The sequence below is a fragment of the Phyllobates terribilis genome, unplaced genomic scaffold (assembly GCF_046119375.1).
Source record: "Phyllobates terribilis strain yellow unplaced genomic scaffold, ASM4611937v1 Scaffold_1__5_contigs__length_1240528914, whole genome shotgun sequence".
In the NCBI taxonomy this organism is placed as follows: domain Eukaryota; kingdom Metazoa; phylum Chordata; class Amphibia; order Anura; family Dendrobatidae; genus Phyllobates; species Phyllobates terribilis.
Window position 1 is genome coordinate 34,177,946 of NW_027362761.1, and position 72,089 is coordinate 34,250,034.

Here is a 72,089-nt window from a genome sequence, read left to right on the forward strand (position 1 = left end):
CAGTCGATCGTCGGGGTTGAGGACCTGGCGTCGCGCTCCGATGACGTCAGCGTCGCTCTTCCTTCCTTCCAGGACCTTGCGCAGCGTCAGAGCGTGGGGCGGAGCGTGGGGCGGAGCTTCGGATTTCGCGCGCTTTCGGCGTCCACGCTCCTCTTCTTCCCGTGCGGCGTCCCGAAGATGGCGTCCGAAGGCGGGAAGCAGCTGCGGATGGCGGGAAGAAGGCAGAAGACGGCGGGAAACGGTCCAAGATGGCGTCTGATGGCGGGAATCGGCTCCGGATGGCGGGAAACGACTCCGGACGGCGGGAAACTTCACCACAGGTAAGCATAAAAGTCTCTTTTTCAGGCACGCAGTACCCGGTGGTTGCGGGCACGAAATCCTGCCGACTACGCCAAAGTTGACGCGCCCCCTGGGCCTGTGCTGTGCTGGGGAACCCGGAACTGGGCCTGTTGTAGGATGCTGGGGGTTGTAGTCTCCGTGTGGCGGTGACCTGGTCCGTGCCCAGGGTGGTCAAACCAGTGGCAGTCTTAATGTATAGCAAATGTCCGACTACGCCACCCGTGGATTGCGGTCAGTGGGGACCGCCGCTGCGCTGCCGACCGCTGAGGCTGATGTTGTTTGCGCAGCCGAGTATGGGATAACTCCCCACGGGAGAAGTATTGCCTCAGGGCAGCTAATGTGAGAGATGATGGGAGTGATGGTGTGAGGGTCCCAGTGCTAATGGTGCTGGTGCGGCAAGGAATCACAGAGACGTGATGTGCAGTTCAGGGTCTTTACTGATGGTACAAGGCAGACCCTCCCGGGAGTACTGGCTAGTATAAGGGGCCTGGTCAGTCTGCGAGCAAGCAGGAGTTCCCCTGGCCAGGTGGAGTTGTAGGCCTCCCCGTTTATCTGCACTCTTCCTGGCTACCTTGCTGTCAGCGGTTACAAGTAGCCCACGTCCCTGAGTATACCGTGTGGTGCTCACCCGTATGGCTGGTGACTTGGGGCCTTCTGTTAGCCTCCGCTCCTGGATGGCGGCGCTGGTCCCTTCTTTGTGACTGAGCCTCCGGGCTTCTATGGCCAGAGGACCTGGAATCCCCTGCCGGCTGGTTTCTGCTGCTGGGTATATATCAGTCCCCACAGCCTGGGACTCCTGTGTCAGGTTTTAGTAACTTCAGCCAGGGCGAGCTATATCTCTGCTCACAGCCCCTGGCCTTCTGCCTCTGCTCCTACAGAGCTCCTGTTCTCACTTTCCCTCTCCAGGCTCTGACTGCTCTGCTTGTTCTGCAGGCTCTGTCTCTGTCTGCAGCTTCACTCACTAATCCCGCCCCAGACCCAGTTTATAAGGGCAGATTCCTCCCCTCCCAGGTCTGGGTGGGCCGTGTTGCATGTTTAGGGCTCCTGACCAGAGAAACCTCCCACTTGCTCTCAGACATAATATCTCTATTACTGTGGCAACCAGACCCCTGGGGTGTCACAACTGCTTTGCACACTCTTGGCATTCTCTTGATGAGCTTCAAGAGGTAGTCACCGGAAATGGTTTTCACTTCACAAGTGTGCCCTGTCAGGTTTAATAAGTGGGACTTCTTGCCTTATAAATGGGGTTGGGACCATCAGTTGTATTGTGCAGAAGTCTGGTGGATACACAGCTGATAGTCCTACTGAACAGACTGTTAGAATTTGTATTATGGCAAGAAAAAAGCAACTAAGTAAAGAAAAACGAGTGGCCATCATTACTTTAAGAAATGAAGGTCAGTCAGTGCGAAAAATTGGGAAAACTTTGAAAGTGTCCCCAAGTGCAGTTGCAAAAACCATCAAGCGCTACAAAAAAACTGGCTCACATGAGGACCGCCCCAGGAAAGGAAGACAAAAAGTCACCTCTGCTTCTGAGGATAAGTTTATCTGAGTCACCAGCCTTAGAAATCGCAGGTTAACAGCAGCTCAGATTAGAGACCAGGTCAATGCCACACAGAGTTCTAGCAGCAGACACATCTCTTCAACAACTGTTAAGAGGAGACTTTGTGCAGCAGGCGTTCATGGTAAAATAGCTGCTAGGAAACCACTGCTAAGGACAGGCAACAAGCAGAACAGACTTGTTTGGGCTAAAGAACACAAGGAATGGACATTAGACCAGTGGAAATCTGTGCTTTGGTCTGATGAGTCCAAATTTGAGATGTTTGGTTCTAACCACCTTGTCTTGTGCGACACAGAAAAGATGAACGGATTGACTCTTTATGCCTGGTTCCCACCGTGAAGCATGGAGGAGGAGGTGTGATGGTGTGGGGGTGCTTTGCTGGTGACACTGTTGGGGATTTATTCAAAATTGAAGGCATACTGAACCAGCATGGCTACCACAGCATCTTGCAGCGGCATGATATTCCATCCGGTTTGCGTTTAGTTGGACCATCATTTATTTTTCAGCAGGACAATGACCCCAAACACACCTCCAGGCTGTGTAAGGGCTATTTGACCAAGAGGGTGAGTGATGGGGTGCTACGCCAGATGACCTGGCCTCCACAGTCACCAGACCTGAACCCAATCGAGATGGTTTGGGGTGAGCTGGACCGCAGAGTGAAGGCAAAAGGGCCAACAAGTGCTAAGCATCTCTGGGAACTCCTTCAAGATTGTTGGAAGACCATTTCCGGTGACTACCTCTTGAAGCTCATCAAGAGAATGCCAAGAGTGTGCAAAGCAGTCATCAAAGCAAAAGGAGGCTACTTTGAAGAACCTAGAATATAAGACATATTTCAGTTGTTTCACACTTTTTTGTTAAGTATATAATTCCACATGTGTTAATTCATAGTTTTGATGCCTTCAGTATGAATGTACAATTTTCATGAAAATACAGAAAAATCTTTAAATGAGAAGGTGTGTCCAAACTTTTGGTGTGTACTGTATATACATTCATTCATTGATATAGGTGGAGTGTCACGGTGAATATGTGCAGTCACAGAAGGGTATACCGCCTAACTTTTAAGGAGAGGGACATGTATTGCTACATTTACTCAATAATTTTGTTCCTTTTGAAGCCCCTATTGTAGTCATCCACTACAATAACCCTTTCATAGAGCAGTGTTCCCCAACTTCAGTCCTCAAGGCCCACCAACATATCATGTTTTCAGGATTTCCTTAGTATTGCACAGGTAATGGAATTATTGCCTGTGCAGGTGATGTAATTATTAGTTGGGGAACCCTGCCATAGAGTATGATGCCAATAAAAATTCTCCCCACTTACTGTATGATACCCTTACACAGTATGACGGCCCTCGCATATAGTAAAAGGACCCTCACAGCTGACGGCTTCCACCATTGCATTCATCTGTATCTGCATCCTCTAGGTGGGGGCCATGTCATTAGCCATGATTTTTTCTGACACTAATTTGCTCTTATTAGCATTGCTGATGTCTATCACTTAAAAGACACTTGAAGTCAGGTTAACATCTCAATACAAAAGTGATAGAATAAGCCAAGAAGACTTTTTTGTGAACATTAAAGGGAACCTGTCACCCCCAGATACTTACCTGACCTCTAATATGGGCTTACAGGTGATAGAAATGTAAATCTATACCCACCTGTATGCCTCATATTAGAGGTCTAGCTGGTGTGAAATGTCTTTTTATTCATTTAAGTTTCTGATGTGTTCCCACCTACTATTTTAATTATAATGTTTCCCCCCCTCCCCTGCACGTCACAGTGCCCTCTGACGTGCAATCATTGCGGCCAGATCCCACGCCTGTGTACTTCACCTTTTTATGCAAGGCGCACTTCTTCCTGCCATCCATGTATCATTGTGGAGCACAAGATCCCTGCTCTACGATCTCTCCCAACTTTCACATATACTGCTGAGCACTCGTGTCCTCTATAGGAGAGCCGCTGCCAGACTCCTCTGGTGGCTTATCGCTCCTCTGGCGGCATACGCAAATCAGATCACACGCTCCCATATAAGCCTATGGGTGCGTGTGAAACATTGCACTGCACTCCGATGTCACCTGAGTGCAGTGTGATTCCCACCAACAGAGGAGATGGAGAAATTAATTTCTCCATCTCCTCTGCAGATGTGCTGCGATCCTTTTTGTGCGAGAGGATCGGAGCACAGAGCACTGACACTCAGCTTCCGCTCACAGCTTTTTTTTTTTCCAAAAGACCAATTCGGTCTCTAGAAAAAATTGCATATTTGCACTGCCCCGTAGTATAACATTGGGCATAACATTGAGCCGAGTACTATCCGATAAAACATCACATAGTACACAGTTGTGTTATACGCCAGAGTGAGCGAGGCCTAAGAGCCCTTATTTCACCCTGGAGATCTTCTCCAATTAGCCTCTCTAACGCTGGAGTCCTGTCTCAATTAATTTTTTTTAAATACTGTGGAATTTTTGCATATTTCCACATATACTGTGCTTGTGATATGTATACACACACACATGCAGTGGGGAAAAAAAGTGTGCTTGGGATCATTGTCATGCTGAAAGGCCCAGCCACGTTTCATCTTCAATGCCCTTGCTGATGGAAGGAGGTTTGCACTCAAAATCTCACGATACATGGCCCCATTCATTCTTTCATGTACACGGATCAGTCTTCCTGGTCCCTTGGCAGAGAAACAGCCCCAAAGCATTATGTTGCCACCCCCATGCTTCACAGTGGGTATGGAGTTCTTTGGATGCAACTCAGCATTCTTTCTCCTACAAACACAACGAGTTGTGTTTCTACCAAACAGTTCTACTTTGGTTTCATCTGACCATATGACATTCTCCCAATACTCTTCAGGATTATCCAAATGCTCTATAGCAAACTTCAGACGGGCCCAGACATGTAATAGCTTAAGCAGGGGGACACGTCTGGCACTGCAGGATCTGAGTCCCTGGCGGCGTACTGTGTTAATGATGGCAGCCTGTGTAACATTGGTCCCAGCTCTCTGCAGGTCATTCACTAGGTCCCCCCGTGTGGTTCTGGGATTTTTGCTCACCATTCTTAAAATCATTTTGACCCCACGGGGTGAGATCTTATGCGGAGCCCCAGATTGAGGGAGATTATCAGTGGTCTTGTATGTCTTCCATTTTCTAATTATTGCTCCCACAGTTGATTTCTTTGTGCCAAGCTGCTTGCCTATTGCAGATTCAGTCTTCCCAGCCTGGTGCAGGGCTACAATTTTGTTTCTGGTGTCCTTCGACAGCTCTTTGGTCTTCACCATAGTGGAGTTTGGAGTGTGACTGTTTGAGGTTGCAGACAGGTGTCTTTTATACTGATAACAAGTTCAAACAGGTGCCAGTACTACAGGTAATGAGTGTAGGACTGAGGAGCCTCTTAAAGAAGAAGTTACAGGTCTGTGAGAGCCAGAAATCTTGCTTGTTTGTAGGTGACCAAATACTTATTTTCCACCAAAATCTGAAAAAAATTTCTTTCCAAATCAGACAATGTGATTTTCAGGATTTGTTTTCTCATATTGTCTCTCATAGTTGAGGTCTACCTATGATGTCAATTACAGGCCTCTCTCGTCTTTTTAAGTGGGAGAACTTGCACAATTGGTGGCTGACTAAATACCTTTTTTCCCCACTATATATACTGCATCCCCAGTGTCTCCTACGTTACATACACTGCTCAAAAAAATAAAGGGAACACTCAAATAACACATCCTAGATCTGAATAAATTAAATATTCTCATTGAATACTTTGTTCTGTACAAAGTTGAATGTGCTGACAACAAAATCACACAAAAATCATCAATGGAAATCAAATTTATTAACTAATGGAGGCCTGGATTTGGAGTCACCCCCAAAATTAAAGTGGAAAAACACACTACAGGCTGATCTAACTTTGATGTAATGTCCTTAAAACAAGTCAAAATGAGGCTCAGTATTGTGTGTGGCCTCCACAAGCCTGTATGTCCTTAAAACTCATGAAGCTCAGTATTGTGTGTGGCCTCCACGTGCCTGTATGACCTCCCTACAATGCCTGGGCATGCTCCTGATGAGATTGTGGATGGTCTCTGTGGGATCTCCTACCAGACCTGGACTAAAGCATCCGCCAACTCCTGGACAGTCTGTGGTGCAACGTGACGTTGGTGGATGGAGCGAGACATGATGTCCCAGATGTGCTCAATCGGATTCAGATCTGGGGAAAGGGCGGGCAGGTCCATAGCTTCAATGCCTTCATCTTGCAGGAACTGCTGACACACTCCAGCCACATGAGGTCTGGCATTGTCCTGCTTTAGGAGGAACCCAGGGCCAACCACACCAGCAATGGTCTCACAAGGGGTCTGATGATCTCATCTCGGTACCTAATGGCAGTCAGGCTACCCCTGGTGAGCACATGAAGGGCTGTGCGGCCCTCCAAAGAAATGCCACCCCACACCATTACTGACCCACTGCCAAACCGGTCATGGTGAAGGATGTTGCAGGCAGCAGATCGCTCTCCACGGCGTCTCCAGACTCTGTCACGTCTGTCACATGTGCTCAGTGTGAACCTGCTTTCATCTGTGAAGAGCACAGGGCACCAGTGGCGACTTTGCCAATCCTGGTGTTCTGTGGCAAATGCCAAGCGTCCTGCATGGTGTTGGGCTGTGAGCACAACCCCCATCTGTGGAAATTGATTGTCAATCAGTGTTGCTTGTGGACGTCGGGCCCTCATACCTCCCTCATGGAGTCGGTTTCTAACTGTGCAGACACATGCAGATTTGTGGCCTGCTGGAGGTCATTTTGCAGGGATCTGGCAGTGTTCCTCCTGTTCCTCCTTGCACAAAGGCGGAGGTAGCGGTCCTGCTGCTGGGTTGTTGCCCTCCTACAGCCCCCTCCACGTCTCCTGGTGTACTGTCCTGTCTCCTGGTAGCGCCTCCAGCCTCTGGACACTACGCTGACAGACACAGAAAACCTTCTTGCCACAGCTCGCATTGATGTGCCATCCTGGATGAGCTGCACTACCTGAGAAACTTCTGTGGGTTGTAGAGTCCGTCTCATGCTACCACGAGTGTGAAAGCACAACCAACTTTCAAAAGTGACCAAAACATCAGCCAGAAAGCATTGGTACTGAGATGTGGTCTGTGGTCCTTACCTGCAGAACCACTCCTTTATTGAGTGTGTCTTGATAATTGCCAATAATTTCCATCTATTGTCTATTCCATTTGCACAACAGCATGTGAAATTGATTGTCAATCAGTGTTACTTCCTAAGTGGACAGTTTAATTTAACAGAAGTTTGATTTACTTGGAGTTATATTTTGTTGTTTAAGTGTTCCCTTTATTTTTTTCAGCAGTGTACATATGCATGTATGTATGTACGTATATATGTGTGTATACATATTGTGACAAAGTCATTGGCAGAATACTGGAGGGGAGATACGTGTCTCTGAGCCTTTATGTTTCAGTGATGTAAAACATGGCGGTTTCTCCTGCACATTAGGTGCAGAGAGGGTTAATAGCCAGAGTTACAAGGGCATGCTTTACAGGTGGATAGCTAAGTGCTGGGAGGGAAGCTATCCACCCTATCTGCACTCCAGGGCACGGTTTAGGGGCGTTAAAAACCCAGCCTTTTGACTCAGGAGGTAGTCAGGATCTGGAGGCCATCTCCAGACACTTGGAGTTATATTCTGTTGTTTAAGTGTTCCCTTTATTTTTTTGAGCAGTGTATATACTTCTGCCCCAGTGTCTTCTGTGTAATATATATGATTCAGCCCCAGCATCTCCTATGTGATGTATATACAGCAGTTTCAATGTCTCCTACATGATGTATATACAGAAATCTCAGTGTATTCATACCTCCCAAGTTTTGCAGAACAGAAAGAGGGACAGATCATGAGGCACGCTAAGCATGTCATGGCAAATTTTGGCCACGCCCCTGTACACACCCCAATTCACGCATATTTACCATTTCTTTCTACCCTGGAAGGAGGAGATGTCAGAGGGGTGCTGGTAGTGTGAGGAATTCAGATGCCTGAGACTGCTGTGGGCACACCCAAATCTGGGACTGTCTGCTGTATCTTGAACAGTTGGGACTAGAGATGAGCGAATCGATTCACGGGTCTCTGGACAAGCATGCGGGTCAGAGATACCTGGCGGCTAGATGGGAGGCCGCGAATCTCTTACCTTCCGGCGTTCCTGGTGTAGCTTTTGATTACCAAGAACTGGAGCAACGTCATCTGTGCATCCTGCTCATCGCTAGTTGGGACCTGTGGATTTATTATTTCTTCATTCATTCACAGTCGGAGTAGCCAGAACTTTCTCATATAGATGGCAGGCTGAATGGTTGCATGATGCGACCACTCAGCCTTACATCCAGCAGAGACACTGAGATGCGTGTACTAACTAGCGCCGTGAGATAGTTTTCACGCTTGCGTGTAAAAAAAAAGGAGCCAAAAATACGCAGCATTTACACTACATGTGAACATGGCCTAAATTTCCAAACAAAGTAGATGTGATTTCATGAAATCTCCGTCCTCGGTGCGTCTAAAGTCGCTGTTGTACTTTGCTTGATAGGCTTCTATGTAGAGCCTGAAAAAACACAAGGAAAAAAAATACCATTGCATTTTTAAGTGCAGAATTAAAGCTTTTCTGTATTATTAAAAAAGCTTAAAAAATGCGGCTTCACATCTGCACCAAAAAACGCATCAAATATGGGGGAACACACTTAAAAAAAACACAGCAAACACGCAATAATCAGAGACGATTGTTATTGTGTCGTGTGGTGCGGACACCTGCAAATGAACGTGCAGAAAAAAAAGCAGTAGAAAAAACGGCCTTGGCGTTACATTTTTATTACATCTTTTTATGGGTTTAATAGAGAAAAATATTAATCACGCCAATTTTTTACACCATTTACCGATTCACGTAAATAATCTGATCGCTGTGTTCTGTGGGCTTGGGTCCATGTTATTTTCGGACTTGTGATGTTTATTATTTTTTTTAAAAAGCAAATGAAGTCTGACATTACTGTAATTGTTTTTCATCATTTTTTAATAATTTTATCGGAAGAAAAAAAATCTCTTTTATTCCACCCTCTAGAATACCGAGACATAAAAAAATACACTGCTATGTACAGATGTATTTCTATGTAATCTGCCTGTGGAGTCAAAGTCTGCAATACAGATCAAGTACATGAAATTCTCCTAGTGACATCACCAGAGCCTGTGACTCAGGATCCTTAGCTCTTGCCTGTGATCTTGAAGGTTGTGGGTTTGAGATATGGGGAGACTCACAAAAAAAAGAGAACAAAACATTTTTGTAATTGCTTTTTATTATTTTTAGTAGTTTTGTAGGAACAAAAAAAATCTGACTTTTTCTTCACCTCAGTATAAAAGTAGAAAGAAATACACTACTGTATAAAATGTATATGTAATTCTGCTTCTGGAGTTACTGCCTGCAATACATCTCAAGATTAACAGATTCTCCTATATTTATCATTATGGGCTATGGCTCATAGCTAAAGCTGCTACCTGAGAACATAGAGATGCGAGTACAAGTCTTGGGGAGACCTGATCACAGAAGAAGAAATGTGAGTAATATAATTAAATTTATGCAGAGAGATGCGGCCCTGCCCCCTCCCCCTGAGGATGAGAAGCTACGGAGAGATGAAGATGACAGAGAGAGCGGCGTATGGGAAGCTGGGACAAATCCCTGATGCGGCGGGACAGTCCCGCTGAATCCGGGATGGTTGGGAGCTATGGTGTATCCTATTTGATGTATGTACAGCAGTCTCAGGGTCTCCTATGTGATGTATACTACAGACCTCCCACTGCTTGAGTTCTATAAATTTATCATGAGCAATGAATTTCCCACCCTGAGGAGACATACATCTGTGTTTGGTACAACTTACTGCTGCGAGTGGTTTTCAAAACATATCATCACAAAGAGTTGACTGAGCTCCAGCCCAAAGCAAATCTGGAAAAGCAGTTGCGAGTAGCAACATCATCAATACCACCTAACAACACACACCTCACCAAAGAGAAGCAGCTCAAGCCATCATATTAGGGATGAGTTAATTAATTCTCCACATATAGCAGGGTAATTTTCAAGTTGATAATTTTGTACAGCCCACGCATGAGGCTATAAATATCCAAATCGCCGTTGGCGGAAAAAGGGTCTCTGTTCTAAAGTGACAAATCAGCTTATGGTGAGTGACCCTAGGTTAGTGGGTGTATGGAGAACAGTGTCAATGTGGTTATGTTTTGCGTCATCCCGATGAACTTTTGAAAACTTTTCTTTTGCAACAAGAAAACCTCTTACATTTTCATTTGTTTGGAAAGAGGTGTTAAAAAAAGAATATAGATAACAGAATGTTTGGTACTTAATTCCACTATGTCTGAACTTGTGCTTACGGGGGTATTCTGATCTCATACATATATACACTGTGTGCAGAATTATTAGGCAAGTTGTATTTTAGAGGATTATTTTTATTATTGATCAACAACTATGCTCTCAATCAACCCAAACGTTGTATTTTGGAGGAATATTTTTATTATTGATCAACAACTATGTTCTCAATCAACCCAAAAGACTCATAAATATCCAAGCTTAATATTTTTGGAAGTTGGAGTGGGTTTTTTTTAGATTTGGCTATCTTAGGAGGATATCTGCTTGTGCAGGTAACTATTACTGTGCAGAATTATTAGGCAACTTAATAAAAACCAAATATAATCCCATCTCACTTGTATATTTTCACCAGATAAACCAATATCAGTGCACAAAATTTAGAAATAAACATTTCTGACATGCAAAAAAAAAAAAAAATTAGTGATCAATATAGCCACCTTTCTTTATGATGACACTCCACAGCCTTCCATCCATAGATTCTGTCAGTTGCTTGATCTGTTTTCGATCAACATTGCGTGCAGCAGCCACCACAGCCTCCCAGACACTGTTCCAAGAGGTGTACTGTTTTCCCTCCCTGTAGATCTCACATTTTATGATGGACCACAGGTTCTCTATGGGGTTCAGGTCAGGTGAACAAGTGGGCCATGTCATTATTTTTTCTTCTTTTAGACCTTTTCTGGCCAGCAACGCTGTGGAGTAGTTGGATGCATGTGATGGAGCATTGTCCTGCATGAAAATCATGTTTTTCTTGAACGATACCGACTTCTTCCTGTACCACTGCTTAAAGAAGTTGTCTTCCAGAAACTGGCAGTAGGTCTGGGAGTTGAGCTTCACTCCATCCTCAACCTGAAAAGGTCCCACAAGTTCATCTTTGATGATACCAGCCCACACCAGTACCCCACCTCCACCTTGCTGGCGTCTGAATCGGAGTGGAGCCCATTCTTGGCCCATTCTTGACGTTTCATCTTATGTTTCTTGTTCAAAAGTAGTCGTTTTTTCAGTCTTCCTTATCTTGGCCATGTCCCTGAGTATTGCACACCTTGTGCTTCTTGATACTCCAGTAACGTTGCAGCTCTGAAATATGGCAAAACTGGTGGCGAATGACATCTTGGCAGCTTCACGCTTGATTTTCCTCAATTCATGGGCAGTTATTTTGCGCCTTTTTTGGCCAACACGCTTCTTGCGACCCTGTTGGCTATTTGCCATGAAACGCTTGATTGTTCGGTGATCACGCTTTAAAAGTTTGGAAATTTCAAGACTGCTGTATCCCTCTGCAAGACATCTCACAATTTAGGACTTTTCAGAGCCCGTCAAATCTCTCTTCTGACCCATTTTGCCAAAGGAAAGGAAGTTGCCTAATAATTAAGCACACCTTATATAGGGTGTTAATGTCATTAGTCAACACCCCTCCTCATTAAAGAGATACACATCACCAGATTTACTTAATTGGTAGTTGGCTCTCAAGCCCATGCAGCTTGGAGTAGGACAACATGTTTAAAAAGTATCGAAGTGATCAAAATACGCATTTGCCTAATAATTCTGTACGCGGTGTATTTTGTGAAGTGCACTAGTCCGTCCTGCAGCAAAAAAAAAAACACAACATGATCTGCTACCCCCGTGTTTCAGAGTTGGGATGGTGTTCTTAGGCTTCCAAGCTTCTACCATTTTCCTCCAAACATAACGGTGGTCATTATGCCCAAAAAGTTCAATTTTAATTTTATCAGACCACAGGACATGTCTCCAAAAATTAAGGTCTTTGTTCCTGTGTGCATTTGGAAACATTAATCTGGCTTTTTTATGTTTCTTTTGGAGTAATGGCTTCTTCCTGGCAGAGTGGCCTTTCAGCCCATGTTGATACAGTACTCGTTTCACTGTGGTTATTGACACAATCTTACCAGCTTCCGCCATCATCTTCACAAGGTCTTTTGCTTTTGTCCTTGGGTTGATATGCTCATGTTGGACCAAAGCACGTTCATCTCTGGGACACAGAACCTGTCTCCTTCCTGAGCGGTATGATGGCTGGACATCTTGTTTGTACTTGGGTATAATTGTTTGTACAGATGAACGAGGCACCTTTAGGTATCTTGAAATTGTACCCAAGGATGAGCCAGACTTGTGCAAGTTGTAACATCCCTGCCGGCGTACTGGCATGGCTTCCCATTTCCCACCATGCAAGACCGCCGATTTACCCACCAATCCAGGCTGCACGCTGTGTTCCCCTCCTTGCTGTGTGCATGTGTCTTGGCTGCTTGTTTAGGGCGGTGGTGGCAGCACTTCCTGAGTCTTAAAGGAACAGTGCGCACGTTCCTAATCTGTCCCCAGCCTATTGCTGTGAGTCACTGGATACTTAAAACCACCTCCACCCATTGGGAGGTGCCTCAGCAATACTATCTTTCAGTGTGTTCTGTGAAACTGCTGAATTGCCAGGTCCTATCCTGTATCTAGCCTGTTTCTGCTACCCTGGGGGCTGAGTACCCAGGCCTGTACCTGTGTCCTGTAAATGTGGCACCCTGCTACACACAGGTACCACAGGACCCAAAAGGGTGCATGGACGGACTTCTCCACAAGAGGCCCTCACTACACACAGACACCTCCACCCTTCCACCTCATACCACCAGAGGGAGCTCTGTTAGGGATATATATACTGGAGGGTGGAGTTAGGTAGGGAGAGTGTGCTGGCACTTGAGATCAGTGAAGAGGCAGCACCTGTTGAGCTGCTGTGCTGAGGGCCAGCCAAGGCCTAAAGCACGTGCTGAAGCCTGAGGGCCTAGAGCATGGCCGGAGGCAAGGAGAGGCTAGAGGAGTTAAGGGAGGCAAAGGAGCATCTTAAGCTCACCCCAGAACACAAGCTGGACACCGGGTCCGCGCCTACAGGGTCCTCTATGCCCAGTAGGAATAACCGGTATACCAGGAGGATTCCAGACCCCTGGTCAACCTGAAGCTACAATCATCTACAAAACTAGGAACCATGAAGGCCCCAGCATCCAGGGATAGTGGTAGCCAGAGAAAAGTACTTACTGTCAAGCAGACAGGACAGAGAGTGAAACAATACAGAAGCTAGGCCTAGTTCCAGGCTGGTCAGGAGCTTCAGAGAGAGAGAGGAACAAAAGGATCAGGAGGCCTACTACCCGCTCACTGGGGAGAGTTCAGAAGTGCACCATACCTGCCATTTACACCAGTAAAGGTACTGAAGCGAATCCCCTGTGTGCGTGTCCGTTATTCCCCTTGACCCGACTGGGCCACCTCTCACCTGCATCCCTTCCATCAACCCTGCCCCGGGGAGCCTGTGGGGAGCAGAAACATCTCAGCTGCCATTCCATCACCCCCGAGGTCTGCAGCAGCGCTGGTACCCATTACCAGGAACCACAGGTGATGTCACGAGACAAAACAGTTTATCATCCCTTCAAGCAACAACCCCTTTTTTAATAGTGACCCCAGGGTACGGGCCTGGGAGCCGACCGCCGTGACATCCCAAGAAGGTAAAGGCCCGGGTACCGAGTCTCCCATATCCTCCTGGGCGAGTCATACTCTTCCTGGCGTCACGAACAGGATTTCATGCCCGTTGCCACAGGGTACTGTGTGCCGTATTTGAACTGTGTTTGAACTGTGGTGAACATCGCCGCCATTACCGCGTCGCCACGCGGAAAGAAGAGGGGCCTAACCGCGGGAGCCAGAGAGGCGTGACGGTTGCTAGCGCGCGACGCCCAAGCCCCGCCTCGCGCTCTGACGCCGCACCAGGAAGCGTCAGGTCCTGGAAGGAGACCGCGATCTGCGGAGCTGCGGCCTACCTGATAAAAGCAAAGAAGGTAGGCTACGGTTTGCTGGGGGGGCGCAACCATGGCCGACGACCAGCAAAACCCCGGAGCACCGGTTAATGCCCTCGATGCTCAACTCGTGCCCGGCGCTGCTCAGGCCGGAGCGGCCGCCCCACCAGCAGGGGTCGTGACTCCAGTGATACCCATGGCCCTGCCGTACGTCCCCGAAGCGAAATGGCTTCCCCAGTATGACGGCAAACCAGACACCCTGTCTGGGTTCAAAAGGAAAATATGCGGTGTATTGGACATGTAATCAATGACTGGTAAAGAGAGAGCCGCTATTGTGCTGGGACAATTGGATGGTGCCACAGAGCGGGAAGTTAAAACCTGGCCAGCCGCAGACCCGGAATCAGTATCTATTATATTTAAGAGTAGTGTTGAGCCACCCCCGTAGTGTTCGAGTTCAGTTCGGTTCGTCGAACACCCGTATGTTCGCCGAACTGTTCGTCGAACACCGTTAAAACCAATGGCAGGCAAACAAAAACACATAGAAACACATAGAAAACACCTTTCAAAGGTGTCCAAAAGCTGACAAACTGCTCAGAAGACACAACTAACACATGGAAAAGTGACAAGTACATATAGTCATGCGAAAAGAAAAGAGGTGGAGGAGTAAAAGGAGGGGGAGACACAGATATAGGCATGTCATGCCCTTCTAAAACCAAAAAAGTACGAAGCCGACACGGCCAGTCCGTTCCTGCCCGTGCGACCTCCGTGTCGCCGAGTTTGTGCCAGAGCTGCGGTGGACCCCGACGGCCAGCCCCCCTCTCCCAATACTGGCGCCTGTCCGCTGGTGGGTCGAGCGACCCCCCCTGCGGTGGAGGCAGGTCTAAGCTTTTTAATTTAAATTGTCTCTCTAATTTGAATGAATACACTTTAAATCCTTTTACAAGGATCTATTGGAGGGCAAGTCTCATGCCAGCAGCCGCGTAATTCCAGCTCCAGTAGCGTCCACTACAGCTTTTATAAGGATCGAGCTCGGCGGTCCACCGCAAGGCGTCCTACCGCCAGTCCCAGCCCCTATGCCTTGGGGTGCCTCCCCGATGCTCTTCACTGAGCGTCCCGGGGGCCCGAACCATTTCCTTTGAAAAAATTAAGTGTCCATACTACAGGTGGTGTAGCTTACTTAACAGCTGGGATAATCTGCTGACTAGCAGACACTGCTACTAGGCACAAAGTATTTCCTGGGCTAGATGCAGTTAAAAATTTGTAATTAGATACTCTCGTTGGATGCTGAGAAAGCACTCCATAGAGTCTCCTGGCACGCAATATATTATTCCCTTAAAAAGATTGGGGTAGGGGTCTAGGGGACCCTTTTATAGGCAAAATCACGTCCCTGTATCGCAATACGTCACCTAGGCTGAAGATAAATGGAACATTTTCATCACCTTTCATAATCACCAATGGGACAAGGCAGGGATGTCCTCTGTCCCCTCTCTTATACATCCTAGTGACGGAGCACCTGCTCTCATCAATTCGCCATATTAGGTGGATTGAGGAGGGAGGCACCGAGTACAAGTGCTCTGCATTTGCTGATGATGTCCTAGTATATAATACTCAATCACATATATCCATCCCTGCTGTTATGGCTGAAATAGATCACTTTGTTACATGGTCAAATTTTAAAATCAATGAAGCGAAGTCTGAGGCCCTCGATGTCTCACTCCCCAAATCCATACAGGATTCCATCCAGTCCAACTTTCCCTTTGCCTGGCCCTCACAGGGTATCAAATACTTAGGAATTCCTATTCATAGAGACCTCTCCCTTCTATGTTATCTTAATTTTGGGCCCTTTATTGAACAACTCCATACAGACCACGGTTGGCAAGTTAGAACTGTAAGATTCACTACGTGAACCACTGGTGTTTTGTGGAAAAGCTCATGTACACTGTGTTCCAAATTATTATGCAAAAAGTGTTTAGGAGTGATAAGGGAAGCATTTGTTTGTTTGTCAGTTAAACTCATTGATGGTGATGTGTGTCAGGGCTCTTTATATCACTGTAAGCAATTGCAGACACCTGTGCTAATTAGTTTGGCAGGTGTGTCCAATGAAAGGCAAGACTACTTAAGAAGGCTGTCCCACATTATTAAGCAGCCTACATTTTCTGCCAAAATGGGAAAGAAAAAGGATGTGTCGGCTGCTGAGAAGCAACAAATTGTGGAGTGTTTAGGTCAAGGCATGACTACAATCAACATTGCCAAGACACTTCATCCTGATCATCGCACAATCAAGAAGTATGTATCTGATTCACAGTACACACGTGTGCGTGCTGAAAAGGTAAGATTGAGGACTCTTTCCTACAGGCAATTACGTCAGGTTAAAAGAGCAGCGGCAAAAAAGCCTTGTCATAGCAGCAGACAAGTTTTTGAAGCTGCTGGTGCCTCCAACGTCCCCCGAACAACAAGATGCAGAGTCCTTCAGAGGTTTGCAGCTGTGCGTAAGCCATCCTGTCGACCTCCTCTATCCACTGCACACAAGCAGAAACGGCTCCAGTGGGCCAAACAATACATGAAGACTGACTTCAAAACTGTTTTGTTCACCGATGAGTGCCGTGCAACGCTCGATGGTCCAGATGGATGGAGTGGAGGATGGCTGGTTGATGGACACCCCACGCAAACACGGCTACGGCGCCAACAAGGAGGAGGTGGAGTAATGTTTTGGGCTGGAATCATGGGGAGAGAGATTGTCGGCCCCTTTAGAATCCCTGAAGGGGTAAAGATGAACTCCATAATGTATGTGGAGTTTCTCAAACAGCACTTCCTGCCATGGAAGAAGAAGAACCGTGTATTCCGCAGCAAGATCATTTTCATGCATGATAATGCACCGTCTCATGCTGCACATAACACATCTGCATCTCTGGCTGATATGGGCATAAAAGGGGACAAACTTATGGTGTGACCCCATGCTCCCCTGACCTCAACCCCATTCAGAACCTATGGAGCATCATCAAAAGGAGTGTCTATGATGGCGGGAGGCAGTTCACATCTAAGCAACAGCTCTGGGAGGGTATTCTGTCCTCATGCAAAACAATTGAAGCAGAAACCATCCAAAACCTGACAAATTCAATGGACGAGAAAGTTGAGAAGCTCCTTTCGCACAAGGGGTCCAATGTGCAAATGTAACATCACCTAGAATAAAGTTTTGAGTTGAAAACTGTTTGATTTCAGTTTCTAATAACCTGCTAATGCTTATAATTTCAAAAATGACCATTTTTTTGTTCTTTATTAAAATGAACAGGTTGATCGAAGAGTGTGGGGGATCTAAGAGTGTGGCAACCCAGTAGTCAGGATTACTTTGAATTCTGACAATCTGAGGGTCATGTTGCAGGTAGTGCAGCAAGAAGGCACTCATGTGTTTTGCGCATCTAGGAGCCCCAAAATTATTTTCTGGGCTAGATGCAGCTAAAAATTATTATTAATTTGAAAGCTGGTGGAGCTTAGTATAGATGGCCTAATAGAATCAGTACTGCAAACTGCTACAAAGCCCAAATTATTTTCCAGCCAAGATACAGATAAACATGATTAGAAATTTTAAATCTGGTGGAGTTTAGTATAGATGGCCTAATAGAATCAGCACTGCACACTGCTACAAGGCCCAAATTATTTTCCAGCCAAGATACAGATAAACATGATTAGTAATTTTAAAGCTTAAAAAGGTTGGTGAGGTGATTTTAACAAATCATCGAGTTTTTACTCTCCCCAGGATGACACAGGGGTAGAAAAGTCATTTCGGATCCATGATTTGTTCATCTTTATGAACGTGAGTCTGTCTACATTATCAGTGGAGAGCCGCGTGCGCTTATCTGTCAGCACACCACCAGCAGCGCTGAACACACGTTCAGACAGAACGTTGGCTGCGGGGCATGACAAGATCTCCAAGGCGTAAGTGGCGAGCTCCGGCCATTTATCCAGATTGGAAGCCCAAAAAGAGCAAGGGTCCAGTGACACAGTCATGGCTTCAATGTTTACTTGGAGATACTCCTGTACCATCGTCTCTAGGCGTTGACTATGTGTCAGACTTCTTGTCTCCTGTGGCCTTGCAAAGGATGGGCTAAAAAAGTGGTGAAATGATTCCGCAAAATTGATGTTACCAGCAGATACTGTGTTTCTGTTACGTTTTGAGAGCTGAACACTCGACGGTCCCACGGTTGGCAAGTTGGAACTGTGAGATTCACTACGTGCACCACTAGTGTTTTGGGGAAAAGAACATGTAAGATTCTGCAACAGTCTCTGCTGATACTCCTGCATGCGTGCATCTCTTTCTATGGCAGGAATAATTACTGCAAATTTACTTTTGTTACAGGGATCTAACAGTGTGGCAACCCAGTAGTCAGGATTATTTCTAATTCTCACAATTCGAGGGTCATGTTGCAGGTAGTGCAGCAAGAAGGCACTCATGTGTCTTGCGCATCCAGGAGCACCAAGTCCCTGTTGTGTTGGTGGCGAGGTAACAATAATGCTTCCTTCCTCTGCCCTCTCCCCCCAACCTCGCACAACAGAAATGTGATCAAGGTCTCCCACATCTGATGAGTCTTCCATCAGTTCGTCCTCCACTTCTTCCTGGGCTCCTGCACCTTCCTCACTAGTTTGGCTGCTACCATGCGCCCTGGTAAAACCATCTCCCCCACCCTCACATGCCTGCCGCCTTGGTGCTGCCGACCGTCTGGACCTTGCAGATGTTAGCCCTTAAGCATACAACTCCTCCTCCTCTACTTCCTCTACCTCCTCTTGTGCCAACACCTGACTCCGAATTCTGTTTAACATGTGCTCCAGCATGTAAATCACCGGAATAGTCATGCTGATAATGGCATCGTCAGCACTAAACATCTTCATCGCCATTTCAAAACTGTGCAGAAGGGTGCATAGGTCCCTGATCTGAGACCACTCCTCCAGCGTGATTTGCCCCACCTCTGGATCTCGTTGGCCCAGGCTATACGTCAGAACGTATTGCACCAGGGCTTGTCGGTGCTGCCACAGTCGCTGTAACATGTGCAGAGTTGAATTCCGGGTAGGCACATCGCATTTTAGCCGGTGAAGTGGCAGGCCCAATGACTTCTGTAGAGATGTAAGATGCTGAGCTGCGGGATGCGAACGGCGGAAGTGAGCACACAGCGACCGTGCCCTCTGCAGAAGGCCATCTAGTCCGGGATAGTGGGCTAAAAATTGCTGGACAACCAGGTTCAACATGTGAGCCATACAAGGCACGTGTGTGACATTGCCCCGGCGAAGGGCCGCACCCAGGTTTGCAGCATTGTCGCACACGGCCTTCCCTGGTTTCAGGTTCAGTGGAGACAACCATTCATGAAACTGGTTCTCCAGAGCTGACCACAACTCCTCAGCTGTGTGACTCACATTTCCCAGACATTTCAAAGTAAAAACCGCCTGATGACGTTGAGCCCTGCTGGCAGCATAGTAAGGAGGTGTGCAGGATCCCTTCTGCGCAGTTAGAAAGCTTGTGGCATGACCAGACAGGCTTTGGGTGCAGGTGGAGGACCGAGAGGAGGTTGAGGAGGCAGAAGCAGTGGAGGAACTTTGAGATAAAGAGGATTGACGCACAACTCGTGGGGACGGCAAGACTTGGACAGCAGCCCCTTGCCCTGCTGTCACCATAGTTACCCAGTGCCCAGTCAGCGACATGTAACGCCCCTGTCCATGCCTACTCGTCCAAGTGTCTGTGGTGAAATGCACCCTGTCACACACAGAGTTTCTCAAAGAAGCGGTGATGTTGTGTGCGACATGCTGGTGGAGCGCAGGCACACCTTTCTTTGAGAAGTAGTGCCGACTGGGCATCTGGTACTGGGGCACTGCGATGGACATAAGGTCTCGAAAATCCTGTGTGACCACCAGGCGGAAAGGAAGCCTTTCTGTAGCCAAGAACTTGCAGATGGTGAAATTCAACCTCTTAGCTTTCTCATGGCTAGGAGGAAATGGTCTTTTACTTGTTCACATCTGAGGGACCGAGGGCTGGCTGTTGTGCTTAGAAGGGGTTGAGAAGGGTGTCCCCGGCAAACTGCCGGTCTGTGAGGAAGATGCAGGCGGACATGTTAGGTTGCCTTGATCCAAAGGTGGTGCTATCGATGTCGGACAGCGCTGAACACCAGCTGGTGTTTCCACCTCCAAAGAAAATGATGACCTGCCAATCACGCTGGATGTTGCGGGTAAAGAGGTGGCAGGTCTGCGTCCCAAAACAGGTGTGACTGCTGTCCCCCCAGTCACAGAGGATGAAGAGGCCGCGGATGCACAAGATGTGGCAGACGGTGGTTGGCCCGCCGGCTAGGCCGCATTGTAGCACAGTGAGCTTCCCACTGCAACTTATGCTTCATATCCATGTGCCGGTTCATGCATGAAGTACTCAAACTATGTATTTTTTGGCCTCTACTTAGCTTTTGCTGACAAATGTTACAGATAACACGAGTTGGGTCATCTTTATCGATCTGAAAAAATGCCCAGGCTATGCAAGGCTTAGCACCCATGCGACCTGAAGAGCCACCATGACTTGTGGTGAGAGGCAGAGTTGTGTTTGAGGATGCAGTTGTTGACGTGCTTCCAGTACTACGTCTCTGTCCAGGAAGGTGCAACCTAACCTCGTCGTCACTAGCATCCTCCTCCACCTCCTCTGCTGACCTCATCTCTTGGCTGACTGTGGGTTGACAATAAGTGGGATCTCCAACCTCGTCATCATCACCCTGTGTGTTATTACACCCGTCGTCCTCAGAGCCAACCTCTTCCTGCCCTGACAAAAAACTAAAGTTGTCACTCCAATCAGGTATTTGAGTCTCATCATCGTCTTCCTCATTGTCTCCACCAACAGGAGTTACAGTTTGGGAACGAGGGTCTACATTATGGTCAGAACCTTCTGCGTCTGGTCCTGGATCCGACTCATAAAGATTCTGGGCATCAGTGCAGATCATTTCCTCGTCTGGATTCACAGAAGCTCTGGAGCCGACCTCTGATTCCCAGGCTATAGTATGAGTAAACAGCTCTGCAGACTCAACCATCTGTTCTACCCCATACTCAGACGGGCAGCTGGAGACTTGGGAGCTGTGAGGAAGCAAGTGCGATTGGAGTGACACCTCTGAGGACTGGAGTATTTGTGATGTTGAAGTTGAGGTGGAGGAGAGCCCACTTAAAGTAGCACTTGATATCCGTTGAAGCACCTGCTGTTTTTGTGCCTCATCTGGAATTTGTAGCGATTGGCGTGGCCGTAAGAAAGGGATCTTATCACATTGTCCGCTAAAAGAAGTAGACATCTTAGTTTGGCTGGAAGATGGTCTTTCTTCTGCAGATGTTACTGTTGCTTTAACACCTACCCCACGGACACAAACTTTTTTTCCCTCCCCAACACGCCTATTCCCCTTTCCACCAGCAGCAGGCCTTTTTCCACTCATTTTGGTGGTTAACTAATTGACAACTCTGGAGTTGTTTGCACAAAAAACAATGGATGGGAACCGAGCAGAGCTGAGTGGCCAAACTGTGGTATTAGCCCAAAAGTATTGGCTGGGTTAGATGCAGATAAAAATTATATTGAATTTGCAACCCGATGAAGGTTAGTATAGATGGACTAATAGAACAAGTCACACACACTGCTACAAGCCGAAAAAGTTTTTCAGAGCTAGATGCAGAAAAAAATTATATTGAATTTGCAACCTGATGGAGGTTAGTATAGATGGACTAATAGAACAAGTCCCACACACTGCTAGAAGCCGAAATAGTTTTTCAGAGCTAGATGCAGAAAAAAATTATATTGAATTTGCAACCTGGTGGAGGTTAGTATAGATGGACTAATAGAACAAGTCCCACACACTGCTACAAGCCGAAGCCCAAATATTTTTTCAGAGCTAGATGCAGATAAAAATTATTTTGAATTTGCAACCTGCTGGAGGTCAGTATAGATGGACTAATAGAACAAGTCCCACACACTGCTAGAAACCGAAATAGTTTTTCAGAGCTAGATGCAGAAAAAAATTATATTGAATTTGCAACCTGATGGAGGTTAGTATAGATGGACTAATAGAACAAGTCCCACACACTGCTAGAAGCCGAAATAGTTTTTCAGAGCTAGATGCAGAAAAAAATTATATTGAATTTGCAACCTGATGGAGGTTAGTATAGATGGACTAATAGAACAAGTCCCACACACCGCTAGAAGCCGAAATAGTTTTTCAGAGCTAGATGCAGAAAAAAAATATATTGAATTTGCAACCTGATGGAGGTTAGTATAGATGGACTAATAGAACAAGTCCCACACACTGCTAGAATCCGAAATAGTTTTTCAGAGCTAGATGCAGAAAAAAATTATATTGAATTTGCAACCTGATGGAGGTTAGTATAGATGGACTAATAGAACAAGTCCCACACACTGCTAGAAGCCGAAATAGTTTTTCAGAGCTAGATGCAGAAAAAAATTATATTGAATTGGCAACCTGATGGAGGTTAGTATAGATGGAATAATAGAACAAGTCCCACACACTGCTAGAAGCCGAAATATTTTTTCAGAGCTAGATGCAGAAAAATATTAAATTGAATTTGCAACCTGATGGAGGTTAGTATAGATGGACTAATAGAACAAGTCCCACACACTGCTAGAAGCCGAAATAGTTTTTCAGAGCTAGATGCAGAAAAAAATTATATTGAATTTGCAACCTGATGGAGGTTAGTATAGATGGAATAATAGAACAAGTCCCACACACTGCTAGAAGCCGAAATATTTTTTCAGAGCTAGATGCAGAAAAAAATTATATTGAATTTGCAACCTGATGGAGGTTAGTATATGGACTAATAGAATGATGCTATGCCCAAAAGGTTTTACTTCACTAGGTGCAGTAAAAAAAATTGTATTCTATACAGATGTGGTGTAGCTTGCAACATAGATAGGCTTCTCCACTGACTAACACACACTGCAAGAGGACAAAAAGGATTAGCTTTGCTAGATTTAGCCAAATGCTGTGAAAAAAACTTGCACAGCACTGGCACAGACCTGCCTTGCAAAAAGTGATAGGAACTGATGTAACCTAGCCCTGAAAAGGACTGCAATTACAATTAGTCTTTACTCCCAACCTATCTATTTAAGGGCACAGACCTGCCTGATAAAAGTCGTAGGAAATGATGTAACCTAGTCCTTAAAAGGACTGCAATCACAACTATTCCCTACTCCCAAGCTATCTGTAGATTTGTGCGAAAATTGGCTTGAAATTAACAAAGTATAGCGCACACAGCAACAGCAGTGCTGTCTAACACGCAGCTGCAGCAGTGAGAAAATGGTGGCGATGGGGAAAATGGCTGGGTCTTATAGGGCAAGGACATGTGACATACATTGCCAATGACACATGTGTGTGTGAAAAAAAGCAGTTCGCTCCGTGTGTGCGCTGCTGATAGGCTGACAGATTGCACCTCCCCACTGTAAATGCGGGAAAGAGAAAAAAAATGGAGATCTTCATTATTTCTGCAGAGATCCATCCCCTGCCCCTCCCCCCGCCCCGCTGTACACTCAAACTGCGTATTAACATTAATTTTCAGCATTACTGAGAAAAAATCCAGTTATGATTTTGGTGCACGAACAGTTATCGAACATAACCTCGAACAGCCGAATTTTTTTCAAATCGTTCGTGTTTGCCGAACGGCTTGAACACCGCCCAAAACAGCTCAAATTTGAGATTGGCCAACAGTTCGAGTCGAACACCGCTCATCTCTATTTAAGAGACTGCAAACTGTCTTTGAAAACCGCACTGAGACAGATCTTCGGATGAGGTTCTACCACTGTACCCAGAAACATGAGGACAGTATCCGGGACTATGCCTGGCGTTTACAAGAGGCCCTGCGGGCCCTGAAACAGGTTAGTCCAGCCAGCATACATGATGAGGACAAAATGCTGATAGAACAATTCATCCGGGGGTTAAGGTCCCAGGAGGAGAGCAGAACTGGACGGTGGTGCGCCTTAGATCATCCAAATGTCAACTTTGACGCCCTGAAGGACATGGCTATTAAGGGCCTTCAGACCCTGGAAAGATCAGATACTGCTATCCAGCATTACCAGGGTGGGGCCACCCCAATGCCCACAGCACTCATTGCCCCTTCATTAGTGGCTGAGGCAAAAGTGCAAACAGCGTCCCCTAGCGAGCTGGACAGCCTGCGCTCTGAAGTGCGTCAGCTAAGTAAAACCCTGACCACTGTCCTGAGCACCCTGCAGCTACAGACGGAGCCCGGGCCGGATGGAAGGATCCTAGTCGCCGACAGTCCTGAGGATGTCCCCTGGGTGAGGAGAAGAAGGAGGACAACGCCACCCCGGGGGAAGACCAACGACTGACCTCGCCCTCCAGGTGAACTCATTTGCCACCGTTGCCACAAGGCAGGCCACACCACACGGACCTGTCCTTTAAACGGGCAAGCCCTGGGGCCAAGGGCCGACAACCAGGAGTAGATCAACCAGGCCCATCGAGCTGGTACGACCGGTTTGTAGGAGGAAGGCCTTTCCTGTCCATCGTGCTGGACGGCATAGCAACACCTGCACTACTGGACACTGGATCACAGGTAACCATCATACCTGATGTCCTCTACAAAAGGTACTGGTCTATAGATGAACTCCACCCGCCAGACCCAAACATCTCTGTGTATGCCTCCAATGGCCTTCCTCTTAACCTCGTCGGGGTTAAGGACGTGACAGTGAAGGTGGGAAGAGTGGAACTAAAGGACCAAGGGCTGATTGTAATAGAGTCTAACCCTGGTGATACAAACCCATATATGATACTTGGTACAAATGTTGTTGGTAACTGTTTGGGAGAAGTGTTGTTCTTACGCCAACAGATTGTTGACACTGCCAGACCAGGGCAGAGGAAGGTGCTCCAGAAGGAAATTCGCGCCCTCCTGTACCAGCAACAGGTAAAACTAACAGGTGGTGAGATTGGTAATGTACGGGTGACAGACCCAATACCCATTGTGATTCCCCCACTAAGTGAAATGCTGATTTGGTGTATGGCAGCAATAGGTCTCAAGGGACAGAACTACCAGGCGGTATTAGAGCCCGTTAACTCAGAGCACAGACCTAAACTCCTAACTGCTAGAGCGGTAGTTGATGTGTGCAATGGGAGGGTGCCCGTACGCCTCCTAAATTGTGGGGAGGATGAAGTCAAATTGCCAAGATACACCACTGTTGCCAGACTGTATACTGTGAATGCCATACACATAGTGGAATCCTTGACCCCACCAGATACGGTGGAGGACAATGACTCCAAAACCCAGCTGGAGGAATGGTGTCAACAGCTCCATGTTGGAACTGACGCCACTCCTGGCCATTAAAAACACGGTGTCTACAGAGTGGTTCAGGAATATGAACAGGTGGTTAGTAAACACTCACTTGATTTTGGAAGGGTCAAAGGGGTACAACACAACATACCCACAGGTAATCATCCACCCATTAAGGAGCGTTACAGACCCATACCACAAGCACATTACCAAAAAGCAAAAGAAATGTTGCATGACATGAAAAAGGCAGGGGTAGTAAGGGATAGCTGTAGCCCCTGGGCAGCTCCCCTGGTCCTGGTCAGAAAGAAGGACGGTAGCATGAGGATATGTGCCACATAATAGGTTGGTATACAAAATGAGAATGATGGGGCTGGGGGAAAATGTTTGCAAGTGGGTAGCTAACTGGCTAAAGGATAGAAGGCAGAGGGTGGTTATAAATGGAATATACTCAGAATGGGTAAGCATCACTAGTGGGGTACCACAGGGGTCTGTACTAGGCCCAATGTTATTTAATATCTTTATTAATGACATAGTCAACGGGATAAATAGTAAAATATCAATATTTGCAGATGACACAAAGTTATGTAAAACAATTAATACAAAAGAGGACAGTGCAGACCTACAGAGGGATTTGGATAAGCTGGGTAGGTGGAGCATTAAATGGCAAATGAGGTTTAACGAGGAGAAATTTAAGGTCATACATATGGGAAGGAAAAATGGAAGTCACCAGTACTCACTGAATGGGAAATCATTGGGGAATTCAGAGATGGAGAAGGACTTGGGCATCTTGATTGATAGCAAACTAAATTGGAGTGCCCAAAGTCAGGCCGCTGCTGTAAGGGCAAACAGGGTAATGGGATGTATCAGAAGAGGTATAGCTGCAAAGGATGAGAACATTGTTCTTCCACTGTACAAAGCACTGGTCAGACCACACTTGGAATACTGTGCTCAGTTATGGGCCCCAATATATAGAAAGGATATAAATGAGCTTGAAAAGGTACAAAGGAGGGCAACAAAATTAATAAGGGGAATGGAGGGACTGCAATACCCAGAGAGGTTGGCAAAACTAGGACTATTCAGCCTGGAAAAGAGAAGGTTGAGGGGGGACATAATAAATGTGTACAAATATGTTAGGGGACAGTATAGAGACCTTGCCCGGGATTTGTTCAAAAGGAGGGATATTACGGTAACAAGAGGGCATTCACTAAGACTGGAAGAGAAAAGGTTTCAGCACCAGCATAGGAAGGGGTTCTTTACGGTAAGAGCAGTGAGAATATGGAATTCACTGAGTGAGGAGACGGTAATGTCGGATTCACTACACCAGTTCAAGCGGGGACTGGATGCATTTCTAGATACCAGGCAGATTTCAGCGTATACTTAAAAATAAAATAAAATAGTAGGTTGATACAGGGATTTATTCTGACTGCTGGTTTCAGAGTCGGGAGGGAATTTTTCCTCAGGTGAAGATTAGCTAAATGGAGTTCTTGCCCTCCTCTGGATCAACTTTAGCAATTACAGAACTAACAGGTCGAACTTGATGGACGCAAGTCTTTATTCGGCTTTACAAACTATGTGTAGATTATAGACAAATTAATCGAATAACACATAAGGATGCATACCCTTTGCCAGGTATAGAGGAATCCCTGGCTGCACTAAAATCTGCCAATTATTTCCCCACATTGGATCTCACTAGCGGGTACTGGCAAGTCTCTGCTGCTGAGGAAGACCGGGAGAAGACAGCCTTCACCACCCCGATGGGATTATGCGAATTCAACAGCATGCCATTTTGGACTCTGCAACGCACCCGGAACATTCCAGAGGTTGATGGACTGTTGCTTGGGACACCGGAACTTTGAGACAGTGCTGCTATACCTGGATGACGTTATCATGTACTCGAGGAACTATGAAGACCATCTAAAGCACCTGGCGGAGGTATTTGAGCATTGTCCTGGTGTAACATACCTGGCGGCGTCCTTGCATAGTGGTCCATCTCCCACTGTGCAGGAGCGCGCACTTGATCTCCTGTCCAGAATGTCTCTCTGGCTTCCCTCCATGCTGTCTGTTTGTGTTTGTCTGTTTCTGCTGCTTAAGGGCGGCGCCCGATCACTTCCTGCCTTTTGTACCTGCTGTGGGTCACACCCCTTGTGCGTCCTCAGCCTATCGCTGTCTGTCTCTTGGTATATAGGTCAGCAGCTCCCTTCTATCCCTGCCTGTGCATATGTGTTTCTTTCAGTGTGTGCTTGCACTCTGAAGGTGCCAGGTCCCGTCTTTGTTTCCCTGTCCGCCTTTCCTGGAGGCTTGTTTCCAGGCCTGTCTGAACTAAGTCCTGTATGTTTCCTGCCTTGCGGTGTCAGCTCCCGTGTCTGAACTGTGTCCTGTATGTCTCCTGCTTTACGGTATTAGTTCCCGTGTCTGAACTAAGTCCTGTATGTTTCCTGCCTTGCGGTGTCAGCTCCCGTGTCTGAACTGTGTCCTGTATGTCTCCTGCTTTACGGTATTAGTTCCCGTGTCTGAACTAAGTCCTGTATGTCTCCTGCCTTGCGGTGTCAGCTCCCGTGTCTGAACTGTGTCCTGTATCTTGTCTGTCCTGTCTGAACACGCTCCTTGCCTGTTCGTCCCGCCTCTCTGGGGGCAGTATTCCCAGACCCGCTCCTGTATCCCGCTGCAGTGTCGGTCTCCTCCGTACACTCAGTTCCAGTCTGAACTCTCTCCTATCCTTTACCTGTTTTGTCTATGTCCATTCCCTTCCTTTTCCTGCAGAGTCTGTACTCGTACCTAACTCCTGCTTGTTGTCTCTGTACTCCCGTTCGTGAGTTTTTGGTCCACTCGCTACTTCACTGCAAGTACCCTGTGGGTGTCTGGCTCTGTCTTTCCCTTCCTGTCTGTTCCGTGTGAACAGAGTCCTGTCCTGCCCTGCTTCTGCCCGCTGCTCCTGCAGTCCTGTCCTGCCCTGCTTCTGCCCGCTGCTCCGGCAGTCCTGTCCTGCCCTGCCTGTACCCTATCCTGCCTGTATTGTTCCTGAGTCCCAGTGTGTACTGGGCCCTATCCTGCCTGTATTGTTCCTGAGTCCCAGTGTGTACTGGGCCCTATCCTGCCTGTATTGTTCCTGAGTCCCGGTGTGTACTGGGCTCTATCCCGCCTGTGTTCCTACCTGCTAGTGCCTCCCCGTCTGCACTCTAGCTGTGCTTGCCTTTACCCGCCTGCCTGCATACCCGCCTGCCTGCATACCCGCCTGCCTGCATACCCGCCTGCCTGCATACCCGCCTGCCTGCATACCAGTCTGTTCCTGTATTTCCCTGTGTGGGTCAACAGCCGTGTCCGGGGTCTGTCCTGGAGTAGCACCTGGTCCCTCTGCTCGGTTCCTCCTTGGTGCACTGGCGTCGTATGCCGTCGTGCCACCTTGGTCGGATCGGGTAGATACTTAGTTACGCCCCTCCAGGCATACACTCTCCGGCACGGTCCAGTGGAATCACTACCAATCACATGCACACGCCGCTCTAGCCCGGGCGTGTGCATAACAGCATGCTCAGGCCATGGTTCCCGTTGAGCCCCACGGCCTTCGCTCTTTGAGAAGTTTTTCCAGCGAATACATGCATTAAAATAAAATAAATAATTTTTTTTCCCTTAGCTGAGTTCCAGGCGAATTACGCACCGTCCAGATGGATCTATCAGCTCTCGTTCCTGCGGATCCGCCACGTTACTATGGGGATCCAAGACAGTGTCGTGCATTTGTGGAGCAATGCATGCTACACTTTAAGGCCTACCCTCTTTATTTTCCTTCCGATTGGGCTAAAGTGGCCTTTATTATGTCTTACCTGGCGGGGGATGCCTTGGAATGGATCAACCCCCTATATGAGACACAGGATCCGATCCTCCGGGACCTAATGGCCTTCCTGGTGGCCTTTCTAATGGTCTTCGATGATCCTAACCCGGAGGCTCCTGCTGAAGCTTCACTTCCCAATATCCCGGAGCAGCCCCAATGGGTAATGTGTGTGGGTAGCGTAATAGTTCTCCAGCCCAATGAGACTACTGCCCACCCAGAATCCTCACAGGGTGACTACGCTTTCCGGAATACTTCTTCCAACCTCAAGAGGCAGTCCAGACGTGCTAGACTTAGAGGCAAGCAGTCACGCCTGGGTCTGTCCTCCCTGAGACCTCCTAAACCCTTCGGGGTGCTACCTGGTAGCGAAAGGACAGAGACTCTCCTATACTCTGTACCTGATACCTCGCTCGCTTCGTCCAGTGAGTCCAACCTAGTGTACTCCGAAGCAGAGGTTACTCCCGAGTCTCTACACCCCTCCGACCAGGCGGAGGACCTCCAGTTGTGTTTAGAACCCTTCGGGGTGCCACCTGGTGGTGAATGGACAGAGACTTTCCTATATCCTGGACCTGATACCTCGCCTGCTTCCTCCAGTGAGTCCGACCTAGTGTTCTCCGAAGCAGAAGTTTCTCCCGAGTCTCTACACCCCTCCGACCAGGCGGAGGACCTCCAGTTGTGTTTAGAACCCTTCGGGGTGCCACCTGGTGGTGAATGGACAGAGACTTTCCTATTTCCTGTACCTGATACCTCGCCTGCTTCCTCCAGTGAGTCCGACCTAGTGTTCTCCGAAGCAGAAGTTACTCCCGAGTCTCTACACCCCTCCGACCAGGCGGAGGACCTCCAGTTGTGTTTAGAACCCTTCGGGGTGCCACCTGGTGGTGAATGGACAGAGACTTTCCTATTTCCTGTACCCGATACCTCGCCTGCTTCCTCCAGTGAGTCCGACCTAGTGTTCTCCGAAGCAGAAGTTACTCCCGAGTCTCTACACCCCTCCGACCAGGCGGAGGACCTCCAGTTGTGTTTAGAACCCTTCGGGGTGCCACCTGGTGGTGAATGGACAGAGACTTTCCTATTTCCTGTACCTGATAACCCGTTTATTTCTTCCTGTGAGCCTGACAAGATGTACCTCGAAGCAGAGATTACCCTCAAGTCTCTGTTCCCCTCCAACCCAGTGAACGACTGGTCCTCGAATTCCCTGTGGAAGATTCTGGCAGGCCTGAAGAAGAGGGGGCGTAAGGGGGGAGGTACTGTAACATACCTGGCGGCGTCCTTGCATAGTGGTCCATCTCCCACTGTGCAGGAGCGCGCACTTGATCTCCTGTCCAGAATGTCTCTCTGGCTTCCCTCCATGCTGTCTGTTTGTGTTTGTCTGTTTCTGCTGCTTAAGGGCGGCGCCCGATCACTTCCTGCCTTTTGTACCTGCTGTGGGTCACACCCCTTGTGCGTCCTCAGCCTATCGCTGTCTGTCTCTTGGTATATAGGTCAGCAGCTCCCTTCTATCCCTGCCTGTGCATATGTGTTTCTTTCAGTGTGTGCTTGCACTCTGAAGGTGCCAGGTCCCGTCTTTGTTTCCCTGTCCGCCTTTCCTGGAGGCTTGTTTCCAGGCCTGTCTGAACTAAGTCCTGTATGTTTCCTGCCTTGCGGTGTCAGCTCCCGTGTCTGAACTGTGTCCTGTATGTCTCCTGCTTTACGGTATTAGTTCCCGTGTCTGAACTAAGTCCTGTATGTTTCCTGCCTTGCGGTGTCAGCTCCCGTGTCTGAACTGTGTCCTGTATGTCTCCTGCTTTACGGTATTAGTTCCCGTGTCTGAACTAAGTCCTGTATGTCTCCTGCCTTGCGGTGTCAGCTCCCGTGTCTGAACTGTGTCCTGTATCTTGTCTGTCCTGTCTGAACACGCTCCTTGCCTGTTCGTCCCGCCTCTCTGGGGGCAGTATTCCCAGACCCGCTCCTGTATCCCGCTGCAGTGTCGGTCTCCTCCGTACACTCAGTTCCAGTCTGAACTCTCTCCTATCCTTTACCTGTTTTGTCTATGTCCATTCCCTTCCTTTTCCTGCAGAGTCTGTACTCGTACCTAACTCCTGCTTGTTGTCTCTGTACTCCCGTTCGTGAGTTTTTGGTCCACTCGCTACTTCACTGCAAGTACCCTGTGGGTGTCTGGCTCTGTCTTTCCCTTCCTGTCTGTTCCGTGTGAACAGAGTCCTGTCCTGCCCTGCTTCTGCCCGCTGCTCCTGCAGTCCTGTCCTGCCCTGCTTCTGCCCGCTGCTCCGGCAGTCCTGTCCTGCCCTGCCTGTACCCTATCCTGCCTGTATTGTTCCTGAGTCCCAGTGTGTACTGGGCCCTATCCTGCCTGTATTGTTCCTGAGTCCCAGTGTGTACTGGGCCCTATCCTGCCTGTATTGTTCCTGAGTCCCGGTGTGTACTGGGCTCTATCCCGCCTGTGTTCCTACCTGCTAGTGCCTCCCCGTCTGCACTCTAGCTGTGCTTGCCTTTACCCGCCTGCCTGCATACCCGCCTGCCTGCATACCCGCCTGCCTGCATACCCGCCTGCCTGCATACCCGCCTGCCTGCATACCAGTCTGTTCCTGTATTTCCCTGTGTGGGTCAACAGCCGTGTCCGGGGTCTGTCCTGGAGTAGCACCTGGTCCCTCTGCTCGGTTCCTCCTTGGTGCACTGGCGTCGTATGCCGTCGTGCCACCTTGGTCGGATCGGGTAGATACTTAGTTACGCCCCTCCAGGCATACACTCTCCGGCACGGTCCAGTGGAATCACTACCAATCACATGCACACGCCGCTCTAGCCCGGGCGTGTGCATAACACCTGGTATGGGAAGGTTTTAGTTTCATCCAAGTGCCACCTGCTCAAACGGAAGGTTCAGTACCTGGGACACGTAGTCAGCTCAGAGGGGGTAGCACCAGACCCGGAGAAGGTCACTGCCATCCAGAAGTGGCCTGAACCAAGGAACATCAAAGAGGTGCGTCAATTTCTGGGACTGGTCGGGTACTACAGGAGGTTCATAAAGGACTACACCAAAAAGGCAGCACCTTTACAAGATCTCCTAGTAGGACAGTCCAAAAGAGGTAAAAGTCCCTCATTCCAGTGGGGCAAAGAACAGACTGAGTCCTTTGCATTAATGAATGAAGCCCTAACCGGTGAGGAAATCCTGGCTTACCCAGACTACAGCCAACCTTTCCTGTTATACACAGACGCCAGCAATGAGGGACTGGGAGCTGTGTTGTCCCAGAAGCAAAACGGCAGAGAAAAGGTAATTGCCTATGCCAGTAGAAAGCTTCTCCCTACTGAGAGGAACCCAGAGAATTACAGTTCCATCAAGCTGGAGTTCCTGGCCTTGGTCTGGGCTATCACCGAAAGATTCAAACATTACCTAGCCTCAACTAAATTTACAGCCTTTACCGACAATAACCCCTTGACACACCTGGAGACAGCCAGGTTGGGAGCCATGGAACAGGGTTGGGTGGCCAGATTGTCGAATTACCAGTTCACAATCAAGTACCGGGCAGGTCACAAGAACACCAATGCTGATGCCCTGCCAAGAATGCCCCACCAGTCGGACACCGAGGATGAAGTGGATGACCTAGAAGAAATTGAATTACCTGCTTTCCACAGAAATGGAATGGTCCACGAGCAACACACCTCCAGAAGACGTCATGGTAAGACGCTAAACCCTTTACCTCATCACAGCTGGAAGGAGACCCAGGACAGTGACCCGGTTGTCAGCCTCATCAAAGGACTGATAACCCAAGAAGGTTCTCACCTGGAGCAGGATGCTCCTCCACAAGCCAAACACCTGTGGAATGAGAGAAGCTGGCTGTTCATCTACAGAGAAAAGCTGTGCAGAAGGTATGTCAACCCTAGAACCCATGAAATGGTGTGGCAGATTGTAATACCCAGGACGGATATCCAGATGGTGCTAGAGGCCTACCATGACCAAGCAGGTCATTTTGGCTGGAAGAAGCTGGAAACCCTGCTGAAGGACCGGTTCTATTGGGTTGGAATGCGGAGTTCCATAGAAAGGTGGTGCCGGAATTGTGTGCCCTGTAGCCTCAGAAGGAAAGACTACGGAAGTCAGAAAGCACCCTTGCAGTCCATCAAAACAACCCAACCCCTGGAGATTGTCGCTCTGGATCACGTCAAACTGTCGCCCAGCAGATCAGGCTATTCCTATGCCCTGACTATGGTGAATCACTATTCCCGGTTCCTGGTGGTAGCCCCTGTCAAGGATCTGACAGCAGAAACTGCAGCAAGAACATTCCAAACCTACTTCTGCAGGCCCCATGGATACTCGGACAAGGTGCCAACAGATCAAGGCCCTGCCTTTGAAGCTGAGCTGTTTAAAGAATTCTGTCACCTGTATGGATGCAAGAAGATCTGGACTACACCATATCATCCTCAAACAAAAGGTATGTGCGAGAAAATGAATAACATCGTCATTGACCTGTTAAAAACCCTACCTTTGGAAGAGAGGAACCAGTGGCCAGACAAACTACCTGATCAGGTGGACCTGTATAACCACATACATGTGAGTTCTACTAATTGTACCCCAGCGTACCTCATGAGAGCAAGACCCGGAAAATTGCCCATGGACCTGGAGCTCGGAGTGGTAGAACCTGCTGCAAATATGTCCACTGAAGACTGGGACACAAATCGACAAGAGCAGTACAGGAAAGTACAGGCCTGTGTTGAAGACAGCCTAAACAAAGTAAGGGAAAGACAAGAAGACCAGTATAACAAGCATGCACCAGCAGAACCCTTGGCACCCGGAGAAATAGTGCTAAAGCGGAAAATAAGAGGTCACAAGCTCGATGACCAGTGGGAAAGAGAGCCCTACACTGTGTTAAATTCCAGATTTGACAACACCAAAGCCTGCCTGATCAGCAAGGATGGAGGTAGGACAACGACAACAGTCTCAAGAGACCACTTGAAATTGTGCCCAGGTCTACTGAAGACACAGGAGGAAGAAGTACCTCTTATAATACCGGAAAACCCAAGGAAGATGTAGTTCATACAGTTCTAGGAGACTTCCCCGCGGACTGGCCTCAACTCGATGGAGCACTTATCATACCAGTGATACACTTCTGTCAGCCACCAGAAGAACCTCCACCACAAGAAGAACCTGTGAGTACCCTGGAAGAACCTGCTCAGGAACAGGAAGAGTCCCCAGTAAGAGGAGGATCACCAGTTGAAGCAGAGCCTGAGGGTCCAGTAAACAGTGCACTTGCCAGTCCTATAGAGATGTTGAGGCAGTTCCATAACTTACCCACACGCAGACCTGATAGGTTAGCGGATAGTGCATGCACAGACACCAGTATCACCCCAGTGCTACGTAGATCCACACGCAGCACACAAGGCCAAATCCCTATCAGGTATAGGGAATAAGGTACAAAATGCCTACAGTGTAAATAGCTACCCGGAAGGGAATAGCATTGTTTGTGTGAACTGGAAAAGTTATATGTGTGCATTTAGTTACCCGTAAAGGGTATAAAGACTTGCAGGCTGAGGACTGTGAGCAGCCAAAAACTGTCCATTGTAAATAGTTGCACTTATTAAAGTGCCCGCTATTGGTTTTATATTAAAAGACCACTGAACAAAAACCCGTTTGGCGTGGCCGAAGACGTGATCCAACACCTGGATCACTTATGCCCTGTAGCCACGCCCAGGGCCTATGTTGAGGGTTTTCGGACGGGTCCCTCATGCTACTCATGTCGCACCTTCACCAGTGAGAAGGACACCTGGTTATGGGACTCACTGTAACTTTGATATGTGTTATTGTTATTGTAATTGTTGGTGTGACCTGTTTACAAAAATGCTTCAGTCCAGGAGTACTGAGTTGTACTAGGGGGGAATGTGGCACCCTGCTACACACAGGTACCACAGGACCCAAAAGGGAGCATGGACGGACTTCTCCACAAGAGGCCCTCACTACACACAGACACCTCCACCCTTCCACCTCATACCACCAGAGGGAGCTCTGTTACGGATATATATACTGGAGGGTGGAGTTAGGTAGGGAGAGTGTGCTGGCACTTGAGATCAGTGAAGAGGCAGCACCTGTTGAGCTGCTGTGCTGAGGGCCAGCCAAGGCCTAAAGCACGTGCTGAAGCCTGAGGGCCTAGAGCGTGGCCGGAGGCAAGGAGAGGAGAGAGGAGTTAAGGGGGGCAGAGGAGCATCTTAAGCTCACCCCAGAACACAAGCCAGACACCGGGTCCGCGCCTACAGGGTCCTCTATGCTCAGTAGGATTAACCGGTATACCAGGAGGATTCCAGACCCCTGGTCAACCTGAAGCTACAATCATCTACAGAACTAGGAACCACGAAGGCCCCAGCGTCCAGGGATAGTGGTAGCCAGAGAAAAGTTCTTACTACCAAGCAGATAGGTCAGAGAGTGAAACAGTACAGAAGCTTGGCCTAGTTCCAGGCTGGTCAGGAGCTTCAGAGAGAGAGAGAGGAAGAAAAGGATCAGGAGGCCTACTACCCGCTCACTGGGGAGAGTCCAGAAGTGCACCCTTCCTACTAAGTACCCTGGACCATACCTGCCATTTACACCAGTAAAGGTACTGAAGCGAATCCCCTGTGTGCGTGTCCGTTATTCCCCTTGACCCGACTGGGCCACCTCTCACCTGCATCCCTTCCATCAACCCTGCCCCAGGGCCCGCTCCACCTGTGGGGAGCAGAAACATCTCAGCTGCCATCCCATCACCCCCGGAGGTCTGCAGCAGCGCTGGTACCCATTACCAGGAACCACAGGTGGCTTCACGAGACAAAACCATTTATCATCCCTTCAAGCAACAACCCCTTTTTTTAAGAGTGACCCCAGGGTAAGGGCCCGGGAGCTGACCGCCGTGACATCCCAAAAAGGTAAAGGCCCGGGTACCGAGTCCCCCATATCCCCCTGGGCGAGTCATATATAGCCTGATTCTGCCACCCTGGGGGCTGAGAACCCAGGCCTGTACCTGTGTCCTGTATCTATCATGTTCCGCCACCCTGGGGGCTGAGCACCCAGGCCTGTACCTGTGTCCTGTATCTATCCTGTCCCGCCACCCTGGTGGCTGAATGCCTAGGCCCGCACCTGTATCTCGTTCCTTTGTCAGTCCTTGTCTGAACTGTGTCCCAGCCAGTTACCTTTTTATCCTGCAGTATCTGTACCAGATCTCCTACTTGCTATTCCCCTGTACTTTCTGGTACCTGTCTGTTCCATGTGAACAGAGCCCTGTCTTACCTGGCCGGTCCTGCGGCATTCCCGCCCGGCCACACCTGCGGCTCTTCCCTGCTTTGCTCCACTTCCCGTCCACACCCGTGGCTCTGCTACGCTTCCCACCCGCACCCACGGCTCTGCTCCGCTTCCCGTCCGCACCCGCGGCTCTGCTCCGCTACCCGTCCGCACCCGCAGCTCTGCCCTGCTCCACTTCCAGTCTGCACCCGCGGCTCTGCCCTGCTCCGCTTCCTGCCCGCACCTGCAGCTCTGCCCTGCTCTGCTTCCCGCCCCCACCTGCGGCTCTGCTCCCCGCCTGCACCTGCGGCACTGCTCTGCTCCTCGCCCGCCTTTGCGGCTCTGATCTGCCCTGCTTCCTGCCCACACCTGCGGCTCTGCTCTGCCCTGCTCCGCTTCCCGTTCGCACCTGCGGCTCTGCTCTGCCCTGCTTCGCTTCCCGCCCGCACCTGCGGCTCTGCTCTGCCCTGCTCTGCTTCCCGCCCGCACCTGCGGCTCTGCTCTGCCCTGCTCTGCTTCCCGCCCACACCTGTGGCTCTGCTCTGCCCTGCTCTGCTTCCCGCCCACACCTGCGGCTCTGCTCTGCCCTGCTCCGCTTCCCACCAGCACCTGCGACTCTGCTCTGCTCCACTTCCCGTCTGCACCTGCGGCTCTGCTCCTGTATCCCAGTCTGTACTGGTCCCTATCCAGTACCCACCTGCCTGTCTGTATACCAGTCGTGCCTGCCAGTACCTGCCTATATAACAGTTGTGCCCGCCAGTACCTGCCAGCTTATCTTTATACCAGCCATGCCTGTCAGTACCTGCCTATATATCAGCCGTGCACGCCTGCCTGTATATCAGCCATGCCTGCCAGTACTCACCTGCCTATCCGCATTTCCGTTGGACCTACCGCACCTGCAGATGCTTATCTACACACCAGCCAAACCTGCCCGCTCCTGCATACCCCGGTGTGGGTTAACAGCTGTGTGACCGAGGTCTGCCCTGGAGTAGCACCTGGGCCACCTCCCTCGTCCCTCCTCAGATAGCAGAGTCGTTAAGCCGCCGTGCATCCGGGTCGGATCTGGTGAGGCCCCTAATCACGCCCCTCCAGGCACTCACGCCCCTGAAGGCACAAACCAAAAAGTCCAGGGCATGAGCGTAACACAAGTCCACAATTCTCTTCCTGATTTTTTTAGACTTTCCCATGATGCTACTCAAAGAAGCATTGTGTTTCAGGTGTGCATTAAAATACATCCACAGGTGTGTCTCTAATTAACGCAGATGTTGCCAAAAAAACTATCAGAAGCTTCCACACACATGACGTCATCATATGGGCAGTCCAGAATTTTTTAAAGGCATAGTATTCTTAGTGTATATAAACTTTTGACTTTGCAGTAAGTAATAAAAATGCCTTTAAACATTCTCTCTCTCTCTTATTATTCTGGCACCAAAATTTGAAAAAAATTTCTTTCCAAATCAGACAATGTGATTTTCAGGATTTGTTTTCTCATTTTTTCTCTCATAGTTGAGGTCTACCTATGATGTCAATTACAGGCCTCTCTCATCTTTTTAAGTGGGAGAACTTGCACAATTCATGGCTGACTAAATACTTTGTCCCCCGTTCTGCCGCTGTTCTTTAACCCCTTCACAACCTTGGTCGTAGCAATATGTCCAGGTCAGTAGGTACTCACTAATCTGGGATGTATGGATACGTCATATCTTTAATGCGGCACTGCAACTACAGTCGTGGTGATCGCATTAAGGTGCCTGCTGTTTCTAACTGAAGGACACCTGGAGTTGTCGTCCCGGGAACTACGATGGCTGATTGACTGTTCAATTTTACTGAATTGAATCAGGGTTAGTGTCAGATAGTTGCGGACACTCAATCCATTTGGTAAGTTTGTTTTTTAGATTATTTTTTTTCTCTTCTAAGTAAAAAAAGCTTACACCAGGCACTCACACACACCTGAATAAAATTTGGTACACACACACAAACACTGCATACGTGAAAAAATGTCACTCTCGTCCCAATCACTGTATTCAGTGGAGGAGGCATATGTCTTCCTTGCCTCCAACACCGATAGTGAAGAAGAGGATCCCACCTTCCTTTATTTTTCCTCCTCCTCCTCTCCTTCAAGTGATACTGAACCGCCATGCAGATGCCCCAGGAGAGAAAATGAACCAGCGCCCACCATTACTGACCCATATGGACCTCCCCCCCCGAAGATTAAGAGCCAGCAATTTTTGGCACAAAACTGCCCTTCATAATTTTCTAACTAGACTAGAAGAAAGATGACGTTTTGGGACCTGGTCCTACACAAGGGGTTAGTGAAGAAGCCAGAACTTCAGCAATCTTGGACTGTTGATGTTTTATACAACACTCCAGTGTTCCGCATGGCTATGACCCGTAAACGATATAAGGCAATCCAAATATTTTTGTGCTACAACGATAATGCACAATGACCTCCCCGATATGACACCAACTTTGACAGAGTTTTCTAAGTTCATCCGATCATTGACTACTGCAGCAACAAGTTTGCTGAGGTGTACGTTCCCCAAAGGGACATCTGGGTGGATGAGTCCCTCATATATTTCAAGGGTAGGCTCAAATTACAGTAAAACCTGCCCAGTAAGAGGGCCAGGTATGGAATTAAGCTCTACAAACTGTGTGAGAGTACCTCAGGGTACACCCACAGATTTAGGGCTTATGAAGGGAAGGACACCCGGATTCAACCCTCTGAATGCCCCTCTGTCCTGGGAGTGAGTGGGAAAATTGTGTGGGATTTGGTGCACCCACTGCTGGATCAAGGTTACCACCTCTACGTAGATATAAGTTTTATACCAGTATCCCACTCTTCAACCGCAACATCCGGTACAGTCGGTAAAAATTAGAGAGGCCTCCCTAAGACGCTAATTGGGAAGCTGCTCAGAAAGGGTGGCTGCAGAGCCCAATGTAGCGACAATGTGCTGGTGGTCAAGTACAAGGACAAGAGGGATGTCCTTTTCTTGACTACGATACATGGTGATAGCAGCACCCCCATCACTGTACAAGGTACCTCTACACAGATCACCAAACCACACTGTGTATTGGGATACAACAAGAACATGGGGGGGAGTTGATCTCCAGTCCTCCAGCCGTACAGTGATATGAGAAAAGCCAAGGTGTGGTACAAGAAGTTGGCTGTGCACATCGTACAGGTGGCAATGTACAATGCTTTTGTGCTATCACGATGTGCAGGCCAGATTGGTACGTCGTACCTTCAGTTCCTGGAGGTAGTGATCAAGGTCCTAATCTTTGGAAGTGAAGAAGTAGCAGGCCCCAGTACTTCAGGAGCTGAAGGTGCTCGCATCGTACCAGGCCAACATTTCCCAGGGGAGGTCCCTCAAACCACAAAGAAAGGAAGGTCGCAAAAGAGGGGCTGAGTCAGGGGCGTACATAGGAATCATGGGGCCCCATAGCAGAAGTTCTAATTGGGCCCCCCCCCCCAAAAAAAATAAGAAAAATGTAAATAATTGTTGGGGGCACAGAAGAGCAGATCTCACAACTTTCCAGCCTTTGCATAGCAATTAATAAATTGGGTACAGTAGTTCAATGCAGTTTGTGGGGAATATTTTTTTCATAAGAATTTGGGAAAGTTATGAAATGTCCTATAAATGTCTGTCCTATTCCTGATCTAAGGGTCTAGACTTTTAGCTGAGATGCTGCAGTAAATGTATCACTTAAACATGAGCCATGTATGAGGGAGTCGCAGTTGGAGTCTGTGTCATGGAAACTGAGGAGTCGGAGGTTTGGCTTACTGACTTCACAGCCCTGCCTACTGTACCCCACCTCAACTCCCAGGGCAAAGTATGGTGACCCCAACACAGTATAATCCCCCAACTGTGACCCACACACAGCCTTCTATGCAGTATAGTGGGCCTACATACAGTATAATGGCCCCCACACCTCTCCACACTCCACTGAGTATAATGCACTCACCATGGTCCTCCACACAGTATAATGCACTCGCCATGGTCCTCCACGCAGTATAATTCACTCGTCATGGTCCTCCACGCAGTATAATGCACTCGCCATGGTCCTCCACGCAGTATAATGCACTCGCCATGGTCCTCCACGCAGTATAATGCACTCGCCATGGTCCTCCACACAGTATAATGCACTCGCCATGGTCCTCCACGCAGTATAATGCACTCGTCATGTTCCTACACGCAGTATAATGCACTCGCCAATGTCCTCCACGCAGTATAATGCACTCGCCATGGTCCTCCACGCAGTATAATGCACTCGCCATGGTCCTCCACGCAGTATAATGCACTCGCCATGGTCCTCCACGCAGTATAATGCACTCGCCATGGTCCTCCACACAGTATAATGCACTCGCCATGGTCCTGCACACAGTATAATGCACTCCCCATGGTCCTCCACACAGTATAATGCAGTCCCTATGGTCCTCCACACAGTATAATGCAGTCCCTATGGTCCTGCACACAGTATAATGCACTCCCCATGGTCCTCCACGCAGTATAATGCATTCCCCATGGTCCTCCACACAGAATAATGCACTCCCCATGGTCCTGCACACAGTATAATGCACTCCCCATGGTCCTCCACACAGTATAATGCACTCCCCATGGTCCTCCACACAGTATAATGCACTCCCAATGGTCCTCCACACAGTATAATGCGCTCCCCATGGTCCTGTACACAGTATAATGAACTCCCCATGGTTCTGTATGCAGTATAAAGCAGCCCCCACCATAGGGTAAAATGCAGCCCCAGTCCTGCAGTATTATCAGTACTCACTGATTTACAAAAATAAGTAAATACATACTTACCGCTCCTCGTTCCCCGCTGCTTCAGTCTCTGCAGCGCGTCTCTGTCATCACCTCAGCAGCTGCCAGCTCCACTGTCTGACAGAGCGTGGAGCGTCATCACATCGCTGCGCCAGACACAGAGGAGGAATGATGGGAGATGGAGTGTCATATGATTATCCCTCCTCCATCATTGCTTTCAACCAGGGCCGGCTCCAGGTTTTCGTGGGCCCCGGGCAAAAGAGTCTCAGTGGCCCCTTTAATACATAAATCATTCATGATGCACAGATACAGTGGAGAAATGTAGGTATACAACACAGGGCAAAGGCTGCCCCCTCACCCTTCACATATGCAGACATGCACGTACACGCACACAGCACGCAGACATGCACACACACAGTACGCAGACATGCTCGCACACATGCACACAGCACACAGACATGCTCGCACACAGTACGCAGACATGCACACACACATGCACATAGTACGCAGACATGCACACACAGTACGCTGACATGCACGCACACGGTACGCAGACATGCAGATGGTACACAGATATGCACACATACATATGCAGATAAGCACATACACAGATACGTACATATTTGAACACATTCTTAAAAACACATAAAACAGACATAAATATATATATATATATATATATATATACAGTACAGACCAAAAGTTTGGACACACCTTCTCATTTAAAGATTTTTCTGTATTTTCATGACTATGAAAATTGTACATTTACACTGAAGGCATCAAAACTATGAATTAACACAAGTGGAATTATATACTTAACAAAAAAGTGTGAAACAACTGAGAATATGTCTTATATTCTAGGTTCTTCAAAGTAGCCACCTTTTGCTTTGATGACTGCTTTGCACACTCTTGGCATTCGCTTGATGAGCTTCAAGAGGTACTTACCGGAAATGGTTTTCACTTCACAGGTGTGCCCTGTCAGGTTTAATAAGTGGGATTTCTTGCCTTATAAATGGCGTTGGGACCATCAGTTATGTTGTGCAGAAGTCTGGTGGATACACAGCTGATAGTCCTACTGAATAGACTGTTAGAATTTGTATTATGGCAAGAAAAAAGCAGCTAAGTAAAGAAAAACGAGTGGCCATCACTACTTTAAGAAATGAAGGTCAGTCAGTGCGAAAAATTGGGAAAACTTTGAAAGTGTCCCCAAGTGCAGTTGCAAAAACCATCAAGCGCTACAAAGAAACTGGCTCAAATGAGGAAAGGAAGACCAAGAGTCACCTCTGCTTCTGAGGATAAGTTTATCTGAGTCACCAGCCTCAGAAATCGCAGGTTAACAGCAGCTCAGATTAGAGACCAGGTCAGTGTCACACAGAGTTCTAGCAGCAGACACATCTCTTCAACAACTGTTAAGAGGAGACTTTGTGCAGCAGGCCTTCATGGTAAAATAGCTGCTAGGAAACCACTGCTAAAGACAGGAAACAAGCAGAAGAGACTTGTTTGGGCTAAAGAACACAAGGAATGGACGTTAGACCAGTGGAAATCTGTGCTTTGGTCTGATGAGTCCAAATTTGAGATCTTTGGTTCCAACCACTGTGTCTTTGTGCGACGCAGAAAAAGTGAACGGATGGACTCTACATGCCTGGTTCCCACCGTGAAGCATGGAGGAGGAGGTGTGATGGTGTGGGGGTGCTTTGCTGGTGACACTGTTGGGGATTTATTCAAAATTGAAGGCATACTGAACCAGCATGGCTACCACAGCATCTTGCAGCGGCATGCTATTCCATCCAGTTTGCATTTAGTTGGACCATCATTTATTTTTCAACAGGACAATGACCCCAAACACACCTCCAGGATGTGTAAGGGCTATTTGACCAAGAAGGAGAGTGATGGGGTGCTACGCCAGATGACCTGGCCTCCATAGTCACCAGACCTGAACCCAATCGAGATGGATTGGGGTGAGCTGGACCGCAGAGTGAAGGCAAAAGGGCCAACAAGTGCTAAGCATCTCTGGGAACTCCTTCAAGATTGTTGGGAGACCATTTCCGGTGACTACCTCTTGAAGCTCATCAAGAGAATGCCAAGAGTGTGCAAAGCAGTCATCAAAGCAAAAGGTGGCTACTTTGAAGAACCTAGAATATAAGACATATTTTCAGTTGTTTCACACTTTTTTGTTAAGTATATAATTCCACATGTGTTAATTCATAGTTTTGATGCCTTCAGTGTGAATGTACAATTTTCATAGTCATGAAAATACAGAAAAATCTTTAAATGAGAAGGTGTGTCCAAACTTTTGGTCTGTACTGTATATATTACATACATACATACATATACAGTCATACACACTGACATACACACAATACATATTAGAAATATATTTAATATGGGGACTGGGGAATCTGGTGGCAAGCCTCACTTACCTGCCCCTTGTCCTGTGTCCGGTCCAGCTGTGCAGGGCCACTGGCGTGTCTGATGGCCATCACAGGCTCTGGACCATCAGAGGGGCCCACTCGCCGTCAGGGCCCAGACCGCTCCCCCAGCATGTCCATAGGGATGACCTCCGGCGGTGTTTGAATGCCAGCTCTTAATCGGGGCCCCCTCCTGCACCCTCTGCTCCGCCGGCGCTGCTTAATTGCCGGCACTTCATCAGGGCCCCCCCTCGAGGCCTCCTTTCATCAAGGCCCCCCACGGGATCTCCCTTGAACAGGGCCTCCACGGGGCCTCCCTTCATCAAGGACCCCCCGGGCCTCTTTTCATCAAGGACCCCCCCCCGGGCCTCCTTTCATCAAGGGCCTCCTTTCATCAAGGACCCCCACAGGGTCTCCCTTCAGCAGGGACCCAACAGGGTCTTTATTCAACAGGGACCCGATTGGTGCCTCCCTTCAACAGGGCCCCCCCTCCATCAGGGCCTCCCTTAAACAGGGTCCCCCCTCCATCGGGGCCCCCCTCCTGCACCCCCCGCTCCGCTGTTTGATTGCGCCGCCCGCCGACACGGTTTTCAGACATGGCCATGCACTGTGCCGCTGTGTCTGGTAATAATGACGCGGCAGGGGCGACACAAGCACAATTAAAGGCGCAGTGTCTCCCCTGCGTGTCATTACTACCAGACACAGCCGCACAGCGCATGGCCATGTCTGAACACAGTGGCGGTGGTAATCAAACAGTGGAGCGGGGGTTGCAGAAGGGGGGCGACTGCTATCAGGCCCCCCCGGCTCACGGGCCCCATAGCAGTCGCGTGGCCTACCCTATAGAAGGGTGATATGCAAGGACACTACTTATCAATGCGACACCTGGCCTATGTATAAAAGAATGCTTCAAACTGTACCACACATCTATGGACTAAAATCATATAAGAAAAAGTACTCAAGAACCAAAGTATATAAAATTTAACAATATTTTATTAAATACAGAAAAAGGATAAAATACACAAATTACGATAAAAGTTACAGTGGGAAACCACAAGATGGCAGCACGAACCCACAATATAGAATAGTGTATTCAGTGAATGCTACAATATCAACATAGCCAGGACCGTTGATCACATAGAAATCTAACCTTATTGGCCTGACCTTACGTTCTATATGTGCTCCGCGTTGTGATTGGCCAGTATTTAAATACCTGCTTCTGTTGGTGTGATGTCACCCCCAGATGAAGGCTTACGCCAAAACGTGCATAGGGGCAGGCAGCACCACTCACAAATAGGTATTGTATATGCCATTTTGATTACCCTATTTGCATTTATGTGCTGGGTTAGCAGGTTGCTCTGCAGGTCACTCTCAAAGTGTTTGAAATTAGATTTCTATGTGATCAATGTTCCTGGCTATGTTGATATTGTAGCATTTACTGAATTCACTATTCTATATTGTGGGTTCGTGCTGCCATCTTGTGGTTTCCCACTGTAACTTTTATCATGATTTGTGTAGTTTATCCTTTTTCTGTATTTAATAAAATATTGTTATATTTTATATACTTTGGTTCTTGAGTACTTTTTCTTATATGATTTGAGCTTTTCCTGTACTGAACCTTCTATCGTTTCCATGGTGGTTTGGGATACCCGGTGATAGATTAGTTGATAGATTGTATGTAGGGGTATAATAGACCATTGACACAACTTCTCTCTATTAACATCTATGGACTACTAAATTAATTTCTGACTTAAACAACTCACGTATGGCAACCTGACGTACGCTACACAACTCACGTATGCCAACCTGACGTACACTACACAACTCACATATGCCAACCTGACGTACACTACACAACTCACGTATGCCAACCTGATGCACTCTACAAAACTTACATATGCCACTACATTATAAAATTAACATACCAGGAAACACTAGATCCGTTCCAAAATGGGGTCACTTCTGGGGGGTTTCCACTGTTCGGCACATCAGGGGCTCTCCAAACGCGACATGACACCGAAAGACCATTCCATCAAAGTCTGCATTCCAAAACGTCACTTCTTTCACTTCCGAGCCCTGCTGTGCTCCCAAACAGTAGTTTTCCTCCACATATGGAGTATCAGCGTACTCAGGAGAAATTGCACAACAGATTTTAGGGTCCATTTTCTCCTGTTACCTTTGTGAAAATGAAAAAATTGAGGCTAAAATAAAATTTTAGTTGAAAAAATGTGATTTTATTATTTATACCACTCAACGTTATATTTTTCTGTGAAGGACCTGGGGCTTCAAGGTGGTCACCAAACATCTAAATAAATTTCTTGGGCGGTCTAGTTTCCAAAATGGGGTCACTTGTGGGGGATTTCCACTGTTTAGGCACATCAAGGGCTCCCCAAACGCGAAATGGGATCTGCTCTCGCTTCCAGCTGATTTCGCATTCAAAAAGTCAAATGGTGCTCCTTCCCTTCTGAATCCTGCCATGCACCAAACAGTGGTTTTCCCCCTGTTGAGTACATATGGGGTATTGATTTCCAATTTTTTCACAAATAATTACAAGTCATATGGAATAAAGTTTACCAGTACCGTGAAGTATAATATGTCATGAAAATACGCTCTCAGAATCAGTGAGATCCGTTGAAGTGTTCCAGAGTTATTACCTCATAAAGTGACACTGGTCAGAATTGTAAAATTTGGCCTGATCATTAAGGTGAAAACTGGCTTGGGGGGTAAAGGGGTTAGTGTATGGTAAAAAATAAACCATTATACTCACCAGGGGCATACATAGAAGTCATGGGGCTCCATAGAAGAAGTATAATGCACCTCCCATAGTCCTCCATATAGTACAATGCATCCCATAGTCCTCCATATAATATACTGCACAGTCCATAGTCATCCATGTAGCATAAAGCACAGCTCATAGTCATCCATATTAGCATAATGCAGAGCTCATAGTCCACCATAAAGTATAATGCACAGCCCATAGCCATCCGTAAAGTATAATGCACAGACCATAGTCATCCATAAAGTATAATGCACAGACCATAGTCATCCATAAAGTATAATGTACCCCATAGTCATTCATAAAGTATAATGCAACCCCATAGTCATCCATAAAGTATAATGCACCCCCATAGTTATCCATAAAGTATAATGCACCCCATAGTCATCCATAAAGTATAATGGACAGCATATAGTCATCTATAGAAGATAATGCACCCCCATAGTCATCCATAAAGTATAATTCACAGCCCATAGTCATCCATATAGTATAATGCACAGCCCATAATCATCCATAAATTATAATGCACACCATAGTAGTCATCCATGTACTAGTATGGCCACTGATTTAAAAAATAAATAAATACCTTTCCTTCGCTACATTCTCTTGTGAAGCCAGCACCTGACTTCGGCGTGCAACGGGAGCGCATGACGTCACTGCTATACGCCTCATCACATGCACGCTGACCTTAGCTGCTGGCCTCTGATTGGCAGGCAGCATGTATTGTCGCGCATGTACCCGAAGGGTCTGTGCGGTGTAATACACTTCAGCTGGATGTGCGTCCGAGGATGGTAAAGGGGGATTGTACAAAATTAGAAAAAAGTACCTGCTTTCCTGCATAATACAGAATTCCTGGGTTTTATCCTGCGTTGCCTCTCAGCTCCATTGACCTGAACAAGGCTGAGGTGCAATGCTACATAAACAACATTAGGGCCAAATTAATCTGGAATAACCCCTTTATTAATAGTGTAAGCTCACAGCAGTTGGCAATGCTGCAACAATTTTTACAGGAAATCTATAAAGCAAATCTATGCCGAATCATGTGGTTGATACAGCTCAGCTGCTGCAGAACCTCATATTAGACACCTCAGCTGTTGGAGAACTTCATATCAGACACCTCAATTGCTTCCAAACCTCATACTAGACCCCTCAATTACAGTAAAACCTCATATTAGACACCTTAAGTGCTGCAAAACCTCATAATACCTACCTCATCAGCTGCAGAACCTCATTATACCTAACTCAGCTGCAGAGCCTCGTAATACTCACTTCAGCTGCTGCAAAAACTCATAATACCCATCTCAGCTGCTGCAGAACCTCACAATACCCACCTCTGCTGCAGAACCTCATTATACACATCTCAGCCACTGCAGAACCTCATAATACAAACCTCAGCTGCTGCAGAACCTCACAATACACACCCCAGCTGCTGCAAAACCTCATAATACAGACCCCACCTCCTGCAGAACCTCATAATACACATCTCAGCTGCTGCAGAACATCATAAAACACACATCAGCTGATGCACAACATCATAATACGCATCTCAGCTGTTGTAGAACCTCATACCTTAGCTGCTGCAGAACCTCCTAATACACAGCTCAGCTGCTGCAGAACCTCATAATACACAACTCAGATACTGCAGAACATACCTCAGCCGCTGCAGAACCTCATAATGTACATAGTGGCAGAAATGGAGAAACTGCCTCCAGGGCAGTGGGCAGAGGTTCTGGCTCTATACCTTACTGTGGAACCACAGAAAGCATGCTATGACCGCACCATGCAGGATGCTAAGGAGCACGGCAAGCTGAAGGTGGAGATTCTGGCACATTTGGCGTAACCCAGTCCGTCAGAGTGCAATGGGTGCACCTCTGGCGCAACCAAAGGGACAAGCCTCCACGGTACCAGAGGTTTGACCTGTTACACCTGGTCCAGAAATGGCTACAGTCTGAGACCCATTCTTCGGCACAAATGGTGGAAAGAGTAGTAGTGGACAGATTTATACACCCACTACCCAAGTCTGTATGAAACTGGCTTACTCATGGAGATCCTCAGAATGCAGATGACATAGTGAGCTTGGTGGAAAGACACTTGGCTGTGGAGAAATCCCTGAGCAGTAAAGGGAGCTGAGTTCACCTTTCACTGACTCTCTCAATGTTGAGTCATTGAGAGAAGCAAGAAGAGAAGCTATTTGTCACATAACCGTAAGTATGAAAATCACAAAAGAGAGGTCATGTAACGACTGTTGAATTGGTAAGCAGAGCCGAATCCTGACAGAGAATATATTACACACTGTTAGGATTGGGCATGCAACAGGTGCTTAATTTTATAATAAAAGGGTTTGTCCAGGTTTGTGATGAAAGTTTGCAGTCACTCTGGCTGACTGCAGATTTCTGAATTCTCACAGTTCACACACTGCACGATTTCAGGATTCATCTGTGCCAGTGGCAAGATCCGGCGGCCATGTGACCGGAAGTATGCGACTTGCATACTTGCATACTTCCAGCCACATTCTGGCTAGACGTGTCCGGCCTCGCTCAATTCACTTGTATTGAGTGAAACCACGTATATGTTGTGGTTACATGAGCTCTCGCTCTCACGACCGGCACCAGAGAATTTCAACACCGTGTAGTGCGTGCACTTTGAGGATTCATAAGTCTGCAGTGACAGAGTGACTGAAGACTTTCATCACAAACTTGGACAACTCCTTTAATGCTCCTAAGACAAATAAAAATATAGTAACCTTAAACTTGTCAGACGGCACAATACTTTATTACCACAGCCATGTATCACGTATCTTACAAGTTATGGATTATTACATGTGTACAGGAGCAGAACCAATAACAGCACAAGAATACAACACCAGAACCACCAGCAGTATAGAAGTACATCACCAGAGCCACAAGCAGTACAGAAACACATCAATATAATCCTGGCCAGTACAGATATACATCACAAGAACCACCATCAATACAGAAATACATTACCAGAACTACAATCAGTACATGCATAAACCACCATCAATACATGAATATATCACCAGAACTACCATCAGTACATGAATAAATGAAAAGAACCACCATCAATACATCCCCAGAACCACCATTATTACATGAATACATCACCAGAACCACTATCAAGACAGAAATACATCAGCATAACCATTATCAGTACATGAATAAACCACATTCAGTACATGAATATATCACCAGAACCCTCATCAGTACATGAATACATCACCAAGCTTAGTACAGCAATCAATTCTAATGTCAGGTTAAACCCAAATACATTTGTATCGCATGAACCTAAAACTGCCAGTATGTCCTTAACAATGATAAGCTGATGTTGTTGTTATCAGTCATCATCTGACTGCAGACCATACAGGAACCACAGTACATTTTGTCTCATATGTATCATTCTTTTTATTTTCTTCTCCATCTGGTCCAGATGCCAGATGTTCAGAGAACGGCCAAATCCCGCTAAAGTGGGGGCAGCAAAATGCAGCCACCTGGGAGACACCCTGGACTACTGCATCAGATGGCCCAAATGCACTCCCCTGCCAGCTGCGCTCGGGCCAAATGCCCCACATGCCCCTCCCCCAGATAAGGTCCTTCATACATTACACCATATACATGACATTATATATATATATATATATATATATATATATATATATTGCATTCTATACATGACACACACATATCTTATACATTTCACTTATTGATAACACAGAATACATTATTAATATGAAACATACACAGTACACATGACGCAAAGTACATGACACTTACCTATGTGGATGCTTTTTTCTTCATGGGACTCTAGGTATGAGAGATGGGAAATTGACACCAGCTTCTCCATTAGAAGCAGTGCAGGTACCTTCACCACTCTCTCTGGTGCAGACTGCAGAGAAGATAGAGCAGACCAACTGGAGTCTGCCTTCCGGAGCCCTCTGCGGATCAGGAGCAGCAAATGACACTGAGTTGCTACCTCCCTCTGATGCCTCCCTTTGGTGTCTGGTGGATGGTACCCAGTGCATTTGCACATAGGTAAGACCGGTCATACTAACAGGTAGTGATGCACCGCTCTGACCATGTCCAACTTGTGTAAAGATTAATAAATCAGATGAGAGAGAGATGTACAAAAGAAAGGTGGAACGATATCTTCATTAAGGTTGAAAGTTACTTTAAGGTGAAAGGAAGATACTGGATGAAGAGTACCTTATCCTGGAGAAAGACAAGGAACAGTGAGTGACAGGAGAGAGCTGTCAACTGGAGACTTTTCTAATGGAAGCAATTTGCTATCTGGAAAACAATCTAACAGGAAATGTACCTGTTCAAGGGATAGCCCTATAAGGAGTCAAGGACCAAAATGAGATCCAATTGATCCAAGGGGGGCCAGTAAAGAGGAAGCACTTGAGCCACACTCTGAAGGAAAGACCTGATTAGGGGCATGGAAGCCAGATGCTTCTAAAAAGCCTAGAAACCTATCCCTTGTGGGAACTGAGAGCTATGCAATGCTGAACTCAAGACCTAGGTACAAGAAAGAGAGGAAATCTTTGAGAAAGAAGGACATAGAGGCAACACGGTTGGGTACACACCATCAAAGAAAGGTCTTCTAAGTACGAAGATAGGAACTTGACAAGGAGGGCATTTGTGCTCTAATCATGGAATGATCAGAAAAAAACTGAAGACTTCAGAAGTGTAGTTTTAAGTTAAAGTGAATAAGGGGGGAATAGTTGACCCTGGGTAAGCAGGTCTGGATAATTTGGCAATCTCCACGGAACATATACGAAAAGGTTAATTACTTCTGTATACCAGGATCTTCTAGACCAGTCTGGGGCCACAAGGATGATGGGAACCCCTTGTAACTTAATGTTCTTGAGTAATTTTGGTTCAGTCTGAATGGCATCAGGGTGACGTCTAGAGTACCATACCAGATAAAAATCTGGAGGAAGATGTCCAGGTGAAGAGACCATCTTCTCACAGATAGCCCTTTGTGGCTTAGGAAATCCATTGAGCAGTAGTTTACTGCAGGTATGTGAACTGCTGAAATTGCTGGAATTTTTTGTTTTGCTGAGGCAAGAATCTGATAGATGTCAGCCAAGACAGGAGGACTTCTCTTTCAGCATTATGGATGATGTAATGCAATGGTGGTCACATTGTCAGACTATATCCGGACAAGTAGACCTGACAATTGGTCCTGCTATCGGAGGAGAGACAAACAAATGGCTCTGAGCTCCAGGATGTAGAGCGCTTTGTGACTCTTACAGAGTCCCTGAACAGTTGACTTTCGGAACACCACTAATCTGAGAAGAAAGACTGGCATCAGTCTTCACCATCTGTCAATGAATAGCAAGAAAAAGAGTCGAGGAATGGGAGATACTTACCACCCAACCAGATACTGCCTGATGCTGGGTTAGAGGAGAAGCAAACTTAATTGTCTCAATGGCAGTAAACATCTTGCTTAGGATTCTCATGCAGAAGCAGGGAAATGGCAAGGAACACTTCAAGTAACAGATGCCATTTACAGGAGCAGACGTCTTGTCCTCTGAAAGGAAAATTTTCATCAGGACCGTATTGAACAACACCCCAAAGAGATGAGACACGGAGGAGGAATCAGAGAGAAGTTTGTTTTGTTCACAATCCATTTGAAGTGGAAAGGTGTGTCCAGAGTGATCTGCAGTCTCTAGAGGTTCCCTGAATAAGAGGGAGCCTAGATAAGAATGTCATCCAGGTAGGGCATAACCACAATCCTCCTAGCACACGAGATGCCCAAGATGGTGGATCTTCGTACACATCCTCAGGCTCTAGTAAAATTGAAGTGAAGAGCCACAACTGGAAATGAGCATGATGGGACTGCAAAACAGACAAATACCTCTGGTAAGCTGTGAAAGATGCCCAGAAAGTAGAGATAGGCATCTGACTGTCCATGTAATACAGAAATTCTCTGGGTTCTATTAAGGCTACAACAAAACAAAGAGACACCATATTGAAGTGGCATAGTTGGGTACATTTGTTCAACAGCTTCAGGTACAGGGTGGGTCGAACTTGGGACGATGAAGAAATTTGAATAAAAACCTGTAAAGCACTCTTGTACAGGAACTGGAACAATAATGCCTGATCAGACAATGAGGAGATGGCCTGAAAGAAACTGGATTACAAGGAGGGAGATCATGGGGGACAAGATAGTAACAAAAACATTACATAGAAAAAACAGAGAATACTATTATATTTATATCCTTTCATGCAGGTCGGCACTTGGACACCTCCTCTGCATTTCTTCCCTGCCTATTGGAGGGTCACAGACATAAACATTCTGCTCATGTAGGGGGTGGAATTGACTTCTTTGATCCAAGTGTGGTGGTCCATGCTTCCTGGAAGAGAAGACGGCTGCACACCCTAAAATTTTCCAGGGAGGAGGTGCTTTGTTATCATGAGAAAAACTTGTTGCCTTTGGATAAGGAAAAATGGTCCGACTGGCCGTGTGGATTCTAGGAAGGACTGGCTTGTAGGAAGAACTATTCAACTCTTTAGGAGTAGAGGCCTCTCTTGGTGGATTGCAGAAAATTGGCAAAAAAGGTCACACTGATGCGGTCTTGGTCTGCTAGCATTACGATTGGACCAGCCTATGGAAGCAGAGTGCTCTTGTGGTGTCCAAGATGGCTCTTGTCCATCTTGGTCTCAAACAGGCAAAGCCCCTGAAAGGGAAGGTTAGTAAGGGATCCTTTGGATACAGCACTGTGTATCTTGACTTGAGCTAAGAACATGACAGATCATCACAATTTTGAATGAAAACCAGTCGACAGCTGTAAGTGAGACAAAGCAGAGATGTTTACCTGTGTGGACAATCTGGTCTGCCTGGTCCAACAAACAGTTATAATAATCTCAGAAATTATGCCTTGATGCAGTATGCAGGCCAGGTAGGAACAGCCTTGCCATCCCAAATTGCAGTGAAAGTTGGGCACAAAGGCCAACCTTGCAACTCTGCTGACAAGGGTAAACTTAGCCAAGGATGTCTAGTTGTGGTGTCCCTGAAAGAAGCTGTGTCCGAGCATGAGATAGTCAAGTTCTTAAATAACTGAAAGACCGTGGACATACTGAGGGAGGGGAGGTCCAGGACACAACAAGAACTACTGGAGAAGGTTTCAAAATTTTCATCCCCCGAGGTAGGGGAACAAGAGGACACAAGAACCAATAGAATAGGATACACATTTTTCATACAACCTTGTCTGCAGGAGAAGAGGGACCTGCTTTCATTACATTCAGGGATTGGTTTACAGCTCTGACAAGGCTTTTGTACAATGTGTTTACTTTAAGTGCCTGATCAGAGCCAAGGTCCGATAATGAGTCGGAATGGTGGTCCGATTCCTGTAGTGACTGAGCCTAGAAGAGTGGGAGCCAGATGGCGAATGCCGACTGACAGACATGGAAAAATGGAGACCGATTATGAAATCGTTCAAGGCTGCTTGGACCGCTGCCTTGATCATCTATATTGGTGCACAGAAGCTGATGCGTCTTACTCATTCTGGGTAGTGGATAGAGTACGAGTAGACATAGATAAACACGCCATAGCTGATAGCTGTGGCTGAGGTCAGGATATAGTAGGATTGGACACTGATACAGAGTAAAAGCCCATGCAAGGAAAGGGTGTGCTCTCGTAGCCGGCTGCAGGGGTCTCCTGAGCCTGAGGAGGTGGGGGAGCCGGGCAAGTGCAAGCAGCGCAAGTCGTAGAAGTGGGCCCAAAGGGAATTTTTTTCACTAATAGAGGATGCAGGAAAAATAGAGGACCAGGGCCATCTGGCTTGCAATGTCCATGTAACATACCTGGCGGCGTCCTTGCATAGTGGTCCATCTCCCACTGTGCAAGAGCGCGCACTTGATCTCCTGTCCAGAATGTCTCTCTGTCTTCCCTCCATGCTGTCTGTTTGTGTCTGTTTCTGCTGCTTAAGGGCGGCGCCCGATCACTTCCTGCTTTTTGTACCTGCTGTGGGTCACACCCCTTGTGCGTCCTCAGCCTATTGCTGTCTGTCACCTGGTATATAGCTCAGCTGCTCCAATCAATCCCTGCCTGAGCATAGTGTTTCATTCAGTGTGTGCTTGCACTCTGAAGGTGCCAGGTCCCGTTCTGTGTTCTCTTGTCTGCCTATTCTGGAGGCTGTATTTCCAGGCCTGTCTGAACACGCTCCTAGCCTGTTCCTCCCGCCTTCTAGGGGCCGATTACCTAGACCCGCTCCTGTATCTTGTCTGTCCTGTCTGAACACGCTCCTAGCCTGTTCCTCCCGCCTTCTAGGGGCCGATTACCTAGACCCGCTCCTGTATCTTGTCTGTCCTGTCTGAACACGCTCCTTGCCTGTTCGTCCCGCCTCTCTGGGGGCAGTATTCCCAGACCCGCTCGTGTATCCCGCTGCAGTGTCGGTCTCCTCCGTACACTCAGTTCCAGTCTGAACTCTCTCCTATCCTTTACCTGTTTTGCCTCTATGTCCGTTCCCTTCCTTTTTCTGCAGAGTATGAACTCGTACCTAACTCCTGCTTGCTGTCTCTGTACTCCCGTTTGTGAGTTTGTGGTCCACTCGCTACTTCACTGCAAGTACCCTGTGGGTATCTGGCTCTGCCTTTCTCTTCCTGTCTGTTCCGTGTGTACAGAGTCCTGTCCCCCCTGCTCCGACTCCTTTGCTCACCGCTCCGGCGGTTCTAGCCTGCTCTGGCTCCTTTGCTCACCGCTCCGGCGGTTCTAGCCTGCTCTGACTCCTTTGCTCACCGCTCCGGCGGTTCTAGCCTGCTCTGACTCCTATGCTCACCGCTCCGGCGGTTCTAGCCTGCTCTGACTCCTTTGCTCACCGCTCCGGCAGTTCTAGCCTGCTCTGGCTCCTTTGCTCGCTGCTCCGGCAGCCTTGCTCCGCTCTGACCCTTTTGCTCACTGCTCCGGCAGCCTTGCTCTGCTCTGACCCTTTTGCTCACTGCTCCGGCAGTCTCGCTCCGCTCTTATCCTTTTGCTCACTGCTCCGGCAGTCTTGCTCCACTCTTGCTCACCGCTCCAGGCGGCCTCGTCCTGCTTTACTCTTGCTCACTGCTCCGGCAGTCTCGCTCAGCTCTGACCCTTTGCTCACCGCTCCTGGCGGCCTTGTCCTGCTCTACTCTTGCTCACCGCTCCAGGCGGCCTCGTCCTGCCCTGCTCTCGCTCACCTCTCTGGGTGGCCTCACTCTGCTGTGTTTGTCCGCCACATCTGTGGTTCTGTTCCTGAGTCCCAATGTGTACTGGGTCCTATCCCGCCAGTGTCCCTACCTGCTAGTGCCTCCCTGTCTGCACTCTAGCTGTGCTTGCCTGTACCCCTCTGCCTGTATTGTTCCTGAGTCCCAGTGTGTACTGGGTCCTATCCCGCCTGTGTTCCTACCTGCTAGTGCCTCCCTGTCTGCACTCTAGCTGTGCTTGCCTGTACCCCCCTGCCTGCATACCCGCCTGCCTGCATCCCAGTCGAGCCAGCCTATACCCACCAGTCTGTGTGCCAGCCTACCAGTCTGTTTCTGTATTCCCCTGTGTGGGTCAACAGCCGTGTCCGGGGTCTGTCCTGGAGTAGCACCTGGTCCCTCTGCTCGGTTCCTCCTTGGTGCACTGGCGTCGTATGCCGTCGTGCGACCCTGGTCGGATCGGGTGAATACCTAGTTACGCCCCTCCAGGCATTCACTCTCCGGCACGGTCCAGTGGAATCACTACAATCACACGCACACGCCGCTCAGCCCGGGCGTGTGCATTACAGCATGCTCAGGCCATGGTTCCCGTTGAGCCCCACGGCCTTCGCTCTCTGAGATGTTTTCCAGCGAATACGTGCATTAAAAATAAATAAATACTTTTTTTTTTTTCCTTAGCCTAGTTCCAGGCGAATTACGCACCCGTCCAGATGGATCTATCTGCTCTCGTCCCTGCGGATCCGCTACGTTATTATGGGGATCCAAGACAAAGTCGTGCATTTGTGGAGCAATGCATGCTACACTTCAAGTTCTACCCTCTATGTTTTCCCACCGATCGGGTTAAGGTGGCATTCATTATGTCTTACCTGGCGGGTGATGCCTTGGAATGGATCAACTCCCTATATGAAACACAGGATCCGATCCTCCTGGACCTAATGGCCTTCCTGGTGGCCTTTCTAATGGTCTTCGATGATCCTAACCCGGAGGCTCCTGCTGAAGCTTCACTTCCCAATATCCCGGAGCAGCCCCAATGGGTAATGTGTGTGGGTAGCGCAATAGTCCTCCAGCCCAATGAGACTACTGCCCACCCAGAATCCTCACAGAGTGACTACGCTTTCCGGAATACTTCTCCCAACCTCAAGAGGCAGTCCAGACGTGCTAGGCGTAGAGGCAAGCCGTCACGCCAGGGTCTGTCCTCCCTGAGACCTCCTGACCCCAACCTTGAAGTCCCTACTGAAGCTTCATCTCCCTGTATCCCGGAGAAGCCCCAACGGGTAATGTGCGTGGGTAGTGCACCAGTTCTCCTGCCCGAAGAGACTTCTGCCCATCCAGACTCCACACAGGGGAACTTCCTGCACCCGGCATCAGATGCTTCACCCACTTTAACCGGTGTGCATGTCCAAGGATGCTCCAAAGCTGTGGTTACCTCAGAGTCTGTGCACCTCTACTACCTGGCGGAGGACCCCCTGTTGCCTCCTGAATCCTCCGGGATACCACTCGATGACAAATGGAGAGAGACTTCTCTACACCCGGTACTCAATACTTTGTCCGCTTCGTCCTGTGAGCCTGACAATGGGTACCCCAAAGTGGTAGTTACCCCCGAGTCTCTACACCCCTCCGACCAGGCGGAGGACCTCCAGTTGTCTCCTGAACCCTTCGGGGTGCTACCTGGTAGCGAAAGGACAGAGACTCTCCTATACTCTGTACCTGATACCTCGCTCGCTTCGTCCAGTGAGTCCAACCTAGTGTACTCCGAAGAAGAGGTTACTCCCGAGTCTCTACACCCCTCCGACCAGGCGGAGGACCTCCAGTTGTCTCCTGAACCCTTCGGGGTGCTACCTGGTAGCGAAAGGACAGAGACTCTCCTATACTCTGTACCTGATACCTCGCTCGCTTCGTCCACTGAGTCCAACCTAGTGTACTCTGAAGCAGAGGTTACCCATGAGTCTCTACACCCCTCTGACCAGTCGGAGGACCTCCAGTTGTCTCCAGAACCCTTCGGGGTGCCACCTGGTGGTGAATGGACAGAGACTTTCCTATATCCTGGATCTGATACCTCGCTTGCTTCGTCCAGTGAGTCCGACCTAGTGTACTCTGAAGCAGAGGTTACCGTGAGTCTCTACACCCCTCTGACCAGGCGGAGGACCGCCAGTTGTCTCCAGAACCCTTCGGGGTGCCACCTGGTGGTGAATGGACAGAGACTTTCCTATACTCGGTACCCGATACCTCGCCTGCTTCGTCCAGTGAGTCCGACCTAGTGTACTCTGAAGCAGATGTTTTCTCTGAGCCTCTGCACTTTTCTGACCCGGCGGAGGACCTCCAGTTGTTTCCTGAATCCTCCGGGGTACCACCAGATAACAAAGAGACAGTGACTTTTCCTCATTATGTACCTGATAACCTGTCTATTTCTTCCTGTGAGCTTGACAAGATGTACCTCGAAGCAGAGATTACCCCCAAGTCTCTGTCCCCCTCCAACCCGGTGGAGAACTTCCAGTTGTCTCCTGTACCCTCTGGGGTGCCACCTGAAAATATGTGGAGAGAGACTTCCTTGTGTGCTGTTCCTGGTACTCCATCCGTTTCGTCTGTTGCTGAGGATGGCTGGATAGGAGGTAGCATCCTAGCTAACCAGATGAGACCAGTTTTTCCAATGGACAGTGGAAGTGATCTCTTCGAAGTGAAGAATTGGCCCTCGAATTCCCTGCGGAAGATTCTGGCAGGCCTGAAGAAGAGTGGGCGTAAGGGGGGGGTACTGTAACATACCTGGCGGCGTCCTTGCATAGTGGTCCATCTCCCACTGTGCAAGAGCGCGCACTTGATCTCCTGTCCAGAATGTCTCTCTGGCTTCCCTCCATGCTGTCTGTTTGTGTCTGTTTCTGCTGCTTAAGGGCGGCGCCCGATCACTTCCTGCTTTTTGTACCTGCTGTGGGTCACACCCCTTGTGCGTCCTCAGCCTATTGCTGTCTGTCACCTGGTATATAGCTCAGCTGCTCCAATCAATCCCTGCCTGAGCATAGTGTTTCATTCAGTGTGTGCTTGCACTCTGAAGGTGCCAGGTCCCGTTCTGTGTTCTCTTGCCTGCCTATCCTGGAGGCTGTATTTCCAGGCCTGTCTGAACACGCTCCTAGCCTGTTCCTCCCGCCTTCTAGGGGCCGATTACCTAGACCCGCTCCTGTATCTTGTCTGTCCTGTCTGAACACGCTCCTAGCCTGTTCCTCCCGCCTTCTAGGGGCCGATTACCTAGACCCGCTCCTGTATCTTGTCTGTCCTGTCTGAACACGCTCCTTGCCTGTTCGTCCCGCCTCTCTGGGGGCAGTATTCCCAGACCCGCTCCTGTATCCCGCTGCAGTGTCGGTCTCCTCCGTACACTCAGTTCCAGTCTGAACTCTCTCCTATCCTTTACCTGTTTTGCCTCTATGTCCGTTCCCTTCCTTTTTCTGCAGAGTCTGAACTCGTACCTAACTCCTGCTTGTTGTCTCTGTACTCCCGTTTGTGAGTTTGTGGTCCACTCGCTACTTCACTGCAAGTACCCTGTGGGTATCTGGCTCTGCCTTTCTCTTCCTGTCTGTTCCGTGTGTACAGAGTCCTGTCCCCCCTGCTCCGACTCCTTTGCTCACCGCTCCGGCGGTTCTAGCCTGCTCTGGCTCCTTTGCTCACCGCTCCGGCGGTTCTAGCCTGCTCTGACTCCTTTACTCACCGCTCCGGCGGTTCTAGCTTGCTCTGACTCCTATGCTCACCGCTCCGGCGGTTCTAGCCTGCTCTGACTCCTTTGCTCACCGCTCCGGCGGTTCTAGCCTGCTCTGGCTCCTTTGCTCGCTGCTCCGGCAGCCTTGCTCCGCTCTGACCCTTTTGCTCACTGCTCCGGCAGCCTTGCTCCGCTCTGACCCTTTTGCTCACTGCTCCGGCAGTCTCGCTCCGCTCTTATCCTTTTGCTCACTGCTCCGGCAGTCTTGCTCCACTCTTGCTCACCGCTCCAGGCGGCCTCGTCCTGCTTTACTCTTGCTCACTGCTCCGGCAGTCTCGCTCAGCTCTGACCCTTTGCTCACCGCTCCTGGCGGCCTTGTCCTGCTCTACTCTTGCTCACCGCTCCAGGCGGCCTCGTCCTGCCCTGCTCTCGCTCACCTCTCTGGGCGGCCTCACTCTGCTGTGTTTGTCCGCCACATCTGTGGTTCTGTTCCTGAGTCCCAATGTGTACTGGGTCCTATCCCGCCAGTGTCCCTACCTGCTAGTGCCTCCCTGTCTGCACTCTAGCTGTGCTTGCCTGTACCCCTCTGCCTGTATTGTTCCTGAGTCCCAGTGTGTACTGGGTCCTATCCCGCCTGTGTTCCTACCTGCTAGTGCCTCCCTGTCTGCACTCTAGCTGTGCTTGCCTGTACCCCCCTGCCTGCATACCCGCCTGCCTGCATCCCAGTCGAGCCAGCCTATACCCACCAGTCTGTGTGCCAGCCTACCAGTCTGTTCCTGTATTCCCCTGTGTGGGTCAACAGCCGTGTCCGGGGTCTGTCCTGGAGTAGCACCTGGTCCCTCTGCTCGGTTCCTCCTTGGTGCACTGGCGTCGTATGCCGTCGTGCGACCCTGGTCGGATCGGGTGAATACCTAGTTACGCCCCTCCAGGCATTCACTCTCCGGCACGGTCCAGTGGAATCACTACAATCACACGCACACGCCGCTCAGCCCGGGCGTGTGCATTACAGTCCATTCTGAGAGAGGATATGGTAGAACTGAGAGTCATGCAGGTAAGCTAGACAGAAGCTGATATCGGGATATAGGGTATCGAGGGTGATGGTTCCCTGTGGAACAGACAACCTACCCAGTCCTGTAGTGGGTTGAAAGTTGTGGTTCAAGGGTCTCTATATCCTAGGACACCAGACTGCAGGATTTGAGGCAGTAGAGGGGAGTGGCTACACCACCATCAAAGAGTATGCAGTGTCACGCAAGGTGTGGGAAAGACTTAGTGCAACACAAAGGGAAGAGGGAAAGGGAGCCCAGACTCTAGGGAAAGGGGGGAAGTGGAGACCTCTTAGGTTGATCTAGTGTCACCCTGTCTCCCCTAACGTCCCTGTATAGGCTCTTCTGCCAGTGGATTCTTGACGATGATTATTGATGGCAAATTCTGCCAGCGGTAAGTAGGATGCCCAATCCTCCTGATTTTCAGAGACGAAACACCTCAGGTATGTCTCCAAGTTCTGATTGACCCGCTCGGTCTGACCATTCGACTGAGGGTGGAAGGCAGAGGAAAAGGACAGCTGCAAACCCCAGTCGAGAACAGAATGCCTTCCAGAACTTGGAAAAAAACTGAGTCCCCCGATCTGACACCACATCGGAGGGAACCCCATTAAGCTTCACGATCTCATGTATGAACACCTGAGCAAGTGTCTTGGCATTTGGAAGTGCAGGTAATGCCACGAAGTGAACCATTTTACTGAACCTATCTACTACCACCAAAACCACCATTTTGCGTGCAGAAACCGCTAGGTCAGTAATAAAATCCACGGACAAGTGTATCCATGGCCTACTTGGGATAGGTAGCGGAAGGACGGGTATGTGAAACCTTAGAACACACGCAAATACTACAAGCAGCTACGTGTTCAATCACATCCCGATGCAACCCCAGCCACCAAAAATGACGAGAGAGGATGTCCGCGGTTGTCTTACTACCTGGATGCCCAGCAAGCACAGAGTTATGATGTTACTTAATTACTTTGCGGCGCAGATTAGATGGTACAAATAACTTTCCTGAAGGGCAGGAGGCAGGGGCGTCCCCCTGAGCCTCCAGCACCTCACCCTCCAGTTCAGGAAAAAGAGCCGAAATACCTACCCCTTTCTGTAATATCGGGGCAGGGTTCTCACGGTCACCACCACCAGGGAAGCTCCGGGACAAAGCATCAGCCTTGACGTTTTTGACCCCTGGATGAAAAGTGACAACAAAATTGAACCTAGTAAAAAACAGGGAACATCTGGCTTGCCTAGGGTTGAGACGCTTAGCTGCCTGGAGATATGACAGGTTCTTATGGTCAGTAATAACAGTAATAGGATGGACAGCCCCCTCCAACCTCTGTCGCCATTCCTCGAACGCCAATTTGATCGTCAAACGTTCCCTATTACCCACGTCATAATTTCTCTCAGCCGAAGACAATTTTTTAGAAAAGAAGGCGCAATGACGCCATTTACCAGGGGACGAACCTTGAGACAACACAGCCCAACCCCGACATCTGAAGCATCGACCTCCACAATAAAGGGTTGAGAAACATCGGGTTGACTGAGAATAGTTGCAGTGGCAAAAGGATTCTTTAAGGAAGAAAAAGCCTTGAGGGAAGCCTCCGACCAGTTGGAAAAATCAGACCCCGTCTTAGTCATATTAGTAAGGGGTTTCACTACCACTGATTAATTTTGGATGAATTTCCTGTAAAAATTAGTAAAGCCCAGAAAACTTGTAGGGCTTTCAGGTTCTCGGGATGTTCCTAGTCAAGGACTGCAGGGATCTTCTCCAGATCCATCCGAAAACCTGAAGATGACAAGTACCCCAAAAACTGCACCTTCTGAACAGCAAAAACACATTTTTCTAGTTTGGCATAAAGTTTGTTATCCCTTAATATCTGGAGCACCTGCTTAACATGCCCCCGATGGGTCTCAAAATCCGGTGAATAAACCAAAATATCGTCCAGATAGACCACCACAAACCTCCCTACCAAATGATGAAAAATATCATTTATGAAATGCTGGAACACCGCAGGTGCATTGGTCAAACCAAAAGGCATAACCAGATTCTCGAAATGACCTTCCGGGGTATTGAACGCTGTCTTCCATTCATCTCCCTCTCTGATTCTAACCAGATTGTAGAGTCCCCTTAAATCCAACTTGGAGAATACCTTAGCTCCCACAACCTGGCTGAACAAATCAGGAATCAGAGGAAGATGGTATGGATCACGGATGGTAATTTGATTTAATTCCCGGAAATCTAAACAGGGACGTAGACAGCCATCTTTTTTCTTCACAAAGAAGAATCCTGCCACCACGGGCGAAGATGAGGGTCTGATATGTCCCTTCTCCAGACTTTCCGCAATGAAAACCTTCATGGCTTGTCTCTCAGGGCCAGAAAGATTATATAGTCTGGACTTTGGTAGTTTAGCTCTGGGGGTCAGGTTAATAGGACAGTCATAAGCACGATGAGGAGGCAAATCCTGACACCCCTTTTCAGAAAAAACATCCTCAAAATCAGACAGAAAAGCATGCAGTATCCCCATAGAAACAGCAGCAATAGAAACATTCAGACAGTTCTCATGGCAGTAATGTCCCCATTCAGTAATCTCCCCGGCTTGCCAATCCACCAACGGATTATGTTTAACAAGCCAGGGGATACTTAAAACAATCGGAGTAGGGAGATTTTCCAAAACATAGCAAGGGATGATTTCACAATGAACTGACCCCAACCTCAGTTTTACATTATGCACAATCTGAGTAAATGCTTTCTGTGCAAGTGGTGCCGAGTCAATGGCAAAGATGGGAATAGGTTCAGCTAAAGAACAGCAAGCAAGACCATGAGTTTTCACAAACTCAGCATCAACCATGCTGACCTCGGCTCCACTGTCAACAAACAAATTTTTTTCAGTTTTGCTCTCTAGCACCACTTCTGCTGCTGTCAGGACAAAGCGGGAACTGAAGTTTGGCCACAAATGAACCCCTTGTTTATCCAACTCCAGACTACCGAGAGTTAAACGAGTCTCCTTTTGTTTAGAAATTGAAGGACAGGTCCCAACAAAGTGTCCCTTTTTCCCACAAAAAAAACATACGCCTCATTCCTTGTGAATCTCCGGGGAGATGTATGATGTAGAGACACCCCTAACTGCATGAGTTCCTCCACCTCCCCCAGTACTGGTTCACCCCCAGACCGCTCCCTTGGCAAAGGTACACAACCCCGACAAGAAGGCCCCGGAGAAGAAGGTTGCACCCGTCTATCCCGAAGGCGCCTATCCAGATGTATGGCCAAAGACATGGCAGCCTCCAAGGACTGAGGGGTATCATATACAGCCAAGGCATCTTTCAACCTTTCAGTAAGCCCCTCACAAAATTGACTTTTAAGGGCTGAGTCATTCCATTTGGAATCCGTTGCCCATCTACAGAATTCTGAACTGTACGTTTCCACTGACCGAATCCCCTGCTGAAGGCGACCTAGCTTAGACTCAGCCAAGGCGACTCGGTCAGGGTCATCATAGATGTGGGCAAGAGCTCCAAAAAAAACCTCCACAGACTGGAGACAAACTGAGTCCTGCGGTAACGAAAAAGCCCATGACTGAGGATCGCCCTGCAGTAGAGAGATCACAATACCAGCCCGTTGATCCTCATTACCGGAGGAGTAGAGACGAAGTTTGAAGTACAATTTGCATGCCTCCTTAAACACAAAAAACTTGTCCCTACCTCCTGAAAACCTGTCCAGGAGGGCAACCTTAGGTTCAGACTGGACAGGTCTACCAGCAGAAACCCCTACATTGGCGGCCTGTAACCGGTGTAAAATGGCCACCGGACATGTCCTTGAGGGGAGCTATGTATCGCTGAGTTTGGCAACTTCAGTGATGTAAAACCAGAAAAGCATGCTACAGCACAAGTAGTGCTGAGAGGGTTAATTAAGTGTATCAGGGCTGTTTTTTTCGAGAAGTCATAAGAGATGGGGGGGGATTGGCTGCTCACATATCCCCACCCCCAGGGCATGTGTATAAAATGGAGACAAAGTGTCTCATTCAGTGTGGCTGGAGGTGTGGAGACCTCCAGAGTGTTTTTGCCAAAAGGACACTGACTGTGACCATGAGCGGGTGAACCCGCCATATTGGATGGACTGTTTGTTTTCTGTTTTGTTACACTGTGCCGGACAAGGCATTTCTTTTGTTTACTTCTGAAACTGCGGTTTATGCAGCATAATAAACCTGCCTTGGACATTTTAAAGTGACAGTGTCCTGTGCCTACCTCTAACGTGGCTGAAGTGAGTAGAAAACCCTACAATTGGTGGAGAATGCGGGCACGAAACCCAAGGGGCAGTGTGACTGCTATAAGAAACCGTTTATGTCCTGGGTGAAGGCCGCCAGCCAACCAGGGATGTCCGGCCGCATGGAGGAGCTGATTAAGTAACTGGTGCAGACTAACCTCCAGCAGCACCAACAGCAGCAGCAGCGGCAACAGCAGCAGCAGGTGCAGCAGCAGCAGTGGTAACAGCAGCAGCAGATGCAACAACTACAGCACAAGCAGCAGATGGAGCTCCTGGCCGAGGTGATCCGTGGCAGGGCAACCGCCCCACCCCCTACTCCAGGTGATGACTCTCATGTGAGGAAGACGGTAAGGAGAGCATTGCAAAAGATGACCCCGGTGATGACGTTGAGGCTTTCCTGACGGTCTTTGAGAGAGTGGCAGTGTGGGAGAAGTTGCCTCCGGAGCAGTAGGCGGAGGTTTTGGCACCATATTTAGGGGAGCTGCAGAAGGCCTATTATCACCTGGCCTTCGCTAAATTAAAAACGGAGATCTTGGCACGCTTGGGAGTGACTCTGACTGTCAGGGCGCAACGGGTGCACCACTGGGCCTATTGCAGTGACAAACCTCCCTGGTCCCAAATGTTCGACCTCCTGCACCTGGTCCAAAAGTGGTTGCAACCTGAATCTTCCTCCCCAGCACAGATGGTGGAAAGGGTTGTTATAGACAGGTTCATACACTCTCTTCCGAGGTCGGTGTATTCTTGGGTTGCCCAGGGAGATCCCGATAATGCCGATGACTTGGTGGGGTTGGTGGAAAGGTACCAGGCAGTTGAGAGTTCCTTGGGGAAACAAGGGGAAACAAGGGGTCGTAGAGTCTCCATACTGGAGTTACCAAAAGGGGGCGGACATCCAAAAGAGGGGAGCTAGAGCCACACCTGGGGTGCGTCCTAGAGCTCAGGAGGGGTCTGAGTTGCTGCCCAAGGTCCCACCCCATAAGTGTGTTGGAGATGTCATACCCCAGGTCACATAGCCGCCCGTTGCCCCATGACCAACGAGCCAATGGACTGCAGCGCAGGATGGCGCTGCTCATACTTTGCATATCCTGCCTGCAGTGCTGTCCCTCAACCAGGCGAAGGACCGTAGGCATGCCTCGTGTGGGTGAATGGAGTGCAAGTGACTGCTCTGCTAGACTCGGGGAGTCTGGTAACCCTAGTGCGGGCCACAGTTCCTCATCATCTGGTTCCAGGGAAAAAGATCGGCATCCGTCATATCCATGGGGACACTAAGGACTACCCTGTGGCCCGAGTGGTCATAGACACAAACTGTGGCACTGAATCCCAAGAGGTGGGCGCAGTCAAGGACCTGTTGCACCTTGTTATAACAGGGCGGGACTTTGCCTTGTTTTGGGACTTATGGGAAAAAGGGAGGAAGCCAGGTTGTCCAGACAACAACCAGGACACTCCTGAAAAAACCTCATCACAGCCCGCTGCCAACAGGTTTCCTTTCTGTGTGCTGGTTGGGGATGAGGATGAGGCAGCATCCCTGGAGGTCAACCTCCCTGAACTGGAGGTGTCCAGAGGAAACTTGGAAACGCCCAGCCCAGGGACTTAACCCTAAAAGGGGTATTTGATAATGTGTCTGTTCTTAAAGGTGTTGCTCAAGAGCCGGGGGCTGACACCTGATATCCACATTTTGCCGTAAATGGGGAGTGTTATATCGGGTCACCAAGCTCAGAGGGGAGGTTCTCAAGCAGTTACTAGTGCCAGGGCCGTATAGACGCAATGTGTTAGATATGGCCCATGCACATGTCTTAGATGGTCATCTGGGGGTAGAAAAAAAACAAGAAAGGATCTTCCAGAGGTTCTACTGGCCCGGGTGTCACCGAGAGATAGTGAATTATTGCAGGTCGTATCCCACCTGTCAGCTGAGCTCCCCGTTGGCTCACTTCCGTAGCCCTTTAGTGCCTCTACCTGTCATTGAGATCCCGTTTGAACGCATCGCAATGGATCTAGTGGGACCCCTGGTCAAGTCTGCCAGAGGACCCCAGTACATCCTGGTGGTACTGGACTATGCTACGCGGTATCCGGAGGCCGTGCCCCTACAAAACTCCTCCTCCAAGTGTATGGCCCGGGAGTTAGTCCATATCTTTTCCAGGACGGGGTTGCCTAAAGAGATTCTAACGGACCAAGGAACTCCGCTTATGTCAAAGGTGATGAGGGAGTTGTGCAAGATCCTGCAAATCACACAACTAAGGACCTCAGTTTACCACCAGCAGACAGATGGCTTGGTGGAGCGGTTCAATAAAACCTTGAAGGCCATGTTAAAGAAGGTCGTAGAGAAAGACGGCCGGGACTGGGACTGCCTACTGCCTTACCTTCTGTTCTCCATCAGAGAAGTCCCACAGGCCTCTACTGGATTCTCCCCTTTCGAGCTGTTGTAAGGCCGACACCCCCGTGGACTCCTGGACGTAGCAAAGGAGACCTGGGAGGCTGAGTCTACACCCTACAGGAGTGTAATTGAACATGTGGCACAGATGCAAGAGAGGATTGCAGAAGTAATGCCCATTGTGAAAGAACACCTCCTCAAAGCGCATGAGGCACAGTCGAGGGTGTACAATAGGTCGGCGAGGGTGAGACACTTCAACCCTGGAGATCGGGTACTTGTGCTGGTGCCTACAGTGGAGAGCAAATTCCTGGCCAAGTGGCAGGGTCCCTATGAAGTAGTGGAAAAGGTTGGTGATGTTAATTATAAAATTCACCAACCAGGGAGGAGAAAGCCCTACCAGCTGTACCACGTCAACTTAATCAAGCCATGGCGAGATAGGGATCCCGTGGAAGCTCCGTGTATGGTGGCGAAGTCTGAAGCCGATGTGGAAGAGGTCAAGGTGGCTGAGTCGCTCTCACGTGCCCAAAAGCAACAATGCCGAGAGTTGCTGCAGCGGAACAGGGACCTGTTCTCCGAACTACCAGGTTGTACCCAGATCATAGAGAATGAGGTCCTTACAAAACCTCATGTCCGGGTAAACCTGAAGCCGTATTGGATTCCCGAAGCCCGCCGAGAGGTAATCTCAAAAGAAGTAAAGCGGATGCTAAGTCTGGGAGTCACTGAAGAATCCAAGAGTGGCTTGTCCAGTCCCATAGTCCTAGTGCCGAAACCAGGTGGAGAGTGGCGGTTTTGCAACAACTGTAGGAAACTGAATGAGGTCTCTAAGTTTGATTCATACCCAATGCCCAGGGTAGATGAACTAATTGAAAGGCTAGGGCCGGCCAGGTACATTACCACCCTTGACCTCACAAAAGGGCATTGGCAGATCCCTATAGCCCAAGATGCCAAGGAGAAGAGGGCCTTTTCAACTCCAGATGGGTGTTTTCAGTACACCAAGATGCCGTTTGGGTTGCAAGGAGCTCCAGCTACCTTCCAGAGAGCCATGGACCGGATCCTAGCTCCCCACAAGAAGTATGCAGCGGCCTACCTGGATGATATCATGATCTATAGCCAGGATTGGGAAGCCATCTGAGTAAAGTCCAGGCAATATTCAATGCTCTGCGGAAGGCGGGGTTTTCAATCAACTCGAAGAAATGTGCCATGGGCATGGAGGAAGCCAGATATTTGGGCTATGTCGTAGGAGGAGGCGTGATAAAGCCCCAAATGAATAAAATTGAAGCGATCCATGGCTGGCCACAACGCCTTTCATAAAAACAGGTCAGAGCCTTCCTGGGCATCCTGGGCTACTACCGCCGGTTCATCCCTAACTTTGCCATGATAGCCTCCCCTTTGACAGACCTCCTTAAAAGGACAAAGTCGGCTATGGCTAAGTGGTCTCCAGAAGCTGAGACGGCTTTCCAGGAGCTGAAGCAGGCTCTGTGTAAACAGCCAGTGCTGGTGGCGCTGGATTTCTCAAAGAAGTTTGTGGTCCAGACAGACGCGTCAGATGTTAGACTGGGAGCTGTCCTATCACAAGAGGTGAACGGGGAGGAGCACCCCATAATGTATTTAAGCCGGAAGCTGACATCTTGTGAGAAAAATTACTCCATAGTGGAGAAGGAATGTTTGGCCATCAAGAGGGCGTTGGACACCCTGAAATACTACCTCTTAGGCAAGAAGTTCAGGCTGGTGTCAGACCATGCCCCACTAAGGTGGATGAGGGAGAAGAAGGGGAACAATGCCCGAGTGACCAGGTGGTTCCTAGCCCTCCAGGAATTTATCTTCCATGTAGAGCATAGGCCTGGGAAACTGCAAGGCAATGCTGACACATTGTTGAGGGTCCACTGTATGTTAGCAGAAGGTGCCAAGCCCCCCGGCTTTGGGCAGAGGGGGGGGGTATGTAAAATGGCCACTGGACATGTCCTTGAGGGGAGATATGTTTGAAGTACAATTTGCATGCCTCCTTAAACACAAAAAACTTGTCCCTACCTCCTGAAAACCTGTCCAGGAGGGCAACCTTAGGTTCAGACTGGACAGGTCTACCAGCAGAAACCCCTACATTGGCGGCCTGTAACCGGTGTAAAATGGCCACCGGACATGTCCTTGAGGGGAGCTATGTATCGCTGAGTTTGGCAACTTCAGTGATGTAAAACCAAAAAAGCATGCTACAGCACAAGTAGTGCTGAGAGAGTTAATTAGGCGTATCAGGGCTGTTTTTTTCGCGCAGCCATAAGAGATTGGGGGGGATTGGCTGCTCACATATCCCCACCCCCAGGGTGTGTGTATAAAATGGAGACCAAGTGTCGCATTCAGTGTCTGTGGCTGGAGGTGTGGAGACCTCCAGAGTGTTTTTGCCAAAAGGACACTGACTGTGACCGTGAGCGGGTGAACCCGCCATATTGGATGGACTGTTTGTTTTCTGTCTTGTTACACTGTGCCGGACAAAGCTTTTCTTTTGTTTACTTCTGAAAATGCGGTTTATGCAGCATAATAAACCTGTGTTGGACATTTTAAAGAGACAGTGTCCCGTGCCTACCTCTAAAGCGGCTGAAGTGAGTGGAAAACCCTACACCGGTGATACTGCTGCTGAACCTCACAGCGGAGGTCATTCACCTCCAGAGACAGACAGCAGAACTGCTCTGTGAGCTCTGCAACTGATCACTGATCCCATACTAAAGGGAGTAAGGAAAAGAAAAGGTGCACGTCCAAAAACACACAAAGAAAAAAAAAATGGCAATCTTGTGCTGTTGTTTTTTTTTTTTCCCAAAACGTGCTCTGACGGTTATATGTCACGCCAGGTGTGAGTGCAACACAGAGAGTCACACCAGGTGTGAGTGCAACACAGAAAGGAAAGGCAAAGGGAGTCCAGACACTAGGGAAAGGGGAAGAGGTGACCTCCTAATCTGGACTAGCGTCATCCTGTCTCCCCCTAACGTCCCTATACAGCCTCCGCAGCTGTCGCCGATCACGTGCCTCGCCCTACTATCACTGGCGCAAGGCTATAGCTGGGGGTGGAAGGAGATGAGCACTAGTCAACCTCCGCTAGCACTCTAAAGACAAAAGGGGAAGACAACACAGGGGAACAACAACTCTGTTTTAGAAGAACTCCAAAGGGCACACGGCATCAAGACTCCAGAGAGGATGTGATGCTGCTTCAGCCAAGTTCCAAGTAGAAATGAGTATAACCGGCGACGCCCATCTAGGCACACCAGGTATAAATACACCCAGACTAAAGGGAGGTAGTCGCTGGGTCCTAAACACAGCCTCCTATCTAGGCAGCTGTCTGCATTGCCAAACGTGGAGATCTCCTGACAATCACTGCAGGGCGACTGTCTGTCACCTCTGACACACCCGTGACACTTGCCTAGGGTTGAGACGTTTAGCTGACTGGAGATATGACAGGTTCTTATGGTCAGTAATAACAGTAATAGGATGGACAGCCCCCTCCAACCAATGTCGCCATTCCTCGAACACCAATTTGATGGCCAAAAGTTCCCTATTACCCATGTCATAATTTCTCTCAGCCGAAGACAATTTTTTAGAAAAGAAGGCGCATGGACGCCATTCAACAGGGGACGGACCCTAAGACAACACAGCCCCAACCCCGACATCTGACGCATCAACCTCCACAATAAAGGGTTGGGAAACATCGGGTTGACTGAGTATAGGTGCAGTGGCAAAATTATTCTTTAAAGGGGTTGTCCAGTACTTTAGATTACCCCCCAATGTTTTCCCCGTGGGACCCCTAAGACTTTTTGTGAATACCTTCCGTTGAAGATAATGCCTGTGAGCTGCGCTATAACAGGCCGCTCACAGGCATCACGTGACCCCCGGCTGCAGCCGGCTCTGACATCCGCTGATGTCACGACAAGTGCTGGCAGCAGCCGGGGGTCTTTGTCTTCCTGGTTCCACGGTGGATGCCAGGCTATGGGCGGGGTTACCCCCCCCCCCGCGTCACACCCGGCATCCACCGCACGCTCTGCCTCTCCCCATTCATTGGGAAAGCGCGCAGTGGATGCTGGGATTGACACGGGCGGTAACCCAGCCCACAACCCAGTAGCCACCGCGGGGTCCCCAGTGCTGAGTCACGCCTCACTTGTCGTGATGTCAGCACGGTGTCACGTGATGCCTGTGAGTGGCCACTGATAGAGCCGCTCACAGGCATTATCTGCAACGGAAGGTATTTACAAAAAGTCTTAGGGTATTCCCAGGGGGAATACATTGGGGGAATAATATAAAGTAGTGCACAACTTCTTTAAGGAAGAAAAAGCCTGGAGGGAAGCATCCGACCATTTGGAAAAATCAGACCTATTCTTAGTCATGTCAGAAAGGGGTTTCATAATAACAGAGTAATTTTGGATGAATTTCCGGTAAAAATTAGTAAAGCCCAGAAAACGTTGCAGAGACTTCAGGTTCTCGGGACGTTCCAAATCAAGGATTGCACGGATCTTCTCTGGATCTATCCAAAAACCTGAAGATGACAACAAGTACCCCAAAAACTGCACCTCCTGAACAGCGAAAACACATTTTTCCAGTTTGACATAAAGTTTGTTATCCCTTAATATCTGGAGCACCTGCTTAACATGCCCCCGATGAGTCTCAAAATCAGGTGAGTAAACCACAATATCGTCCAGATAGAACACCACAAACCTCCCTACCAAATGATAGAAAATATAATTTATGAAATGCTGGAATACCGCAGGTGCATTGGTCAAACCAAAAAGGCATAACCAGACTCTCAAAATGTCCTTCCGGCGTATTGAACACTGTTTTCCATTCGTCCCCCTCTCTGATTCTAACCAGACTGTAGGCTCCCCTTAAATCCAACTTGGATAATACGTTAGCTCCTATAACCTGGAAGAACAAATCAGGAATCAGAGGAAGAGGGTATGGATCACGAATGGTAATTTGATTTAACTCCCAGAAATCTAAACAGGGACAAAGATCGCCATCTTTTTTCTTCACAAAGAAGAACCCTGCCGCCACGGGCAAAGATGAAGGTGTGACATGTCCCTTCTCCAGACTTTCCGCAATGAAATCCTTCATGGCTTGTCTCTCAGGGCCAGAAAGATTATACAGTCTGGGTTTCGGTAGTTTAGCTCCGGGGTCAGGTTAATAGGACAGTCATAAGTACGATGAGGAGGCAAATCCTGACACCCCCTCTCAGAAAAAAACGTCCTTAACACC